Genomic DNA, 72,089 nt, shown 5'->3' with positions numbered 1-72,089 from the left:
GCAAATTAGGTATTTAATTATACATAGGCTTTGATTAAGGTTAAGTTTCAAAAACTTATTATACGAATACTAGTTCAAGCAAATTTGATACTTTGTTAAAAAGTATCGAAATGTAAATCAAAACCGATACGGATAATATATAACAAATACGGATAAAATAGGAGTGTCTTCTTATCCCTAAATCTAACTTCGCACAGATGTCCGATCGTCAATCTAGTCATGGATCATTTCAGCCTCTACTAGGTAAAGGAAAAGGATTCATAGGGACAGCTTTACTCCCAATACCTATATCTAGTGAGGAAATTCATACCAAACATCAATGGAGGAAGATTCAAATTCATTTGATTCCAACAAAATATGCATGGAGAATGATCAAGTAGATCCAAGAAACCAATGATATCAAAGGGAAAAGACGTAATTACCTATCCGAAAGAGTGTCCTCAGGACAGGAATATTTTAATTTTATGGCTACTCAAGATCCTTACTTTGCTCACACTCAAAATGAAGATCTGCAAACAACTTACAGTTCCTTAGAAGGAATGTATCACATTGAGGATAACTCAACTCATTACGAGATAGATGTTACCAAATTAGCAAAAACAATGCTCCAAAAGGAAATAGAGATGGAAGAAAAGGAAAAAAGAAATGGAGAGCAGCAAAAACATCAAGAAAGACAGCAAGATTAAGAAAATAGTCGTTCGTTGGAAGAAATAGATAATAAGAAATTTAATAGTTGTAAGGAATACAGTTATAATAAATATTTTGCACTCTTGTAACTACAATAAGATGAATAAAAGATATGTTTTGAATTCCTCGAATATTGGACTTATCTTTTAAAAATTTATTGTAGTATGCCAAGAGAAGAAATTGCAAACTCTTAAAACAGTCCTTCCAAGAAAACTGGAAATGAAGAAAACATTGAAAATAAATTTAATGAAATTCCCGCCCAATATATAGATGGAATTCAAAAGATGACTAAGGAAGCTATGAATCCAGTTCTTGACGCAATCAAGGACATCACTACAAGTCTAAGTCAACCAAAATCTAACAAGAGAAGTCGAAGTAAGTATGTTCATTCAAGAAAGGAAGAGGCTCATGATAGCTCTACATCTGATAATAATTCAAGGAACGAAAATCGAAAGAAATTAAAAGTCCAAAAAGGATGTAATTTTAAGAACTTTAAAGCCTACAACCCTAAAGAATTTAATGGAGATACGAATGCTATAGCCGCCATGAGATGGCTAGAAGAACAAGAATCAATCATCATCATAAGCAAATGCACCGGTGAGTAAGCTATCTAGTATTCTTCATAAATGTTCAACGGGGAAGCTATTGAATGGTGGAACACCTTGATTTAAAACAAGGGTCCATAAACAATGTATAATCTAAGTTGGGAGACATTCAAAAGTCTCATATTAAAGAAATTTTGTCCAATTCATGAAATGGATCGGATTCAAACTCAGTTATGAAATCACAAGGTTGTTGATACAAATCTTAAGGAATATAACACTAAATTCCTAGAATACTGCCGACTAGTTCCACATCTAGTAACTCCAGAATATAATAAAGCAACTCGATATATATGGGTAATCAAGAGAAATAAGAGTCATGGTACGATCTAATATGCCACAAACAGTTGATTCGGCTATGGAATTGGCCGGATACTTAATTAACAGTATGATAAGGAATCAAGAGGAGGAAAAGAAGAAAGACAAAGAAACCAAGAAACCTAAAGATTACGAGAAGTTAGAAAAGGAAGAAAGTACTCCCAAGTCAGCCTGTAAGTCTTATGGAAGAAAACATATTGGAAATGTCAATTAGAAAATGCAAATAATTGTGCATACCGCAATAGAGCAGGACACTCAATAGTATAATGCCAAAAGAAATTAGGAGTATGTTTTACATGTGGATAAATGAGCCTCTTTAAAATTGACTGCCCGAAAAGAGAAACTAGTCACGATTAATGTATGGGAGACATCTGACAACAATCAAGGATTATAACAAACAAGATCATATCAAATGAATATCAGATAGATTAGTTCAATTTTGTACATTAATTGTAACTTGTTTTTAAAAAGAAAAGTTTTGTAAACCAAAGAAGGGTATTTATAAAAGAAATATTAGCATACAGATCGTGTTTATACACAATAATGCTTATATTCATTACCTCTAAAAGATAATCAAGAGGTTCAAATATTGAAAAGTTATTTTCTGAAATTTAGAATGAATAACACATTGAGATAACCTATCATCTAGAAGGATGACTAGAAAGGAAGGATGCGTCAAACATCAGAAAATATCAAATATACAAGGACAGTATATTATCGAAAAAAATTATGATCAACCGCAAGACATTCAAGGAATACAACTGATAGAATATTATATTACTTACCAACTAGGGTTGAAAAAAAAGTCAAAGAAACAGAGTTTGAAAATATTTAAGAAATTCAATTGCTAAGTATAGCCAAAGTGATTAAAACCAAAGTACAAAGGTACTGTCAGGATACAAGGAACATCAATGATCAGGACCAGGGATGGAATAGATTCAACCGACTGAATCCAAATAACAATCTAATTAACATCAGTTAATGTATAGAATACAAAACGGTAAGTTAAATAGTTAAACACAACTGATCACTGTGTTTATCAATTTATATTTACTAATGATATTCTGAACTATTAACTGAGTATATCATTTAAGGATGTAAGTCAACAACAAAACAAAAACCTCAGTCATTCTACATTCAGATTGTAACAACAGGAACCAGATTAGATAGAATCTAATCATCAATCGAAAAGTAAGAACCATTCACACTTAAGACAACGAATCTCAGGGATGAGATTCATTTGAAGGTGGGGAGGTTGTAACATTCCCAAATTTTATGTCCAAGTTTGACAGTTTAATAAAGATAAAGGACCAAAAATATTTTCAAGATAAATAATAAGAACATAAGATAAGGAAATAAAATCATTCCATGTTAAGAAAACAAGGAAATAAAATGATTTCCTAGGACAAGTCATCCCATATGAAATATGAAGGAAATAAGAAAAGAGAATCAATCCCACATGGAAGGATGGAAGAAAGTGGAAGCATTTCACATAGGTATAAATAAGAAAGATAAAACTCATCCCAAATGGAAAGTAAGATAAATTTGGAAGCTCTTTATAAGGAGTAGAGTTTTCATAGTAATATTGTTTTATGCCAATCATGCACCTAGTCGTCCTAGCGGAGGGTGCGGTGCACCCGAAGCGCATAAGTACGGGCTCGGGCAAGGACGAGGACGAGTACGAATATGAGGAAAATGGCGAAGACGAACGCGATGGTGACGAGCCTAATGTGGCGCTTTGATGGCGCACTTTGCACTTCGCATGCTCGCATCGCATAAAAATCTGAATCCAGGTTCCCATTGTGATAAGTGATGAGCTCAAGACAAAGCCATCGCGATACACGTTGGTCCATTATGACTAAACAATACGTGTCACGGCAAGGTGACACATGGCAGATGCTAGGGCTGAGTCATCATGCAACGTGTCCTTCCACCATCGCGATACGTGACGGACCAACGACAGGGTACATCGCCATACATGATGAAGCCCAGTTTCAGCTTATAAATAGAGGGGTCACGACACATTTCATTACACACCAAATCACTCTCTCTCACACACTACCTCGTTTTGCGTGCATAGTCTCGTAGTACATGCCAAGCTCCGAAATTCTGACGATTTAAGCCCCGATACGCGATATAGAGTAGAAGTGATGCTCGATAAGTTTTAAATATTTAACTCTGAATACCCGTGTGAGGTAGGGGTTCTGTCTAAGTTATTATTTTATTAAGATAAATGGCTTAGACCATAGTCAGGGGTATAGCCCGAACCTTGATTACAATTAAGCATAATATAACTTTTCTTAAGCAAAGGTTATTGAAAAATTATTGTTTCTTCTTGATTAAGAAACGTTAGCATGTACATACAATGGGTATAGCCAAATAATATTTCTTATGATCAAGAAATATAAATTTCATATAAAAGGGTATAGTTAAATTAATGTTTCTTCTTGAAGAAGAAACTCAGTATAGATGTTTCCTCCTGAAGAATAAACGCAGCATATAATTTGTAAATAAACAAAATGCCTAAAGGTCCATATGTTTATATAAACAAATGATTTTATCAAGGTTAAAGCTATACAGAACAGACTAAAGGTCTGAAGCTAGATAAATGATCTAGTTATTTACACAAAGGTTATTCCCGTACTATAGGTCCAAGGTAACAAATTAAGAGGCATGAATCCGTATCAGAAACTGATCATAAACAGAAAAGGTGAATACGCCTTAATCTTTCTCAAACTCTTTAAGTGTCAGAATGTTTGCATAGGATCTATGAATCCTTAAAACATTGTGTTACAATAATAAGAAATGAACACTCTGATTAAAAGTATACATGTGTATGGATCCACTCGTACATGGTGACTCAGAGTTCCCCGAGGCCATGCATATAAACATGCCTCAGGAAGTCTACGGGACTGTTCAGAGAAATGATACCGTGTATATAAGTAATTGTACATGTACTTAGGGTAATTTTATCCCAATTGAGTTGGGTGTCTAATGAGTAGTCACAAAGGTATTATTGTTGGTTTCATAAAGATATTGAAAAGATTTTACAACAGAGTCAGCGTTATTCACCAGCTGTGTGCTGACGTAGTTTCTAACCCATTTTACAGGAAATCAGAAATGTTAGAACAGACAAGCAAGACATGATAGAAGATTGGAAATTTAGTCATTAAATGTTATCTGGTGGCTCAGATATTTAATTTTAAAATATTATAAAGAATTATGTTTTATAAAAGACAAGTATTTGAATTATCAAACGTGTATCTAAACCCGATTTTTCAATATAATAATATTTTATTCAAGACTTTCGTCGAAAAGAATATGTTTCTTAAATAAGCTATATAAACATCAAACGGGGATTTTAACCCGGTATTTTATAAAATAATATTTTATATTAAAGACTTCCGCTAACACAAACCCGCAACTCTGATTTATTTAAAAAAACATGTACCAATTAGTGGTCACACAACTAGGCTCTAAGTCAGGGGTGTGACACCTAACTTGAACATTAACGAGTTTTCCGACTTTGATGTCAAAGTTTAGCTTTTTTATTAAAAGGTCATCTATAGACTTTGTGTTTAAAGGGGGGGGGGGGGGATGCAATATCAAATATTCTCTTACCAACAAAAATATTTTAAAAACTAAAACTATTTTTACTCATTTTTATATTTAGATTTGATGGTATTTTCTAACATCTTCCTCAACTTAAATTTGATGATATTTTGTAACATCTTTAACATAAATTTGATTTAGCATCTTCCTGACTACATTTGAAAAGTAAGCATGAGAATATATAGATAAAACAGAGAGCTATGGTTTGGACTTTCTAAGTCAAACCGAGTGCTCCATAACAAAACTGAAGTTAAAATTGATCATGTACAAGGACTTTTTTTTTTGCTAATAGTGTAACGTACTTTTAGTTGAAATTCAACCTCAAGCATCAGATATGCTCCTTCATGCACCTTCAAAAAAATGTCAAATTCAAAAAATGTGCTCGGAATCTTTGAAAAGTACAAATATTAGACCTCTGCTAATATATCGATTCATTTATGATTATAAATAAGTTGTCTACATAAAATCACAAAAACCTATATGTGTTTATGGGCGTTTTTAAAGGGGAAAACCCTTATATTAACTGCTTTTAAACAGGTCAATTTGGGGAAAACGTGTTTGCTTGTATTGAAAAGGATCAACATTTATACAACCTGTTTTTTAAATTGTCAATTGCAACAACACATTTTTTAAAAATGGGTTATACTTGTCAACCCAAAACCTTAATATATTGGTGTCATGCTCTGAATGTGTCCAGAACTGATTACATGAAAATATATTTAACTTTAGACCTGAAACTATCATATTTTATTGGACTTTGAACAATAATAATTACTTGTACTTTTCAGGGCAAAGTACATGAAATTTATCAAACACCATACCTATTAATGAATTGGACTTCAAAGTTTGATCGATTTGGATGCATTTCCATGAGATGATTTGTTGCTCTTGTTTTCGAGTCGTGGGTTCAAAACAACATGCAATTTCAATAATCAGCTAGAAACCCTCAGAATTGCAAACTAATATATTATTTGCTTAGTTGTTGAATTCTTGTATGAACATCAATATCAAAGTGCTTATGTCATGGATCACCATCTTTTCTCATCCATGGATGATCTAAATTAAGTGTGAAGTTGAATAATATGAGACAAACCCACATGACTAAAACTCTTATAAATTATAAAACCTAAATGTAAAACAAAAGGAAATATCAAGTAGACTAAATTAAAACTCAAAATATAAAATAATTACATGTAGTAAGAAAGAGTGTTCGGTTCATCGTTGGCCTGAATGTCAATATGAGATTGGATTCAGATACAATATGTCCAAAACATAATTACAAACATAAAACATTGAAAAGTCAGAAGCTAATACGGGTCAATTTATAGTGTAACTGAAAAAACCCAATTTATTTGTTATCATAAACCCTAAATTGAATATGATTTAGTTGAACATGAAATCCCCCAAATCAATAAAAAACTAGATGAGGGCTTTTGTTCAAAAGTTGATAACTAATAATCAAAACCAAAACTTACTCGAGAATTGTATGAGGAACTAGTTGATTAAAGACTGTAACACCCATTTGACTCTTGAGAGTCAAACCTTGAAGAACACTTTAATCAAACCATAATTTCGTGAAAGAAAGTGATGATTATGAGTTGTGTATAAGAGAATGAACATGGAGAATGATTTGTTTTTATAGAAGCTGGAGTAAATCTTCATGTTTATCAACAAATCATCAAACTTGTTTAATACTAAAAAATGAAGTATGATAAACACTAAATCTGAATCATTATCATGATCAATTTGGTAGGATTGTGATAGAATATGCTTAGGAATGCTCTATAACTTCTAAGTTAGAATCACAGCAAGATTAGGATGAAGTGTTAAACGAGTCAAAACTGAACTAAACACGAAACTGCTGCACAGTCACTTCGGCTATGCTAAACATTGTCCCTATAATGTGCTTTAAGCTCGATTTAAGTGACTTTAACCATGTTTTAACATGTTTGAATATTAAAACAATATAAAATAAATTAAACAAACATAAAATACTAACAAACACTCGATATTATTAATGAAAGAGATCGGAATACAAGCCTGGGTCGGGTAAACAATTACAAATAATAAACCGAAATTGATGGATATCACAATATCTCACGGTTTTTTTTTGGTTCAGAGTATTTGGGTACGAGTTTTTTCGGATTGGATTAATCGGGTATCTAAGAAAACAAAAAGAAATTAAAAAAGTAAAAGAAAGCTACAACGCGAAAACTAAAGAAACATATTCTTCTTTACTCGTTATGTTATTAATCAAATTATAAATAAACAGAACCCAACAAAGCAACATTTTCTTCTATTACGGTTGTTATTAAAAAAGATATATAAACAATAAATAATAGATCAACCTAAATAGGTGGAATAATAACAAGTGGAATGTGTAGAGTGTTTCATATATGGTGTACATACCTAACAATATCATGTTTTAAACAAAAAGTTTATTTGGGTATTTTAGGTTGACCAGAAAGCTAGAAATCAGACCCAAGAACCACCCGAATAATTACTTTGTTTTGGGTTCGGGTTGGCTTTCTCCCGGATTTGGGTTTTTCGACGAGTTAGTTTGAGACGTTCGGGTTTGAGTTTTCTTATGTTGGGTTTCAGGTAAAAGTGACAATTTTGCAGTGTTTTTTACATCGAAATAACATTGATAAAAAAACACGTCATTATGGTATATTAAGATATCACAAAACAGTTACACTGTAATTAATAAGTATTCTAATAGTAATTATTTTATATTGTTTACCATTATATACCAAATTATATATGTGAATGGTGGCCCTAAGACAATGCACGACCCGCTAAACCCTGGTCAGACCAAAATCTACGATTATGGAAACCAAATGTATCAAAATCAAAAGAGAGAAACATGTGTTGATTCTCAAAACGAGCCTTATCGTTATATATACTTATATTCATCAATGGACCTACAGAGTACTATGATGTGTGGGTAAAAACACGTGTTTATGGTGTGTAATCTCGTATGTTTTAGTTGGTTAAATATATCGATGTAAGGTTTTGTTCCTGGTGCCCTACTATAGCGTTAGATTTACTCATAAACACGATTTTAAATATCAGATTTAATTAAAAACTTTTCGCGGAATAATAAAGGTCAACCATTTAATACAAAACATTCAAATCTTGTCTTTAAACATAACATAAAACATAGTATTAAAACATCATGACAGCTCTTCTTCAGATGCCAGCCTCTTCAGATCATGTCATGTGTCTCCCTCAAGCCAGCTGCTTTAATCTATTTACCTGCGTGCATACTAAAAGTCAGCTACGCTGAGTGAGTTCTAGTTAATCAAACAACGTACAATACGTTCACATACTTACTCATTTGCATCTGAAGATACGTATTACTTACTTAACATGTTTATCTTTCATCCATACATACATAAGTGTATACCTTCTTTCTTTCATTCTTTCTTTCTTTTATACTTTTATATTTAATCTTCCTTTACATACTTATTCATTTTAAAGAGATTAATCCTTACTTCCTCGAGTATTATTAGGTTCCGGTTCCCTTCTTCCTCGATTATTATTAGGGCCTAGTTCCCATCTTCCTCGAATATTACTAGGCTCTGGTTCCCTTCTTCTGTACCATACCTTTCTTTATATATATAATTGTATATATTTTTGTATATACTCTTAATATCTTCTATAGCATTCATATATCATTCAAACATTATATGAAAAATGATCACATATCATTCACACATCATACACATATCATACACTTACCACTGAAGGTAAGTTTATTAACTAATCACATCGAGTATGCACACAGACCCGAAAACATAACAAGGAAATGGGGCTAGAAACTCACCTAGATTCTGTTACGTTCGGAGTTAATTGTAACCCCCCTCCTTAGTTGTGCATGACTGACTACAATAAGGCACATAAGTTAACTACGACTCTAGTTTTGTAATTGGCTCTTCTTTATAGGTCTTTCTCATTTCAGAGCACGGAGTGGAGGAAGAGGTTGTGAAGATTAATATCACACCAACTATGTTAATCATTGAAGAGTCAAAAAGTGCAATGGTTGTGATTGAAGATGATGATATAAAGGGAGAGAGTTCAAATTTTTTAGGTCATAAAGTTGAAAGTTTAGACTTGGTTGAAGACACCGAAACCTTTGAAAGACCAGTGATTGAAGTAGACCATGTGAATCTTGATTGTTCTCCTATATGTAACATCTTGATTTTGATAAGATTAATAAAATAAATTTTGTTTATTTTATAGTGTGTCCTTATTGGTTTAGATAAATAAAGTATAAGATGATGGGCTTGGACTTTAAAAGATGGAATAAGAGATGTAATAGGCCTTAGATCCATGGACTTAAGGGAGTGTAAATACCCCTTAAACCATAATCCTTTCCATTTTATCCATCTCTACACCATAGCCTACACCATCAAAAACACACACAAACACTATCTTATAACCCGAGCCAAGATCCGAAGGTGAAAACCCGAAATCGTTGGTGCTATATCGTTGGACGAACCAAAACAACATCAAGACTAGACCGTGTTCATAAACCGACTCGTTTAAGGTACGTTTATCAAGAACTTGTTCGTCTAGGTCCGGATTACGTCCAGAAATCATAGATCTGTTTTAGTATGTTAAAAACGAATCCAAGACAACAAATCCTACTGAAATTGATTAACATTTGATAGGTTAATTGTTAACCTAAAAGAACCCGTAATATAGATGCATAAATCTCACCCTATAAACACGGATATTTGGATGAATGGATGGTTGGGGTTTGTTAGCGCTGTGATTCCGAGTTCATTGATACCTAAATCGTGTTGTTTTGTTAAGAATTGAAGGTTCAATTGCAATCTGGTTCGTTTTGACTGCTTGGATGTTCATATCGATTTTGACTTTGACCTCTAAGTCAAAGTCTGGATAAGATTGATGCAATTCGTTAAGATAAGGTAACGAATTAGTTAACCAATTCGTCAGGACAAGATAACGAATCAGTTCCCCAGTTCGTATGATCAGATAACGAATCAAGTGATTCGTTACTCACCCAGTTTGTTATGTTAACATAACGAATCAAGTCATGTTCAGATAACGAATCAGAATGACGAACCAGATGATGACAAGATGACGAACCAGAATAACGAATCAGCTAACGAATCAGTTAACGAATCAGGCTTAGTTTGTTATAACGAATGAGTTAGAGAATAAAATAATAATTTAAAATCCTAATGGAAAATATGTTAAGACAGTTAATGGAAATAAAATTTTTCCAAGCTGACCTAGCAGCTCGACCCTAGCCAGGGGCTCTGCCCCTTGGACCCTGCTAGAGGCTGCCGCCCCTAGAACCCCGCTGCCAGGGTCGTTTCCCCTGGACCCCCTTTCGTTGAGGGTAATAATTAAACTAGAAATGCGATATGGGTAGTGATAGTTAAATTTATACTTGTAATTGTTATACAGTTAGTCATGCACAACTCAAGAAAGGAATAACCATAAACGGTGAACGTAATCGAGTTCAGGTAAGTTTCTAGCCCCATTTCCTTGTTATGTTTTCGGGGCTGTGTGCATACTCAATGTGAATACACTTACCTTAAATGGTCAGTGTATGTCTTAATGACGAATGTGATAGTTATGAATGTATGCTTGACAGTACGTGAACGACCTTCGGGTATTGCATGTATTGTTAAGGAAAGTATAGTGTAGTATGTATGATATGTGTATGTGAATAAGGAAGTATGCACGACTATGATATGTATGATATTAAATGTATGGATGTGATAATGGAGATGATAATGAAGGGTAAGGTAAGGTTAAAGGGTTGCATACCCTAATAATATATGCGAAGGTTAAAGGATTGCATACCCTAATAATATATGCGAAGGTTAAAGGGTTGCACACCCTATTAATATATGCGAAGGATAAAGGGTTGCATACCCTAATAATATATGTGAAAAGGTTAAAGGGTTGCATACCCTAATAATATATGTGAAGGTTTAGGGCGTAATGCTCTTTAAAACGTAAGGTATGATTATGCAAGTATGAAAGTATGAAGTATGTACGAAAGTATGTAGTTATGAATGTGTTGTATGTGGTATGATTAACTAGAACTCACTCAGCGTAGCTGACTTTTAGTATGCACGCAGGTGAGTAAAATGAGACAGCTGGCTTGAGCGGGGGCACATGGCAGAAGAATAAGAGTCTGGCATCTGAAGACCTAAGACATTTTTAATTAATGTTTTTGATTTGAAAGACAATATGTTTGTTAAAGACAAAGTTATGGATTTGATTGTAATGTTTATGAAAGTTTTTAATATTCCGCGAATGTTTTAATTAACTCTGATATTTAGAACTGTGTTTATGAGTAAATCCAACGTCAAAAGTAGGGCTCGACTTGGTCGTTACCGAGCATATGTTGCAAATTCTGAAGGTAAATGTGCATTCACGCCCCCCTGTTTAAAAATTTTCATTTTTTTTTTTGTTTTATAATTTTTTAAATATTTCTTTAGAAGTTTTGTTTTAGTGGTCTAAAATGGTTCTCAAAGTTCTCAATTTTCAAAAGGTTCTCTTAGGATCCTTACCCAATATAAATATATATATATATATATATATATATATATATATATATATTTGTGTATATACATGTATGTGTGTATATTAATGTATGTATATGTGTATATGCATGTGTGTGTATATGTATGTATGTAAAGTCACAATTGACGTCAGAAAGTCAAACTCTTTGTAGTGTGTATTGTATGAATTTGAATGTATATATGTATGTGTGCACCTTGTGTTTTAATTGGTTAATGTTGTGTAAAGTCATAGTTTGACTTAGGAAAGTCAAACTGTAATTTTTTGATTTCGTGTCAGTTTGTTTAATTATATATAAATAAGCAGTTTAGATAGTCAAGATTATGAGTATTTATGTTTAGTAGATTGTAATAAGAAGCTTACAATAAAGGTCAACGGGTCAAAGACAGTCAATCATAAAAAGTCAATATTCTGTTGGTTAGAATTGTTGGAGGGAAATATATGTTAGTAGACCAAGGATTCAAAATGTATGTATTTAAAAACACAAAGTTGCAAATTGGAAGGGTAGAGCGGTCTTTTCGCAAAACAAACAAACTTTGGGTTCACAGCGGTCCTGATTGCCAAAAAAAATGACCATCACAGGGCCATATCTGCAAAAATATCACCACAGGGTTGAAACATGAATTTTTTTTTCCATCACAGAGACCATAACTACAATTAACTCAAAATTGAATTTATAATGATTTCTTTTCATAAAGAGGAATTGGTCATGCAAAAAGTAAAAAAGATCTCACTTAACGGAATCAAGCTTGATGCACTTTATAACCCTGTCATAATCTACATCTACCAATACTACTGTCCTTCTAAACAAAATTGCATAGCGTCTGTAAGCATGCCAATTAAAATATGATTTATATTTAAGTTTTGCTAGATACGATCTCAAATTCCAATTCATGGATCATCAGTTGCTATAACAAATTAACAATTGTATGAAATAATTCAAACATGCAACTTGTAAATGTGGATTTTGGAAGCGACGATGATGATTCGATGATTTTGAGCCGTTGGAACCCAAAGATAAAGGCAGACAATAACACCAGGTACAGACAAACCAGTAACACTAATGTTTTGTCGAGTGGATGCAAAAAGTACCAGAAGTGTAAATACTAAATACATATGTGATTAGAAAATTTTGAGCGTGCGTACGGGTGTTTTTGTCCAAGATTTGCCACTGCTTTTAAGCATTTGAAGCAACATAAACGTCTTAAGAAAGATTGTTCATATGCAACGCCATAAATATGTACACATAGGAGCTACGTTATACATTATGAAACTGAACCAACTATATATCATGACCACTTAAAACTTGCAATATCTTTACTTACCTTTTAACATCTTCCACAGCAGCTGGAAGAATGACCATCAGTTGCTAACAATATCAATTCTAATAAACAACAAAATCAAGACATTTGAGGATCTTGTGCAGCCATGATTATGGTGATATAATTGAATTTAATATCAAAGAGATCTATTGGCCCGTATGTATACCCATAATAACCACCAAAGCAAAGTCACATTCATGTAGCTCTTTTACTTCTCAAGTTTATTTAATATGGAAAGCATAATGAATAAAACAGCAGAAATCGACAACTGCTTTTCATATGCATATATAATGTGTTCATGATATTTCATTTCATATATATGGAATACGATGTATACTGTATACATTCCACAACCAGAAACACAGCAAACAAGAATCACATACTACACTCTAGTTATTGAGTTTATAATTTAGCTTTTTGAAGATTTATGACAATTCTATTAATTGAACAACATAATTATATTATTCGTATAGGGTTGCATTGGATAATCTTTGATATGGTATAGCAACTAATGGCTTCCTTTTCTTGGTCACAAATCCAAAGTCATCTGAAAGCTCAAACTCTTCATCTTCAGGCAAGATCCAATTAAAAGAATGCAATAGTGATGTTAATATATACATCAACATCTTCTCCCCCAGGGGGAGTCCAGGGCATATTCTTCTTCCTGATCCAAATGGCAAAAACTTTAAATTAATACCATTGTAATCCCATTTTCCGCTCAAGAACCTCTCGGGCCTAAATTCTAAAGGATCGGCCCAGTTGTTGGGATCCCGTTGGATCGCCCAAACGTTTATATAGACGATAGTACCCTTGGGAATTGTGTATCCACCCACCATGCAAGATTCATCTGGGCATCTTTGGATCAAGAGAGGAAGTGGAGGGTGTACCCTAAATGTCTCCTTTACCACGGCATCCAGATATTTTAATCTGGGCAGATGGGATTCTTCAACAATATTATTTGTGCCAATAACCTTTGTTAATTCTTCCTGGATCTTTGTCTTTACATCTGGATTATGCAAAATCTCTGCCATCACCCATTCTACCATCGTTGATGTTGTGTCGGTTGATGCTGTCAAGATGTCCTATAATGATAATTATCAGTTATTTAGTATTTTCAAGGTAAAATGGATTTTAATAATTCACCTACGACCTATTGATCGATAACTATTTAAATTAATAATTTAACCGCTGTACTTTCAAATTTAATATTTGGATGTCAAATACAATCTTATTCACATAATTGTAAGAAATATACACTCGATTTGCATTTCACTTTGCTTACAAGGAATGCATTTTTCCTTAACTCACTCTGAGCTGAAATCATGTGTAAATCTATGATGATTATGCGAATGAAATCGCTCCTTTAAATGAAAAAGAAAATTAAAAGTAATATTGGTCAAATTATCTGGTTAACTGTTATTGACTAGTGAGTCATAGTTAAGTGGTAAATTTGGAGCTTTATAAAATAAAATGAAACATTTAGGAAGCACTTACAAATAATAGGGCCTTTATTTCAACTATGTCTAATGATACCGAACCATCTTTCTGGTCTTTAAGCTCTAACATAATCTGCAGAAAATCCTTCCTTCCATCTTCCTCAACGGCACCCTTAATTTTTCTCGAGTTTACTTCGATTCTTTCTTCAATTATGCTATCCAAAATCCTATCAAGATGTTCCTTTTGCTTCTGCATTTCTCTCTTTCTTCCCTGTAAATCAAACCATGATAAAACCGGGATAAAATCAGAGATATTTGGTGCGGCTAGTAACTCGATAATCTTGAATTCGACGTCACGAAACCCCTGAAAAAAATCACCAGAATTGCTACTACAACCCCATAACATGCTCGTTACAACGTCGAGCTCTGTGTCAAAAGCAATTTCATTAATATCAACTGCTGTCCCCAATTTTGCATAAACATTACTCACTGTTTTCCTCACTTCATTTGTTCTGAAAACCTGACAAGCGTCAAGATTCGCATTACTCAACACTTGGCTCACCAAAAGCTTACGCATGTTACGCCAATATGTGTTGTTGTTGGACCATGCAATATCAAGCGCACCGTAAGTGATGGTTAGTGCTGTCACCGGTGGACAACGGTTAGCAAAGGTATGGTCGAGTTCCCGAACCACAACCTTTGGTAGGTCCTTGGAGTTAACCACGACATGAAACTTACTTCCTAGCCTCAGGCTAAAGATAGGACCATATTTGTGAGCTATCTAGGTGAATCTTTCATGTAAGTTGTGGCTCAAAAACGGAAGGTAGCCGAAAATTGGTATGCCATAGGGACCTGGTGGCAATCGGCTTCTTGTATTGTTCGTAAACGATGCGGTCCACTTGTACCATAGAAGGACTAGAATTAGGACCAAAATGGTGAGTATTGTGCGAGCAAGATTGTCTCTTTCATTATCAACTTCCCACCACCATGACCAGTAGTTGATCATGGTGAGATACATCTTATCTCTAATATCTAATTTCATTTTTGGTGTAAATGATAGAACTCTAATAATGAAGGTGGTTATATGTTGCAATTCATGGGATGCTAATTGATGAGGCTGGTGGGGATCGACTTCTCTAAATATGACTAGCTAGTTACATCATGATGCACCACATGGTCATTTAATTTGTTGTCAAACTAAATAAAGAATTTAATTGTCCACAATGAATGGGATAGTTAAATGTTGGACTTGTATATATAAAGAGATATGGTCACGTATATAATTATCTTCCAATCTTCCATGTTTTTTTTTAGTCTAAAATCAAATATACTCCGTAATATTATAATATATTTCTAACACATATAAACACAAACCGAACTACATATGTATAATGGGTAAACGAGCAATAAGTTGCGTAAATATTTCTTACGCATATAAACACAAACCGAACTAAAATTAAATATTATAATTAATAGAACGAATGCTACTGTTAACACGAATGAACAATAACAGATGAGTATAGTGAATAAGGCTTTGTGAACAAATGAGGAACTGTAGCATGGGTCGTTATAAATGTTGAACAGTTGTCACAAACGGTTACAACTAATTAATGAATGAGCTATTGAATCTAATTCCATGTTTGAAAAAGAAATCTATAAAACAATCTATATAAAAAGATATGGTCACGTATATAATCATCTTCCAATCTTCTATCTTTGAAAAAGAAATATATATAATTTTACTTTCATTTTATCAAACCGTCAATAAAGACAGGTTTGATTGTCGTTTATGCATCATAAAATAAGGTAGATGAAAATTTCATCTTGGTGAGTTGGAGTGGTATTTGACAAAGACAGCACACCTATAAGGTTGACGAATTGATCACCGTTCATTCATTTTCTAATAATAAAATAGAGTAAATGTAGTATAACATAATTAGATGTATATTACTTATGTTCGTTTTTTTCATAAAACTTTGAATGAATTGTTTAATATTTGTTTGTGTTCGTTGTTTTAAATGCGTTTATTTATAATTTGTGTTCATTTACGTTTATTAATATATGTTCTCCTACGTTTGTTCGTTTACATTCGTTTCTGTTCATGAATATTGTTCATAATGGCATTAAGGAGAAATCCAACAAAGAAGGGGCAATTGATGTAGGTGATGGTGGTTGTTGATGCATGAGATGAGAGGTTAATGATGGTGGATGGTACGTAATCGGAAGTTAATTGGCGATGGCGAGGATAGACCGGCAACGAAAAATATATAGAGCAGAGTAATTAATTAGGGTTTGATCAACCGGGTTAAATCAATGAGAGTTCACCATTTATAATTGAAGCAATTTAGCGAATCGATGAAGGGGCGTAGAGAGGAGGAGCGATCAGAGAGTGGTGCATCATCTTTTTTGTAGGCAATTATATATTATATATTATATATATTAGCTTGTAGACCGCGTATTACGCGAGTTTTTATTAGATATGTTTTGTTTTTATTATTGTTATTTTATTTTGGTCGAAAATATGCCAGCTTAATTATATTCAGTTATGTTTAGTTCACATTTGTGAACCATTTGTTATACTTTTAATGAACAAAAATAAACAAATATAAAACGCTCATTTTTTAGCAAACCAACACATAATAAAAAAAACCCTCATTCATATAATATTATTCGTGTTTAATTACAAACATCTTGTATTACACCGAAAAGGGGGGGGGGTGTTTGCAGTTGAATTGGTCTAACTCATACATTACGTATATACGTTTTTATTAGTCAACTTTCCTATATGTTTGGTGATCCCTTAGTTGTAGCCGTCTCTAAGACCAACCAGCACATTAATCAAACATACAATCTTGTGCTATTATCAATTTTTGGCATGGGATACCATTCACGACTGAAAGGACAACGACTAGGCTTTTTCCCATCCCAAGAAACTTGAGAGAAGCATGGCTTTGAGACCATGTGTAGTAAATGGGCTTTTTGGATAAAAGAGATGTAGTGTATGGAGCCTATTACAATAATTACCTCATTATTATTATTTATTTATTTTTAATATTTAATTAAAAGTCATTAAACCAAATTGGAAGAGGTAGGTCCCAGCAGAGCCCAGTTGGACCCGCAAGACTCACCTTGAACAGGGACGTCTGCGCGGTTGGACCCGCAAGACTCACCTTAAACAGGGACGTCTGCGCAGTTGGACCCGCAAGACTCAACTCGAAGAGAGACGTCCGCGCAGTTGAACTCGCAAGACTCACCTTAAAGAGGGACGTCTGCGCAAAGACCAACTGGATCCGCAGGACCAACCATGCTCAGAGACGCGACGTCCTTACGCGCAGTACGCAAGCTGTTCCCGCAAGAAAATCCTCCCAATGGTGACGTACTCCGCCTGTTCCCGCAGCTACGGATACTAGCCATCAGGGAAGGCTACCCGCACAGCAAGGCTACACGCACAAGGCACTAACTCTCAAATAATTCAGTAATGTCACCTGAAGAGGGAATGAGCAAGCCGGGAATACTCCCGCCCAAAGCCGGGAATTCTCCCGCCCAAATAAGCCAGTCCGTACGCTACTGGAGGACCTTTTGTACTATACCTGCCAAGGTATGGACAAAAGATCTGACCAAAGCTGCGACAGCTCACTGACAACAGTACGACGAGCAGCACGCTCTAGTACTTAATGTCACTATCAGCCGCTGCCTACTCACCAACCCTTATCGTGGCACGTGCATAGCCTGCAGTTGGTGGAAAAGGAATAGTACACAGCCGGCCATGTCACTATCAGCCGCTGCCTACCCACCAACCACCAGCACGGCACGTGCGTAGCCCACAGTTGGTAGAAAAGGAATATAATACAGCCGGCTGTACCTTCTTGGACACCTACCTTCGGCTATAAATACTCCAACACCTTGGAACGGTATCAGGATCTTCTCTCTAGCTATTTCTCTTAATATACACTTATATTCAAGAGCAATCTAGTTTGATTCTCACGCCGGAGGGTGGTCACAAGGAGGTACCCCCCCCCCCTTCTCAGTGACGAGCTCACGGTGTCTGTTTTGCAGGTCATCAGAAGAACAACCATCTTTGCCGGACCTAACCCTCGTGGGAAACATCTATTTAACCCCCAGATTATCCGTAATCTGCCGGGGTCACTTAGTGTTTCTTCATTGGCGCCATACGTGCATAAAAGCTAGAACTTAATTCTTTTTCAGTTTTTTCAAAACTTCTGGAAAGATTGTTAACGTTACTCCGGTCCCGAGGCCAGCGAGTGACCAAGAAACCCCGGTAATCACAACCCCAGCTACTGGGAGGAACACCGGCGAGTACACAAATTTTACGAACACTACCCCGGTTACTCAAGCTGGGGCAAGGGCAGTAAATTTTACGAACACTACCCCGGTTACCCAAGCCGGGGCAAGTGCAGTAAACAATCATCCCCTGGGATTCATTGATACCCAGGTGGAAAGACAACAGACGAGGCTCCCCCGCCAAACACTTGATCAAGTTAAAGCGTGGGCGGAAGCACGTCAGAAGGAATTCCAAGCTGAGTTGGACGAACGCTTACGTTCACTCCAACAGGCTGACGAATTCTGAAGCACTCGACAACGGCTCAACATGAGCAATGAGTGCGAGTCATCGGACGATGATCGGGAGGAATCCGACAGGGACGCAAACCCTCACCATAGGGCGAAAGGGAAGCGTAACGAAACGGACTTCCAACCGAGAAGGAATTTTGGAGAAACCTTCAAACAAAGGAACGCGGGGGGAACCCACGTGACTTCTCCAAAACCTTTAGACCAACTGCTGCAAATGCGGGAACATCCAAGTTTCCAAGGGACATTGCGGAAGCAATCACGCCCCGAAGAGTGCCAAGCAGATGCCCAACATCGGCACTTATGATGGTATATCCGACCCAGACGATCACTTGAACAGATTCGTAGCGGGGGCAACCGTCAGCAACTGGACGGAACCCACGTGGTGTTATATGTTCCAGATGACGTTGGTTGGAGCGGCTAGAGCGTGGTTTGACCGTCTACCGGTCCACCACATCTACGATTGGGCGGACTTCCAGCATAAGTTCAGCCAACACTTCAGTCAACAGAGGAAATATACTGAAGAGCAGTGGACGATCCTCAACTGCGTTAGAGAGGAGGATGAATCTTTACTAGACTTCATCACTCGCTTCAGCTCGAAAAAGCTGAGTCTGGGCACTATAAGCGAAGATCTTCTTCGCGCCGCTTTCATCCAGGGCGCCGAATACCCAGAGCTTATCCGCACGTTGACGGGTAAAGACGGCATGCCATCCACATGGGATGCCATCATGACGGCGGCCAAGCGCTTTGCCGAAACAGAGAAGCAACTGGGTGGGGATATACCCCAGAGTACAACCCTCTACGCGCAAAGGATTAGAGAAAACAACGTCCGGACCGCCCGACAAAACAAAAAGAGGAAGCTAGGCATTTAGCAGTCAAGGGTAAACTTTGACACCTCATCCAGCTCTCGCTCTTTAGTAGGCGGAAGGGATAACACGCACCCATCAAGCCGATACCCCCGGTGGACGCCGCTCACCAAAAGCGTCACGGAGATATTTGCCACTGAGAAACTCCCATGGCCAAAAGCTCCAACGGTCCGGCACCGACCTGACGCGGATCAGAGCAAATCCTGTGACTTTCACGAGACAAAGGGTCACACCACTGAGAAGTGTATATCCTTGAGGGATATTGTTGAAACGTTCGTCAAGGATGGAAAACTTACACACCTTGTGGCATCAATCAAGAATGGAGGGAAGAATGACAACTGATACAAAAGCAACGGACGAAAGCCCGTTGACATCAGCATCCACATGGTTCATAGTAACATCAGAGGAAGAAAAAGACGGACGACAGAACCATGCGCATGGAAGGAAGCTGAGGTGCGCTTCCCACGAGTGCCAGGAGGACCCAGCAAAGAGGGCCCTATCGTCATCAAAAGCCAGCTGGGGCATTACATCACTTCCCGCACTCTTGTTGACAACGGCGCCTCGTCAACGGTTATGTACAGGCAGTTCTTCGACAAGCTAGACGACGAAGACAAGGAACGCCTGGAAACGGTCTACGCCTCGATGGAAGGGTTTGACGGCAGCACAAACACCCCCTGGGTATCCTATCCTTCCCCGTCATTTTCACAGACGGGAACACTCCCGCACAGAAGACGTGGACTTTGTCGTAATGAGGAAGCCACACCACACATACGACATCCTCTTCGGGAGAGACGGGATGGCAAGATTCAACGCCGTGGTATCTTCAGTCCACGGCATGATGGGATGGCCAACAGCTGAGGGCGTAGCAATGGTCACCGGTATTCCCCAGGTATGTATCGCATCTGTCTCATCAACACCCAAACCAAAGATGGCTAAACCAACCATCACCGAACCAGAAGAATGGGCCTTCAATGGCAAATACCCCGACCAGGCGGTTACCATTGGCCCAACAGTCACTGATCCTACGCGCACCTTACTCAAACGCTTACTACAGAAAAACGCGGACATCTTCGCGTGGACACCAGCTGACATGACTGGTGTACCTCGAAGTAAGGCAGAGCATAAGCTCAAGTGTGACCCGGCTTTCACGCCAGTCATATAAAAGCGCAGAGTAATGGGGGCGGAACAAGCTAACGCGTGTAGAACCCAAGTCAAGGAACTCCTTGACGCGGGCACCGTACGCGTTAGCAGATATCAAACATGGGTTGCAAATCCCGTCATGGTACCGAAGTCTAACAAGCAATGGCGCATGTGCATAGATTTCAAATACTTAAACAAAGCATGCCCCAAAGATTGTTACCCGTTACCCGAAATTGATCTTAAGGTAGATTCGTTAGCACCGTTTCGCCTTAAATGCTTCCTTGATGCGTATAAAGGGTACCATCAAATCCACATGGCCGTTGACGATCAGGACAAAACCGCATTTCGGACGCCCGATGGCACATTTTGTTATCAAATGATGCCATTCGGACTTAAGAATGCCGGGTCCACATACCAACGCCTGATGGACAAAGAGTTTCATACCCAAATTGGGAGGAACTTGGAAGTCTACATGGATGACTTGGTCATCAAAAGCCTTGACCCAGAAACAATGTTGAAAGAAATAGAAGAAACTTTCAACACGCTCAGAAAGATAAACATGAAGCTCAACCCGAGCAAGTGTTCCTTTGGGATGGAAGAAGGAAAGTTCTTAGGAGTCATTGTTACTAAAGATGGCTTCAGAGCGAACCCTGAAAAGGTCGAAACCATTATCAAAATGGAATCACCTACTACCATCAAGCAAGCTCAGACACTGAATGGACGCCTAGTTGCACTTAACCGCTTCTTGGCAAACCATGCGGATAGGTCGTTCCCATTCGTGTCGACGCTGAGAAACTGTTTAAAGAAAACGCACTTCCGCTGGACACCAGAAGCGGAAGCAGCTTTTCAGGAAATTCGGTCACGCTTGATCGAACTCCCAACGCTCACAGCACCAGAAGCGGGGGAGGAATTAATCCTATACCTCTCCGCCACAGATAGAGCAACCGGGGCCGTCCTGCTAGTCGAGCGAAAAGGCATCCAGATGCCAATCTACTATGTTAGCCGTGTCCTAACAGACGTAGAAACCCGGTACTCTACCCTGGAAAAATTAGTCTTAGCACTTGTACAGGCTTCACGCAGGCTAAGACGATACTTCCAAGGTCACCCAATCACCATTCTCACCAACTTCAAACTCGCAAACGTTCTAGGCAAACCCGAATTGTCGGGACGCCTAGCCAAATGGGCAATAGATGTGACATCTGACCCGATCCGACCCGACCCAGGTACCCGTTTCTCTTACCCGATCTCTTTCTTTTATGATTTAATATTTATTTATACTTATATTTTACTTTTAATAATAATAATATACTTTTCCTTCCCGCCTCTTTCTCTCTCTTTCTTTCCGCCGTCCCGTCCCTCTCCTTCTCTCTTTCCGCCTTGTTTCCCTCTTTTTTTCTTCTAACTCTTTGCTTGTCCTTTGTTCCTTTCCGCCTAAGGTTGTCTGCGCAGCTCCACGCGCCAGACCCCTTACAAGGAATCCTGCGTGAAGACCACCTGTTTCAGCGATTCGCGAGACGAACTCTTCTCGCAGCGCGCTAAGAATTGTAATTCTTCTCGCAGCGCGCTAAGAACGGTAGTTCTTCCCGCGACGCGCTAAGGATTTGTAGTTCTTCTCGCAGCGCGCTAAGAGTCGTAGTTCATCCCTCGACGCGCGAAGAATTATAGTTCTTCCCGCGGCACGCTAGGAATTTTAGTTCCTCCCGCGGCGCGCTAAGAAATGTGATTCTTCCCGCGGCGCGCTTGGAAATGTAGTTCTTTCCGCGACGCGTTAAGGTTGGTTCTGTCTGCCTTCGCGCTCGCGCTCTCTTGACCTTCTGTGTCTGCCTTCGCGCTCGAGCTTTCTCGCGCTGAACCCCTTTTGAGTTTTCTTCTGTTTAATCTAGCCGTTGCTTTTGAGTTGTCTTATCTTTTGAGCTGTTGACCTAATCTGCTATATGTCTGAAAAGTTACTTTCGGCGCAGCATGCGCACCAACCCCATTGGTTGACAGATAAAGTGACTGACATAATCTTTTGAGAATCTGCTTTTGCCATGCTTGACCAGTAACTTTATCTGTCCTCTCCCATGCCTTTTTCTGAATCCTGTCAGCCTTTTTCTCTTTTTTCCCTGCTACCATATCTTTTGATATATTTACTTTTCAGAACTTTTTACTGTTGATATCTTTTCTTTTACTTTTGGAGATCTTTTCTAGGGTTTGTGTCCCCTAGGGTTTGCCTATATATAGTACTATTTTCTTAACACTTCACACACTACACTTACTCTCTCCTGGTTTCCTTGCTCTCTGCCGCCTCCCTCTCTTGCCTCCGTTTTCTCCTCTCCTCTGCCCTACTTTTCCGGTAATATATATTATATATAATAATTTACTTATTAATTATGCTAACTTATAATCAAGACTTAAAACCAATCATTAAAACAACAATCTTATTTATAGGTTAACTTGTGCTTGTTTAAAGTTGATTCTTGCTTTATCTTACACCGCATCGTTTATCAAGTGAGTAATCTCGTACCTAATCCCTTTTTGCTTTTAATGTTTTGGGATGTTCATGTGTTCATACAAACTTTGAGTCTTAAACTTGTTTATGAACTTTAGTCGCGCAGTATCCCATGTGTTGAGGACGTAGACTTGGCTGTTTATTTGTATGTGTGGATCATTAACCGTCTTGTCGGTCTATTCCGCAGTTTTCATGGTACCATTAGATGAACACGGGAGAACTATCGTTTATGATTTTCTCTTTTGTTACACTTGCACAGTTAGTCTTGTTTGTGAGCTCAATTGTGAGCACTGGCAGTCTTGTCTCTTAGAGTTGGTCCCGATCTGATTACACCCTTGTTGAAACCCAGACATACACATGTTGCGCGCAGATTTATTGTTATCTATGTATTGTATTAAACTTGATTTCTCACCAACACGCAAGTGTTTGACGTTTATTTTAACACATGTTCAGGTTTGCAGTAGCTGTTTTGGAGCTTGTGGACACGTAGGAAGTTTTCTTTATTTTTTGACCTAGATTAAAATGTATCAAGACAAGTTATTGCTGTTCGAATATTATGATTTATAATATATTGATTTATGATGATTTATGTTATCTTATGTTTACTTTGCGCGTGCGCGAATGAATGTATTTATTAAATATTGACACCCAATAGTGTCACGAGTAATGAAACAATATGTGGCGCCCCGATGTATAATCCGCCTTTGGTCGGGGTGTTACAATAGAATTGGGAGAATACGCGATAAAGTACAAGCCGCGACCAGCCATAAAAGGCCAGGTCTTGGCCGACTTTATTGCAGAAGTCCCCGCCTCACGGGAGAAAGAGTGCCAGGAAGAGGCTCAACCCTCTCCAGCACAGGACATCGATGATGTCTGGCGACTCTACACTGATGGAGCAGCCAGCAACGAGGGCTCAGGCGCAGGATTGAAACTAATCAACCCAGCGGGCCAAGAATACACTTACGCTATTCGACTGGATTTTCCAAGCACAAATAACGAAGCAGAGTATGAAGCATTCTTGGCCGGGCTGAGAATTGCGCGTAAGATGGGAGTGAAGAACTTGGAAGCCCACGTGGATTCCATGTTAGTAGCCAACCAAATAAACGAGACATACACGGCCGTGAACGACACAATGGCGCTGTACCTCGCACAAGCAAAAACCCTCATGCGCGATTTTAACGATTGTAAGGTCATACACGTCAAGCGTAGCGAAAACAAATCTGCGGATGCGTTAAGCAAGCTTGCGTCATTGGCCTTCACCCACTTGGGAAAGGATATCCGCATTGAACTCCTTGGCGCACCATCAGTCCCGCACAAGGAAATATGTTTCATCCAAACCGGCACAGAAACATGGATGACACCAATAATAAATTACCTTGCGACGGGTATACTACCAGAGTCAAAAACACAGGCAAGAAAACTACGCTGTAAAGCACTGAACTATCAACTCATCGATGACATCCTTTACAGACGTAACTTTCTTGGCCCACTCCTCAGATGCGTTGACGACCAAGATGGCGACTACCTCCTAAGGGAAGTACACGAAGGCATCTGTGGGATACACGCAGGTCCACGCGCAGTTGTAGCTAAGCTAAACAACGCGGGATACTTTTGGCCCGGGATGCATACGGATGCACTGGCATACATCAGAAAGTGTAGGTCTTGCCAACTCTACGCACCCAACACGCATCGCCCGAAGAATGAACTTGTTCTAGTCACCTCTTCATGGCCATTTCAGAAGTGGGCCATCGATGTGACAGGCCCATTTCTCACAGCAGCAGGGAACGTTCAGTATCTAGTGGTAGCCATCGACTCCCTCACCAAGTGGATAGAAGCAAAACCCTTAGCCCAAACAACCGCAAAAAATATCAAAAAATTTATTTGGGAATTTATTATTTGTCGTTTTGGACTTCCACAGAATCTGGTGAGCGATAACGGCACCAACTTTGCTGACAAGAAGCTACAACAGTGGCTGAAAGAACTTCAAATCACCCACACCTTTACCTCAGTGGCGCACCCGCAGGGTAATGGTGAGGTGGAAAGAGCAAATAAGAGCATCGTCGACGGCATCAAGAAAAGACTCCTGGAACACAGATCCGGCTGGGTGGACGAAGTTCCACACGCCCTTTGAGCACACAGAACGATGAAAAAGGCAAGTACGGGAGAAACCCCTTCAGCCTCACTTATGGCACTGAAGCCATGGTCCCGGTCGAAATTGGTCTACCCTCACCAAGGGTCTTGATTCAACTAGAGGACAATGATGCGGAAAGACGGTTAGACCTTATGCTAACCGAGGAACGCAGAGACTTAGCCGCAGCACGTGAAGAGAACTACAAGCGACAAATGCAAAAGTACTACAACACGCGGGTAAAACTCTGCAACTTCAATGTCGGAGACTACATACTGCGTAACCACGAGGCTTCGAACCAAGAACGCCCAGGAAAGCTGGCCCCGGTCTGGGAAGGGCCGTACATTATCAAAGAAGTTTTGGGAAAGGGCGCATACCGGCTCGAAAGGCTCGATGGCACCCCCATCCCAAGAACATGGAATCGAGCTCAATTACGCAAATGTTACATGTAGATCAATTCCAAACTTACAAAGAAACGGCCTAGAGCCACTTCTAATGGAAATGATTCTCCTTTATCACATTGTGTTGATCGCTTTACATTTATACTTATGAACTTTCCGGACGGATATGCCGGTATTCACCGCATAAATATGGAAAGAAGTCGTTGCGTGTGGACGGCGGCAAAACCCGCATAAACACAAAAAACGGAAAAAGTTTCTAAGGAAAAGATGAGGAAAACCTTCACGCAGGTCAGTTATAGGTAAAGTTTGGTCATCCCACTAAATGAAAGTGACGGTCCTACCCGCACAACCATGATAGAGGAAACTGAACATTAACCTATTGACAACCGCGCGTCGAAAGGTTAACTTACTCAAAACACTTGGAAAATTGCTAAGTTAAACTAAAATATGCATGAGCAAGTCATATAACGTTTACAACGCAAGTCAAAAAGATTCAAAAGTAAGCGGGAATACACCCCTTTACCTTGGCAACCAAGTAACTATAAGACAGGTGCGGGTATAGTGTCAAGGCAAAACCCTTCACATACTTAGCACCTGTAGGGAATTGAAGCCAACAATACCTTGGAAGTAAAGTAACTGTAAGACGAGTACGGGTACAGTGTCAAGGCAAAACCCTTCACATACTTAGCACTCGCAGGGAATTGAAACCAAGAAGGATCTTCTGGGCCATGCTTGCGGAAACGGAAATAACATCCCCGCATAGCGGGAACGTTGAGAACTAGATTGTTTGAAGCTCCAAGATGGAATTGGTTGTTTAACATAATTAATCACTATGTTTAAAACTACCAAAACCTCATGGAGAATCTACACAAGTGGAACTCAACGCTCCTGACTTGCGAGGAGGTTACAGACCTACCCGCATCATACCCAAAGATCAAGCAGAAAAGTCGGGAATTTCTGCACGTGACATTAGGACTTCCGCGGGAAAAATCCCCATGGAAAACCTTAAAACTAAACCCTTTTCAAAACCCCTTGCTTAAGTCCAAAAGTTCACCTCACTTATTAACAATTCATGAGAAGAACATTGGACTGGGGGGACTTGAAGAGGTAGGTCCCAGCAGAGCCCAGTTGGACCCGCAAGACTCACCTTGAACAGGGACGTCTGCACGGTTGGACCCGCAAGACTCACCTTAAACAGGGACGTCTGCGCAGTTGGACCCGCAAGACTCACCTCGAAGAGAGACGTCTGCGCAGTTGAACTCGCAAGACTCACCTTAAAGAGGGACGTCTGCGCAAAGACCAACTGGATCCGCAGGACCAACCATGCTCAGAGACGCAACGTCCTTACGCGCAATACGCAAGCTGTTCCCGCAGGAAAAGCCTCCCAATGGTAACGTACTCCGCTTCTTCCCGCAGCTACGGATACTAGCCATCAGGGAAGGCTACCCGCACAGCAAGGTAACACGCACAAGGCACTAACTCTCAAATAATTCAGTAATGTCACCTGAAGAGGGAATGAGCAAGCCGGGAATACTCCCGCCCAAAGCCGGGAATTCTCCCGCCCAAATGAGCCAGTCCGTACGCTACTGGAGGACCTTTTGTACTATACCTGCCAAGGTATGGACAAAAGATCTGACCAAAGCTGCGACAGCTCACTGACAACAGTACGACGAGCAGCACGCTCTAGTACTTAATGTCACTATCAGCCGCTGCCTACTCACCAACCCTTGTCGTGGCACGTGCATAGCCTGCAGTTGGTGGAAAAGGAATAGTACACAGCCGGCCATGTCACTATCAGCCGCTGCCTACCCACCAACCACCAGCACGGCACGTGCGTAGCCCACAGTTGGTAGAAAAGGAATATAATACAGCCGGCTGTACCTTCTTGGACACCTACCTTCGGCTATAAATACTCCAACACTTTGGAACGGTATCAGGATCTTCTCTTTAGCTATTTCTCTTAATATACACTTATATTCAAGAGCAATCTAGTCTGATTCTCACGCCGGAGGGTGGTCACAAGGAGGTACCCCCCCCCCTTCTCAGTGACGAGCTCACGGTGTCTATTTTGCAGGTCATCAGAAGAACAACCATCTTTGCCGGACCTAACGCTCGTGGGAAACATCTATTTAACCCCCAGATTATCCGTAATCTGCCGGGGTCACTTAGTGTTTCTTCATTGGCGCCATACGTGCATTAAAGCTAGAACTTAATTCTTTTTCAGTTTTTTCAAAACTTCTGGAAAGATTGTTAACGTTACTCCGGTCCCGAGGCCAGCGAGTGACCAAGAAACCCCGGTAATCACAACCCCAGCTACTGGGAGGAACACCGGCGAGTACACAAATTTTACGAACACTACCCCGGTTACTCAAGCCGGGGCAAGCGCAGTAAATTTTACGAACACTACCCCGGTTACCCAAGCCGGGGCAAGTGCAGTAAACAATTATCCCCTGGGATTCATTGATACCCAGGTGGAAAGACAACAGACGAGGCTCCCCCGCCAAACACTTGATCAAGTTAAAGCGTGGGCGGAAGCACGTCAGAAGGAATTCCAAGCTGAGTTGGACGAACGCTTACGTTCACTCCAACAGGCTGACGAATTCGGAAGCACTCGACAACGGCTCAACATGAGCAATGAGTGCGAGTCCTCGGACGATGATCGGGAGGAATCCGACAGGGACGCAAACCCTCACCATACGTGACGGACCAACGACAGGGTACATCGCCATACATGATGAAGCCCAGTTTCAGCTTATAAATAGAGGGGTCACGACACATTTCATTACACACCAAATCACTCTCTCTCTCACACTACCTCGTTTTGCGTGCATAGTCTTGTAGTACATGCCAAGCTTCGAAATTCTGACGATTTAAGCCCCGATACGCGATATAGAGTAGAAGTGATGCTCGATAAGTTTTAAATATTTAACTCTGAATACCCGTGTGAGGTAGGGGTTCTGTCTAAGTTATTATTTTATTAAGATAAATGGCTTAGACCATAGTCAGGGGTATAGCCCGAACCTTGATTACAATTAAGCATAATATAACTTTTCTTAAGCAAAGGTTATTGAAAAATTATTGTTTCTTCTTGATTAAGAAATGTTAGCATGTACATACAATGGGTATAGCCAAATAATATTTCTTATGATCAAGAAATATAAATTTCATATAAAAGGGTATAGTTAAATTAATGTTTCTTCTTGAAGAAGAAACTCAGTATAGATGTTTCCTCCTGAAGAATAAACGCAGCATATAATTTGTAAATAAACAAAATGCCTAAAGGTCCATATGTTTATATAAACAAATGATTTTATCAAGGTTAAAGCTATACAGAACAGACTAAAGGTCTGAAGCTAGATAAATGATCTAGTTATTTACACAAAGGTTATTCCCGTACTATAGGTCTAAGGTAACAAATTAAGAGGCATGAATCCGTATCAGAAACTGATCATAAACAGAAAAGGTGAATACGCCTTAATCTTTCACAAACTCTTTAAGTGTCAGAATGTTTGCATAGGATCTATGAATCCTTAAAACATTGTGTTACAATAATAAGAAATGAACACTCTGATTAAAAGTATACATGTGTATGGATCCACTCGTACATGGTGACTCAGAGTTCCCCGAGGCCATGCATATCAACATGCCTCTGGAAGTCTACGGGACTGTTCAGAGAAATGATACCGTGTATATAAGTAATTGTACATATACTTAGGGTAATTTTATCCCAATTGAGTTGGGTGTCTAATGAGTAGTCACAAAGGTATTATTGTTGGTTTCATAAAGATATTGAAAAGATTTTACAACAGAGTCAGCGTTATTCACCAGCTGTGTGCTGACGTAGTTTCTAACCCATTTTACAGGAAATCAGAAATGTTAGAACAGACAAGCAAGACATGATAGAAGATTGGAAATTTAGTCATTAAATGTTATCTGGTGGCTCAGATATTTAATTTTAAAATATTATAAAGAATTATGTTTTATAAAAGACAAGTATTTGAATTATCAAACGTGTATCTAAACCCGATTTTTCAATATAATAATATTTTATTCAAGACTTTCGTCGAAAAGAATATGTTTCTTAAATAAGCTATATAAACATCGAACGGGGATTTTAACCCGGTATTTTATAAAATAATATTTTATATTAAAGACTTCCGCTAACACAAACCCGCAACTCTGATTTATTTAAAAAAACATGTACCAATTAGTGGTCACACAGCTAGGCTCTAAGTCGGGGGTGTGACACCTAACTTGAACATTAACGAGTTTTCCGACTTTGATGTCAAAGTTTAGCTTTTTTATTAAAAGGTCATCTATAGACTTTGTGTTTAAAGGGGGGGGGGGATGCAATATCAAATATTCTCTTACCAACAAAAATATTTTAAAAACTAAAACTTTTTTTACTCATTTTTATATTTAGATTTGATGGTATTTTCTAACATCTTCCTCAACTTAAATTTGATGATATTTTGTAACATCTTTAACATAAATTTGATTTAGCATCTTCCTGACTACATTTGAAAAGTAAGCATGAGAATTTATAGATAAAACAGAGAGCTATGGTTTGGACTTTCTAAGTCAAACCGAGTGCTCCATAACAAAACTGAAGTTAAAATTGATCATGTACAAGGACTTTTTTTTTTGCTAATAGTGTAACGTACTTTTAGTTGAAATTCAACCTCAAGCATCAGATATGCTCCTTCATGCACCTTCAAAAAAATGTCAAATTCAAAAAATGTGCGCGGAATCTTTGAAAAGTACAAATATTAGACCTCTGCTAATATATCGATTCATTTATGATTATAAATAAGTTGTCTACATAAAATCACAAAAACCTATATGTGTTTATGGGCGTTTTTAAAGGGGAAAACCCTTATATTAACTGCTTTTAAACAGGTCAATTTGGGGAAAACGTGTTTGCTTGTATTGAAAAGGATCAACATTTATACAACCTGTTTTTTAAATTGTCAATTGCAACAACACATTTTTTAAAAATGGGTTATACTTGTCAACCCAAAACCGTAATATATTGGTGTCATGCTCTGAATGTGTCCAGAACTGATTACATGAAAATATATTTAACTTTAGACCTGAAACTATCATATTTTATTGGACTTTGAATAATAATAATTACTTGTACTTTTCAGGGCAAAGTACATGAAATTTATCAAACACCATACCTATTAATGAATTGGACTTCAAAGTTTGATCGATTTGGATGCATTTCCATGAGATGATTTGTTGCTCTTGTTTTCGAGTCGTGGGTTCAAAACAACATGCAATTTCAATAATCAGCTAGAAACCCTCAGAATTGCAAACTAATATATTATTTGCTTAGTTGTTGAATTCTTGTATGAACATCAATATCAAAGTGCTTATGTCATGGATCACCATCTTTTCTCATCCATGGATGATCTAAATTAAGTGTGAAGTTGAATAATATGAGACAAACTCACATGACTAAAACTCTTATAAATTATAAAACCTAAATGTAAAACAAAAGGAAATATCAAGTAGACTAAATTAAAACTCAAAATATAAAATAATTACATGTAGTAAGAAAGAGTGTTCGGTTCATCGTTGGCCTGAATGTCAATATGAGATTGGATTCAGATACAATATGTCCAAAACATAATTACAAACATAAAACATTGAAAAGTCAGAAGCTAATACGGGTCAATTTATAGTGTAACTGAAAAAACCCAATTTATTTGTTATCATAAACCCTAAATTGAATATGATTTAGTTGAACATGAAATCCCCCAAATCAATAAAAAACTAGATGAGGGCTTTTGTTCAAAAGTTGATAACTAATAATCAAAACCAAAACTTACTCGAGAATTGTATGAGGAACTAGTTGATTAAAGACTGTAACACCCATTTGACTCTTGAGAGTCAAACCTTGAAGAACACTTTAATCAAACCATAATTTCGTGAAAGAAAGTGAGGATTATGAGTTGTGTATAAGAGAATGAACATGGAGAATGATTTGTTTTTATAGAAGCTGGAGTAAATCTTCATGTTTATCAACAAATCATCAAACTTGTTTAATACTAAAAAATGAAGTATGATAAACACTAAATCTGAATCATTATCATGATCAATTTGGTAGGATTGTGATAGAATATGCTTAGGAATGCTCTATAACTTCTAAGTTAGAATCACAGCAAGATTAGGATGAAGTGTTAAACGAGTCAAAACTGAACTAAACACGAAACTGCTGCACAGTCACTTCGGCTATGCTAAACATTGTCCCTATAATGTGCTTTAAGCTCGATTTAAGTGACTTTAACCATGTTTTAACATGTTTGAATATTAAAACAATATAAAATAAATTAAACAAACATAAAATACTAACAAACACTCGATATTATTAATGAAAGAGATCGGAATACAAGCCTGGGCCGGGTAAACAATTACAACCGAAATTGATGGATATCACAATATCTCACGGTTTTTTTTTTGGTTCAGAGTATTTGGGTACGAGTTTTTTCGGATTGGATTAATCGGGTATCTAAGAAAACAAAAAGAAATTAAAAAAGTAAAAGAAAGCTACAACGCGAAAACTAAAGAAACATATTCTTCTTTACTCGTTATGTTATTAATCAAATTATAAATAAACAGAACCCAACAAAGCAACATTTTCTTCTATTACGGTTGTTATTAAAAAAGATATATAAACAATAAATAATAGATCAACCTAAATAGGTGGAATAGTAACAAGTGGAATGTGTAGAGTGTTTCATATATGGTGTACATACCTAACAATATCATGTTTTAAACAAAAAGTTTATTTGGGTATTTTAGGTTGACCAGAAAGCTAGAAATCAGACCCAAGAACCACCCGAATAATTACTTTGTTTTGGGTTCGGGTTGGCTTTCTCCCGGATTTGGGTTTTTCGACGAGTTAGTTTGAGACGTTCGGGTTTGAGTTTTCTTATGTTGGGTTTCGGGTAAAAGTGACAATTTTGCAGTGGCTTGTTTTTTTACATCGAAATAACATTGATAAAAAAACACGTCATTATGGTATATTAAGATATCACAAAACAGTTACACTGTAATTAATAAGTATTCTAATAGTAATTATTTTATATTGTTTACCATTATATACCAAATTATATATGTGAATGGTGGCCCTAAGACAATGCACGACCCGCAAAACCCTGGTCAGACCAAAATCTACGATTATGGAAACCAAATGTATCAAAATCAAAAGAGAGAAACATGTGTTGATTCTCAAAACGAGCCTTATCGTTATATATACTTATATTCATCATACCTTTTTATATTTAGTTCCAAAGTTTAAATGGTACTTCAAATTTCTAATTAAAACCCTCGAATGGACCTACAGAGTACTATGATGTGTGGGTAAAAACACGTGTTTATGGTGTGTAATCTCGTATGTTTTAGTTGGTTAAATATATCGATGTAAGGTTTTGTTCCTGGTGCCCTACTATAGCGTTAGATTTACTCATAAACACGATTTTAAATATCAGATTTAATTAAAAACTTTTCGCGGAATAATAAAGGTCAACCATTTAATACAAAACATTCAAATCTTGTCTTTAAACATAACATAAAACATAGTATTAAAACATCATGACAGCTCTTCTTCAGATGCCAGCCTCTTCAGATCATGTCATGTGTCTCCCTCAAGCCAGCTGCTTTAATCTATTTACCTGCGTGCATACTAAAAGTCAGCTACGCTGAGTGAGTTCTAGTTAATCAAACAACGTACAATACGTTCACATACTTACTCATTTGCATCTGAAGATACGTATTACTTACTTAACATGTTTATCTTTCATCCGTACATACATAAGTGTATACCTTCTTTCTTTCATTCTTTCTTTCTTTTATACTTTTATATTTAATCTTCCTTTACATACTTATTCATTTTAAAGAGATTAATCCTTACTTTCTCGAGTATTATTAGGTTCCGGTTCCCTTCTTCCTCGATTATTATTAGGGCCTAGTTCCCATCTTCCTCGGATATTACTAGGCTCTGGTTCCCTTCTTCTGTACCATACCTTTCTTTATATATATAATTGTATATATTTTTGTATATACTCTTAATATCTTCTATAGCATTCATATATCATTCAAACATTATATGAAAAATGATCACATATCATTCACACATCATACACATATCATACACTTACCACTGAAGGTAAGTTTATTAACTAATCACATCGAGTATGCACACAGACCCGAAAACATAACAAGGAAATGGGGCTAGAAACTCACCTAGATTCTGTTACGTTCGGAGTTAGTTGTAACCCCCCTCCTTAGTTGTGCATGACTGACTACAATAAGGCACATAAGTTAACTACGACTCTAGTTTTTGTAATTGGCTCTTCTTTATAGGTCTTTCTCATTTCAGAGCACGGAGTGGAGGAAGAGGTTGTGAAGATTAATATCACACCAACTATGTTAATCATTGAAGAGTCAAAAAGTGCAATGGTTGTGATTGAAGATGATGATATAAAGGGAGAGAGTTCAAATTTTTTAGGTCATCAAGTTGAAAGTTTAGACTTGGTTGAAGACACCGAAACCTTTGAAAGACCAGTGATTGAAGTAGACCATGTGAATCTTGATTGTTCTCCTATATGTAACATCTTGATTTTGATAAGATTAATAAAATAAATTTTGTTTATTTTATAGTGTGTCCTTATTGGTTTAGATAAATAAAGTATAAGATGATGGGCTTGGACTTTAAAAGATGGAATAAGAGATGGAATAGGCCTTAGATCCATGGACTTAAGGGAGTGTAAATACCCCTTAAACCATAATCCTTTCCATTTTATCCATCTCTACACCATAGCCTACACCATCAAAAACACACACAAACACTATCTTATAACCCGAGCCAAGATCCGAAGGTGAAAACCCGAAATCGTTGGTGCTATATCGTTGGACGAACCAAAACAACATCAAGACTAGACCGTGTTCATAAACCGACTCGTTTAAGGTACGTTTATCAAGAACTTGTTCGTCTAGGTCCGGATTACGTCTAGAAATCATAGATCTGTTTTAGTATGTTAAAAACGAATCCAAGACAACAAATCCTACTGAAATTGATTAACATTTGATAGGTTAATTGTTAACCTAAAAGAACCCGTAATATAGATGCATAAATCTCACCCTATAAACACGGATATTTGGATGAATGGATGGTTGAGGTTTGTTAGCGCTGTGATTCCGAGTTCATTGATACCTAAATCGTGTTGTTTTGTTAAGAATTGAAGGTTCAATTGCAATCTGGTTCGTTTTGACTGCTTGGATGTTCATATCGATTTTGACTTTGACCTCTAAGTCAAAGTCTGGATAAGATTGATGCAATTCGTTAAGATAAGGTAACGAATTAGTTAACCAATTCGTCAGGACAAGATAACGAATCAGTTCCCCAGTTCGTATGATCAGATAACGAATCAAGTGATTCGTTACTCACCCAGTTTGTTATGTTAACATAACGAATCAAGTCATGTTCAGATAACGAATCAGAATGACGAACCAGATGATGACAAGATGACGAACCAGAATAACGAATCAGCTAACGAATCAGTTAACGAATCAGGCTTAGTTTGTTATAACGAATGAGTTAGAGAGTAAAATAATAATTTAAAATCCTAATGGAAAATATGTTAAGACAGTTAATGGAAATAAAATTTTTCCAAGCTGACCTAGCAGCTCGACCCTAGCCAGGGGCTCTGCCCCTTGGACCCTGCTAGAGGCTGCCGCCCCTAGAACCCCGCTGCCAGGGTCGTTGGACCCCCCGTTCGTTAAGGGTAATAATTAAACTAGAAACGCGATATGGGTAGTGATAGTTAAATTTATACTTGTAATTGTTATACAGTTAGTCGTGCACAACTCAAGAAAGGAATAACCATAAACGGTGAACGTAATCGAGTTCAGGTGAGTTTCTAGCCACATTTCCTTGTTATGTTTTCGGGGCTGTGTGCATACTCAATGTGAATACACTTACCTTAAATGGTCAGTGTATGTCTTAATGACGAATGTGATAGTTATGAATGTATGCTTGATAGTACGTGAACGACCTTCGGGTATTGCATGTATTGTTAAGGAAAGTATAGTGTAGTATGTATGATATGTGTATGTGAATAAGGAAGTATGCACGACTATGATATGTATGATATTAAATGTATGGATGTGATAATGGAGATGATAATGAAGGGTAAGGTAAGGTTTAAGGGTTGCATACCCTAATAATATATGCGAAGGTTAAAGGATTGCATACCCTAATAATATATGCGAAGGTTAAAGGGTTGCACACCCTAATAATATATGCGAAGGATAAAGGGTTGCATACCCTAATAATATATGTGAAAAGGTTAAAGGGTTGCATACCCTAATAATATATGTGAAGGTTTAGGGCGTAATGCTCTTTAAAACGTAAGGTATGATTATGCAAGTATGAAGTATGTACGAAAATATGTAGTTATGAATGTGTTGTATGTGGTATGATTAACTAGAACTCACTCAGCGTAGCTGACTTTTAGTATGCACGCAGGTGAGTAAAATGAGACAGCTGGCTTGAACGGGGGCACATGGCAGAAGAATAAGAGTCTGGCATCTGAAGACCTAAGACATTTTTAATTAATGTTTTTGATTTGAAAGACAATATGTTTGTTAAAGACAAAGTTATGGATTTGATTGTAATGTTTATGAAAGTTTTTAATATTCCGCGAATGTTTTAATTAACTCTGATATTTAGAACTGTGTTTATGAATAAATCCAACGTCAAAAGTAGGGTACCGGTAACGGGGCCTTACACTATACTAGTCACACTGATAAATGAAGTTGAGGGAAATAGTGCAAGTTCAAGAAAAAAAATGTGAGTCTAGAAGACCTTGAGCAAAATTTGATGAAATGGCCTTGTATTCGGTCTACAAGAGTATTAACCATGAGAAATAAGATGTGGGTCCGACATGCCACTTACCAAGCTTACACGGGAAACTCGGTCGAAAATTGCTCGGTTCGGCCTCGATCAATATTTGGTGTTTGGAAGATAAGAAAGTGTATGTGGGCTCGACTTGGTCGTTACCGAGCATATGTTGCAAATTCTGAAGGTAAATGTGCATTCACGCCCCCCTGTTTAAAAATTTTCATTTTTTTTTGTTTTATAATTTTTTAAATATTTCTTTAGAAGTTTTGTTTTAGTGGTCTAAAATGGTTCTCAAAGTTCTCAATTTTCAAAAGGTTCTCTTAGGATCCTTACCCATATATATATATATATATATATATATATATATATATATATATATTTGTGTATATACATGTATGTGTGTATATTAATGTATGTATATGTGTATATGCATGTGTGTATATGTATGTATGTATTTGAATGTATGTAAAGTCACAATTGACGTCAGAAAGTCAAACTCTTTGTAGTGTGTATTGTATGAATTTGAATGTATATATGTATGTGTGCACCTTGTGTTTTAATTGGTTAATGTTGTGTAAAGTCATAGTTTGACTTAGGAAAGTCAAACTGTAATTTTTTGATTTCGTGTCAGTTTGTTTAATTATATATAAATAAGCAGTTTAGATAGTCAAGATTATGAGTATTTATGTTTAGTAGATTGTAATAAGAAGCTTACAATAAAGGTCAACGGGTCAAAGACAGTCAATCATAAAAAGTCAATATTCTGTTGGTTAGAATTGTTGGAGGGAAATATATGTTAGTAGACCAAGGATTCAAAATGTATGTATTTAAAAACACAAAGTTGCAAATTGGAAGGGTAGAGCGGTCTTTTCGCAAAACAAACAAACTTTGGGTTCACAGCGGTCCTGATTGCCAAAAAAAATGACCATCACAGGGCCATATCTGCAAAAATATCACCACAGGGTTGAAACATGAATTTTTTTTTCCATCACAGAGACCATAACTACAATTAACTCAAAATTGAATTTATAATGATTTCTTTTCATAAAGAGGAATTGGTCATGCAAAAAGTAAAAAAGATCTCACTTAACGGAATCAAGCTTGATGCACTTTATAACCCTGTCATAATCTACATCTACCAATACTACTGTCCTTCTAAACAAAATTGCATAGCGTCTGTAAGCATGCCAATTAAAATATGATTTATATTTAAGTTTTGCTAGATACGATCTCAAATTCCAATTCATGGATCATCAGTTGCTATAACAAATTAACAATTGTATGAAATAATTCAAACATGCAACTTGTAAATGTGGATTTTGGAAGCGACGATGATGATTCGATGATTTTGAGCCGTTGGAACCCAAAGATAAAGGCAGACAATAACACCAGGTACAGACAAACCAGTAACACTAATGTTTTGTCGAGTGGATGCAAAAAGTACCAGAAGTGTAAATACTAAATACATATGTGATTAGAAAATTTTGAGCGTGCGTACGGGTGTTTTTGTCCAAGATTTGCCACTGCTTTTAAGCATTTGAAGCAACATAAACGTCTTAAGAAAGATTGTTCATATGCAACGCCATAAATATGTACACATAGGAGCTACGTTATACATTATGAAACTGAACCAACTATATATCATGACCACTTAAAACTTGCAATATCTTTACTTACCTTTTAACATCTTCCACAGCAGCTGGAAGAATGACCATCAGTTGCTAACAATATCAATTCTAATAAACAACAAAATCAAGACATTTGAGGATCTTGTGCAGCCATGATTATGGTGATATAATTGAATTTAATATCAAAGAGATCTATTGGCCCGTATGTATACCCATAATAACCACCAAAGCAAAGTCACATTCATGTAGCTCTTTTACTTCTCAAGTTTATTTAATATGGAAAGCATAATGAATAAAACAGCAGAAATCGACAACTGCTTTTCATATGCATATATAATGTGTTCATGATATTTCATTTCATATATATGGAATACGATGTATACTGTATACATTCCACAACCAGAAACACAGCAAACAAGAATCACATACTACACTCTAGTTATTGAGTTTATAATTTAGCTTTTTGAAGATTTATGACAATTCTATTAATTGAACAACATAATTATATTATTCGTATAGGGTTGCATTGGATAATCTTTGATATGGTATAGCAACTAATGGCTTCCTTTTCTTGGTCACAAATCCAAAGTCATCTGAAAGCTCAAACTCTTCATCTTCAGGCAAGATCCAATTAAAAGAATGCAATAGTGATGTTAATATATACATCAACATCTTCCTCCCCCAGGGGGAGTCCAGGGCATATTCTTCTTCCTGATCCAAATGGCAAAAACTTTAAATTATTACCATTGTAATCCCATTTTCCGCTCAAGAACCTCTCGGGCCTAAATTCTAAAGGATCGGCCCAGTTGTTGGGATCCCGTTGGATCGCCCAAACGTTTATATAGACGATAGTACCCTTGGGAATTGTGTATCCACCCACCATGCAAGATTCATCTGGGCATCTTTGGATCAAGAGAGGAAGTGGAGGGTGTACCCTAAATGTCTCCTTTACCACGGCATCCAGATATTTTAATCTGGGCAGATGGGATTCTTCAACAATATTATTTGTGCCAATAACCTTTGTTAATTCTTCCTGGATCTTTGTCTTTACATCTGGATTATGCAAAATCTCTGCCATCACCCATTCTACCATCGTTGATGTTGTGTCGGTTGATGCTGTCAAGATGTCCTATTATGATAATTATCAGTTATTTAGTATTTTCAAGGTAAAATGGATTTTAATAATTCACCTACGACCTATTGATCGATAACTATTTAAATTAATAATTTAACCGCTGTACTTTCAAATTTAATATTTGGATGTCAAATACAATCTTATTCACATAATTGTAAGAAATATACACTCGATTTGCATTTCACTTTGCTTACAAGGAATGCATTTTTCCTTAACTCACTCTGAGCTGAAATCATGTGTAAATCTATGATGATTATGCGAATGAAATCGCTCCTTTAAATGAAAAAGAAAATTAAAAGTAATATTGGTCAAATTATCTGGTTAACTGTTATTGACTAGTGAGTCATAGTTAAGTGGTAAATTTGGAGCTTTATAAAATAAAATGAAACATTTAGGAAGCACTTACAAATAATAGGGCCTTTATTTCAACTATGTCTAATGATACCGAACCATCTTTCTGGTCTTTAAGCTCTAACATAATCTGCAGAAAATCCTTCCTTCCATCTTCCTCAACGGCACCCTTAATTTTTCTCGAGTTTACTTCGATTCTTTCTTCAATTATGCTATCCAAAATCCTATCAAGATGTTCCTTTTGCTTCTGCATTTTCTCTCTTTCTTCCCTGTAAATCAAACCATGATAAAACCGGGATAAAATCAGAGATATTTGGTGCGGCTAGTAACTCGATAATCTTGAATTCGACGTCACGAAACCCCTGAAAAAAATCACCAGAATTGCTACTACAACCCCATAACATGCTCGTTACAACGTCGAGCTCTGTGTCAAAAGCAATTTCATTAATATCAACTGCTGTCCCCAATTTTGCATAAACATTACTCACTGTTTTCCTCACTTCATTTGTTCTGAAAACCTGACAAGCGTCAAGATTCGCATTACTCAACACTTGGCTCACCAAAAGCTTACGCATGTTACGCCAATATGTGTTGTTGTTGGACCATGCAATATCAAGCGCACCGTAAGTGATGGTTAGTGCTGTCACCGGTGGACAACGGTTAGCAAAGGTATGGTCGAGTTCCCGAACCACAACCTTTGCTAGGTCCTTGGAGTTAACCACGACATGAAACTTACTTCCTAGCCTCAGGCTAAAGATAGGACCATATTTGTGAGCTATCTCGGTGAATCTTTCATGTAAGTTGTGGCTCAAAAACGGAAGGTAGCCGAAAATTGGTATGCCATTGGGACCTGGTGGCAATCGGCTTCTTGTATTGTTCGTAAACGATGCGGTCCACTTGTACCATAGAAGGACTAGAATTAGGACCAAAATGGTGAGTATTGTGCGAGCAAGATTGTCTCTTTCATTATCAACTTCCCACCACCATGACCAGTAGTTGATCATGGTGAGATACATCTTATCTCTAATATCTAATTTCATTTTTGGTGTAAATGATAGAACTCTAATAATGAAGGTGGTTATATGTTGCAATTCATGGGATGCTAATTGATGAGGCTGGTGGGGATCGACTTCTCTAAATATGACTAGCTAGTTACATCATGATGCACCACATGGTCATTTAATTTGTTGTCAAACTAAATAAAGAATTTAATTGTCCACAATGAATGGGATAGTTAAATGTTGGACTTGTATATATAAAGAGATATGGTCACGTATATAATTATCTTCCAATCTTCCATGTTTTTTTTTAGTCTAAAATCAAATATACTCCGTAATATTATAATATATTTCTAACACATATAAACACAAACCGAACTACATATGTATAATGGGTAAACGAGCAATAAGTTGCGTAAATATTTCTTACGCATATAAACACAAACCGAACTAAAATTAAATATTATAATTAATAGAACGAATGCTACTGTTAACACGAATGAACAATAACAGATGAGTATAGCGAATAAGGCTTTGTGAACAAATGAGGAACTGTAGCATGGGTTGTTATAAATGTTGAACAGTTGTCACAAACGGTTACAACTACTTAATGAATGAGCTATTGAATCTAATTCCATGTTTGAAAAAGAAATCTATAAAACAATCTATATAAAAAGATATGGTCACGTATATAATCATCTTCCAATCTTCCATCTTTGAAAAAGAAATATATATAATTTTACTTTCATTTTATCAAACCGTCAATAAAGACAGGTTTGATTGTCGTTTATGCATCATAAAATAAGGTAGATGAAAATTTCATCTTGGTGAGTTGGAGTGGTATTTGACAAAGACAGCACACCTGTAAGGTTGACGAATTGATCACCGTTCATTCATTTTCTAATAATAAAATAGAGTAAATGTAGTATAACATAATTAGATGTATATTACTTATGTTCGTTTTTTTCATAAAACTTTGAATGAATTGTTTAATATTTGTTTGTGTTCGTTGTTTTAAATGCGTTTATTTATATTCGTTTGTGTTTATTTGTGTTCATTTACGTTTATTAATATATGTTCTCCTACGTTTGTTCGTTTACATTCGTTTCTGTTCATGAATATTGTTCATAATGGCATTAAGGAGAAATCCAACAAAGAAGGGGCAATTGATGTAGGTGATCGGTGGTTGTTGATGCATGAGATGAAAGGTTAATGATGGTGGATGGTACGTAATCGGAAGTTAATTGGCGATGGTGAGGATAGACCGGCAACGAAAAATATATAGAGGAGAGTAATTAATTAGGGTTTGATCAACCGGGTTAAATCAATGAGAGTTCACCATTTATAATTGAAGCAATTTAGCGAATCGATGAAGGGGCGTAGAGAGGAGGAGCGATCAGAGAGTGGTGCATCATCTTTTTTTGTAGGCAATTATATATTATATATTATATATATTAGCTTGTAGACCGCGTATTACGCGAGTTTTTATTAGATATGTTTTGTTTTTATTATTGTTATTTTATTTTGGTTGAAAATATGCCAGCTTAATTATATTCAGTTATGTTTAGTTGTTCACATTTGTGAACCATTTGTTATACTTTTAATGAACAAAAATAAACAAATATAAAATTCTCATTTTTTAGCAAACCAACACATAATAAAAAGAACCCTCATTCATATAATATTATTCGTGTTTAATTACAAACATCTTGTATTACACCGAAAAGGGGGGGGGGGGGGGTGTTTGCAGTTGAATTGGTCTAACTCATACATTACGTATATACGTTTTTATTAGTCAACTTTCCTATATGTTTGGTGATCCCTTAGTTGTAGCCGTCTCTAAGACCAACCAGCACATTAATCAAACATACAATCTTGTGCTATTATCAATTTTTGGCATGGGATACCATTCACGACTGAAAGGACAACGACTAGGCTTTTTCCCATCCCAAGAAACTTGAGAGAAGCATGGCTTTGAGACCATGTGTAGTAAATGGGCTTTTTGGATAGAAGAGATGTAGTGTATGGAGCCTATTACAATAATTACCTCATTATTATTATTTATTTATTTTTAATATTTAATTAAAAGTCATTAAACCAAACACAATTATCAACCCACCAATCACCTTCCACTTCTTTCTCTATCTTCCGACGCTTTGTGGGAAGCGTCCCCCCTCCAAAGTGCCCCGTGGGCGGTGTTCCCGACGCTTTGGGGGCGCCTTCGGGCTGGGAAGCGCCCCACTACACATGGTCTGAACACTTGACCCACTCCTTGTTGGAATTAATTTCCAACTTAATAGGCTCATCACGTGTAAGTGACCGGGTTGGACCTATTGGGCCAGTAGGATTCATTATGATGTAATGGGTTTATGGGATTACAATTAAGGTTTTATTATATTTGGTAATGTCCTTGCTAGCAAATTAGGTTAGTCTATATAAACCGAGTTATGGTTAGACATTATAGATGGTGAACATGATGTAGCCGAGTTAGGGTTTATCAAGAGTCAAACCGAGTTAGGGTTTGAAAGTTGTAGTCAGTTTTTTAAGAAATATTTTCTGATTAATATAAACGAAAGTTATTCGTTAGTTCTTGTTTGATTATCGATCCGGCACTTGAATTGATATCAAAGCCAAGTTCAAGAAATCAATAATCAAGTTAACTTTGATCGGCGGTGAGGCGGATCAGCGGTATAGTGCTCGGTAGTTAGCAGTGGCTTAAGGAGGAGCTATCAATCTCGCATGTCGGAACCAAGTTGTTTTTCCGAATCAGAGTCTATTTGTTAAAGATGGTCAGTCGGACCTGTGTCGGCAGCATGTATACGTAGGATCAGCGACGTGGTACTGTTATAGCGGTGCAACGAGTAGATTCGTGTGGCAGCAAGTCGGCAACAACAGGTTTGAGTGTTCGGCGCAAAACAGTTTTGATTGAAAATTGTTTGTGATATTTAATTGTCTTTACGATCAAATAAATAAGAAAAAAAAGTCGTTTCCTCCAAATCCAAGGTGCAGGCTAGGCCTGCTTGTATTTAATTGACTTTTGTGACTTTTCTTGCAATTCGAGATGAAGAAAAGTAGCAGTTGAGTTTTCTTTTAACAAGGGATCCAAGAAAACATTAAAAGGAAAGTTAGTTTTGCACACAATTCGGTTTTTTGCAAGAGGTTTTGAAACTGGGGTTTTTCGAGCAAGCGGGTTCGGTTTTGAAAGTTGTTGTTCAGGGCTAGTTGTGGTTTGTATTTGTTTCAACGAAGTGGAGCAAGGGGGTTGTGCGACGCAAACACGTGACATCAATCTGAGCGATTCTGATTGCGTGAAAAATTGATCACCTGCGACGAGTGTGAAAGTTACCCGAGCGATTCAGAGTGTTACGTGTGATACCGGTGAGGAGGAAAACTTTCAATCTGTGATAGATTGATCAAAGAGAAGGAGGTTGTGTGAAACAATCACATTTTCTATGAAAGCGGGTTCGAGAAGAACTGATAGGTGACTGATCAAAGTTAGCAATCCGGGTGATCCATAAGAAGAAATCAAGGAGAGAAGCTGACCATTGAGAGATCAATCAAAACTTGTGTGAAAATAGTTGGGGCAGAGGGCATCAAGGTAGTCGAGTTCGGGAGAACTAAAAATACATATCAATGGATCAAAAGAAGTTCTGGAGAGAACAAGACCGAGATGATGACGACCAAGATGGTTGTGAAAGCTAAGAAGGTCAAGTTTATGGGTCAAAGCAAACTGGGAAAAAGAGACGTGCTCGCAGTTGAAGGATCGCTTATTTCAAGTCAAGAAATTAAGGGGGTGATTGTTGGAGTTTCCAACTTAATAGGCCTATCACATGTAGGTGACCGAGTTGGACATATTGAGCCCGTGGGATTCATTAATGATTTAACGAGTTTATGGGGTTACAATTAGGGTTTTATTATATTTGGTAATGCATTGGCTAGCAAGTTAAGTTAGTATGTATAAAAAGAGTTATGGTTAGACATTATAGATGGTGAACATGATGTAGCCAATTTAATGTTTATCAAGAGTCAAACCGAGTTAGGTTTGAGAGTTGTAATCAGTTTTTTAATTAATATTTTTTGATTAGTATAAACGAGAGTTATTCTTTAGTTTGTGTTTGATTATCGATCCGGGACTTGACTCCTGCCACAAAAATAGTCTGCACAAAATGTTACAAATATCTACGTACAGTCCACCTTTAGAACATTCCCAGCCCGTCGCCTATCTCCATCTCTATAATTATACTAAAAAAACACTACATTTTTCTTTACTATTCAATTAAATAATACTTTATTACCTTATTATACATTTATCAATACATTTTTTTCTCTCCTCTACTCATAACCAATTCAACAAATATATATTAAAAAATAAATAGGATAAACTTTGTTTTCCCAAATTTACAAAAAAATCACTACATTTTCTCTCTCCACCTTATTATTACACTCATAACCTCACAATCTAATTTACAAACTCTCCTCACATATATAGGGGATGAGTTAGGGAATGCTCTTATATTTATTTGATGAGAGTTTGTAAATTATATAGTGGGTTTTAAATGGTTGTGAACGTAAATTATAGGGTGGAGAGAGAAAATATAGTGATTTTTTGTAAATTTTGGGAAAATTTGTTTGTCCATATTTATTTTTGTAATATTTGTTCAATTATTTGCGAGCAAAGAAGAGAGAAAACTGTAATGATAAAAATATAAAATAATATTATTTAATTAAACATGAGAGAAAAATATAATATTTTATAGTATAATTATAAAATATATAAATAAAAGACAGGCTGGGAATGCTCTAAGTCACAAAAAAAAATATAAAGTTAAAATAAGAAAATTCTTTTCAACATGATCTTCATGAATAAAGTTTGAAGTAAAAAGTTATGAATTATTAATGTTTTTGTTTGCCATCTGAATGCAAGTTGTACATGAAAACCAAAAGAGCTTTCTGCATTCTAATTTTTCAATAAACCATTGTCGATTTTGTTCCTACCTCATTTGTGGGGCAAATACAAAAGTCTTGCATCCAGGAATAAGTAAAATTCGGTACCGGTATCGAAATCATCGTCGGTACCGAATCGGTATCAAAATTTTGAGTTTTGGGATCGGTACGGTACCGGTATATCCCGAAATTTGACTCTCGATACCGCTACTATCCCGATACCGTACCGGTACCGAAATACCGAACCGAATATTTCGGTACCGGTACCAAAAATTTACAATTTTCGATATCGACATCGATACGGTACCAAGCTCATCCCTGGTTGCACCTGCATGTGTCATAAGGCCGCTCACATGCTTATGGTGGGCCCATCGAATAAAATGTTTTCTTTTATAAATTTTGTGATGGTCAACGTGGTGTATGTGTGAGGAGAGTCGCTTCCATAACATCTAAGCTAAAATCTGATTATGAGAAGAATGGATAAAAATATAATGCGGTGGCTAATTAGGCATGTTTTTAGAAACATTGGGTGTTAAGATTACGAGTAGTCTAATAACATTGATGCATATATTTTTGTTTTCTAATTCGTAAACAGCTAATTTTATCATGTATTTGAAGGTATAAAATTGTGTTCATTTGTAAAGGTATAAATTAGCTTTATTTAACACTATAAAGTAACGACTTTAAAAACAATTTGGCACGCCCATTTATTTTCAAATTACAATTTTACATTTTTGAAATTATAATGGGGGAGGGGTGGTGCTAATCTCCTCACACACCACACTCAATCAAATTGTGTCACATCACCAACCCCAAATCCATCACATTTTGATGGAATTTGGTAGGGGTGGTGTGATAGGAATATTTTTTTTTGTTTTTTTTTTGCAACTTCAAAAATGAAAACAATATTTTACTAGAATTTAAAAAATAAAAACAATAGTTTACTAGACATAATTCAACTTAAAAATTAGAATTAAAAAATAAAAGTTACAATAAACGTCTACTCCTCGTCTGAATTCGGAAATTCCAAACTTAAAGAACCTATAAGCTCAACTAGATCCCATCTCAACCGATGATGAATATCTTCATTCCGCAAGTCTAATTGGACATTATCGGGAACGGGAACTTGAGTAGGAGGATCCGGTACCCAATCTGGAGAAATTGCATTCCTATCTCCTTTTATTAACATATTGTGTAATATGATGCATGCATACACGTAGCTAGAGATCGTGGGTTTTTTCATTGCACGAACCGGTCGACTAAGTATGCACCATTTACCCTTTAAAACACCGGAAGCTCTCTCGACATCTTTTCTTGCCGATTCTTGCAACTTTTTGAACGCCTTTTCATGGGTCTCGACAGGAAACGAAAAGGCTTTCACAAAAACAGACCATTGCGGGGTGATACCATCGACAAGATAGTAGCCACGTCTGTAATATCTCTCGTTGACAAAATACGGACAGAAATGTGCGTTACCATCTGTTACGCTCTGAAACAACGATGATGTGTACAGAACAGTGATATCGTTGTTTGAGCCGGGAACACCAAAATAAGAATGCCAAAACCATAAATCATTTGACGCAACCGCTTTTAGTGAGATAGTCGGTCGTTTGATATCACCCCTAACATACGCCCCTTGCAACTCCCGTGGACAATTCCTCCATTCGATATGTGTACAATCGATGCTACCGAGCATCCCTGGAAAATGTCATCTAGCCTCGTACGCGGCGTATATACGTGTAATGTAGTGTCTTGTTGGTTTTCATAGAAACTTTTTGCCACACAATTTTATAATCGCGTTACAAAAGAATTGTAGATATTCACGTGAAGTTCTCTCAGACATTTGTAAGTATTCATCGAATTGGTCGGGTGGGTTACCTGTCGCTAATTGACGAATAGCGGATGTGAATTTTTGAAGCGCCTTAAAACTTCGTTTGCCCCTCGCGTCGTAAGATTCTTGAAACCATTCTTCGTTTGCTTCGACGTCGGCTACAATCTTTAAAAATAAAGATTTCGGCAAACGAAAGCGTTCCCTAAACGTCTCATCATTGTATTTCGGCTTCTCCACAAAATAGTCGTTCATTAACACTTCGTGGGCATGCATACGATCATGCTCCACCATTTTTTTCTTTGGACGGCTTGGGCCTTCAAGTTTGTTATATAACAATGGGAAGCATTCGAGAATGTCATCGTCCGAAGACGAAGAGCTATCGGTGTCCAATGGAACCAAGTATTTCGGAAATTCCATATTTTTTTGTTGTGAATGAAGGGGAAGATTGAGAGTGTTTTGAGTTGGATTTGGTTTATGTTTTGGTTTTGGTTTTATATTGGTTATTTTTTTTTTTATTTAACCCCCACCCCCTCCCAACGGCTCCCTCCCCAACGGTCATATTCATCTCGAAACACAACCCCTCACTGCGTGATGGCTATCGCGCACACCACCCCCATCACAAGTGATGGGGGACCGGCGGCGGTGCGCAATGAGCCATCACACATGATGCCGGTCTCCTCACGCACCAGCCCGTCCCCACTAAGTTATAAAAAGATGAAAACCATTACGAGGATCATTTTTGACTTTTTGTTGTGGTACTAAGTTTTTCATTTTGTAGACTTTTCATAGATATTATCGGAAAATGACAAGTCAAAAGAAGATTACAATCACATACGAGGATACATGCCAAAGTACACATGCAATTGTGTCAGGACTTAAATCGGTGAGATAGAGAACTAAGGATATGCCCTTGTGCCTTAAATATTGAGTAGTTAAAAAAGTTTCTCTAAAAAAACTATTCAAGTTTTTTTTATAGATAAGTATGAAAAATAGCTATTTGTTGCATAGTATTATACTATTATCATGGTGGCTTTCATTTCAAGTATTTACCCAAAACAACATAAGAGTTGTGACAACACTATTGTTGGCCATGTGTCAAGAGTTGTGGCAGCACCATTTGATCATGCGTCTTCGATCATCTGACACTTTAGATCTCGACAAGACAAGTAGAATTGATTTAAAGATATTGTGACAGATGGTAATGTTGTCGAGATCTAAAGTGTCAGATGATCAAAGACGCATAACCCTAAACTATAACAAAATAATATTTGATCTAATACTCTGCCGCAAGCTATGAACCAGAGAGATTAAATTTGCCATCTATATAAAAATTGAAAATGCTAATCTAGACCAGCCCAGCCCATGTTGTATGCAGGCACAATTGTTTGATTTGTTTAATTTGATTAAGTAGGCTCAAATTCATAATAGAATAGGCCCAAGTTTAAGGCCATACAAAAAACTCCAGTCCACTACAATATGTTTAATTGGGTTTCAAAGGCAGGATTAATATTCTAGTGGGGATTGGGGGAAGAATCAAAATGGTATGTTTATATTGGGTTGGCAACCTGCAAATTCGCAGAGGACGTGTTGTCAATGGCTAAAAGATGGTGTCAACTTCCGGCAGCCCCCCCCCCCCCCACCCACCCTGTTTTTTTATAAAAAAAAGGTGGTCAAGCTCACTGTACACAAGGATGTATCATTAAGGTCACAACCAACAGGTTTTAAAAAGTTTTGTGGCGACTTATTGTGCAACATATAGCTCTTGTGGAAGATGTTTAACTGGAGAATACGAATTAGTTACGAAGAGATTATGGAGTAGATTAAAACAAACACGTTCATTTGGATTAAGTCAAGGGCAAAGACGTAACCTCTAGATTGGAAGGATTGAGGAGAATTTAAATTCTAAAATACTCTACTAGTACGTTTTGTATTCGAACATATTAATTTGTACATCTAGCATCATGCTAGCAGTGGTTTGATAATACCTTCATTTAAAAAAAGTTGAATGATAATACAAAATACTTTACTGGTTTTAACTTTTTAAACACAAAATACGTTGTCAATGTGGCTAGCCCCGCATTGGCTGTTAAATATAATATACCATGTAGGATAGAAGATAACTCAGGGTTTCCGTAAAAAGCACATTTTTCTTATCATATATGTGGTTAAATGGTGCTACTTTTTTGTTAATAGCATCTAATGTTTTCATATCTAGTATTACACTTTCTACAATTTTGCATATTGTCTTGCATCTCGTTAAAATAAAGATAAGTTAATCATGCGTTATTAGCTTTTCTCTTTTCATTACACTTCAGTGGCCATCTTACACTATTTTTATAAACACAAACTCATGATGTGTCAAAACACTTCGAAGTGACTAAATACAAATTCGTGAGGTAGCCCGTAGCTCATTCTATGATTGGCCCAAAGACCAGTGACATCGCAATTCGTATGATTGAGACCAATCTAGATTCATAGGATATCTCAGGTCCAATCTCAACGTTTCATTTAAGAAAAAAGAAACTAACAATGGCTTTGGTAAAGGGGCAAAACAGGAGGAACCAGTGCATTTAATGCTCTGGTCGAACGCGATGATAATATGCACCAATGCAATCAAAAATAGCTTACTCACAATGGGCAGGGACATTAATTGCTAGGATTCGGTTTGTTCCTTCCAGTTGAGCCTTAAAACCGGATCTTTCAGAAAAATTACTAAAGCAAGCAGACACTGAACCGGAAATAGTTACGTCTAAGGGCAGTATCGTTCAGAAGTGTCATAACGGAGAAAGGACGGCAGAGGCCTTACCTTTTTTTAGAGATAATGAAGGCAAGAGAAACGGAGGATATAAATTAAAATCATGAAGCACTCACTCTCCAATCATCAGTCCTCATAACTCCATACAAGAAAATCACCAAGAACACGACGTTTGCTGAAGCAATTGGGCCCATTCGGTTCTAGGCTTTTACCAGTACCGGCTCTATAGTATAATCAAGTGAAGCACCAGCTTTATGCCACCAAACTTTCAGGACCTCCATTTTAAAAAAAAAAAGTTTACATATATCTAGTGGATGTAATAATTTATTTTAGTTTTACAAACGGATTGTTGTAGCGTTATAGTGATAACTGTTCAACCCAATTACAATGAGACGTTGTTTCGAATCCCTACGCTGTTTTGAATCCCTGCCATATCATATCACCTTCACATCACATTCTTCTTCTTCATCTTTATAATTACACTAAAAACACTATATTTTCTCTCTCATATACAATTAAATAATACTTTTTTACATCTTTATCATTATCTTTTCTCTCTCCTCCACTCACAACCACTTTTAAATATATTAAAAAATAAATAGAGGATGAACAGTGGTTCTTCAAATTTACTATCTCTTTAAATTTTCTCTCTTCTCTACTCACAACCACTTACCATTCTCTAAAATTTTTTAAAGATTTCTCTCACAAAGTTTTTAAGGGACCTGATGTGAATGCTCTTATTTAATCAAAATATTATTTGCATATATATTTATCTTTTATATGACGGCCCAGTAGACTTAAATATTATTTGCATATATTTTTTTTCTTTTTATATGACAGCCCTGTAGACCCATTAAAATTATATACTAAATAAATAAAAAAATGTAACTATCAATGCTATCTTGATTTTTTTATTCTTTTTTTTTTTAGTTTTTATTTTTTTTGATTTTATTTGTACACAACCTTTCAGGTCCTATTTTAGTTGCACTAGGGACTCTGCTTGTTTGATTTTTTGGATTCTGGACTTGAGTATGTAACCAAGTCAGGAGGCATTATTTTTTTCACAGTATACTAGATTTTATTCCTTATATTACGAGGGTTGTTTTATATTATTTGTTTCTAATATTTATTGATTTTTTGATTTTTTTATTGTATGAAAGTTAATAATATACTTATGGTTTGATAATACATTGTTTCACAAATAAATGAGATGTTATAACCCGGTTTAAAAGCTATATGGGTTTGATACGACCCAAGACCGTTTATTTTTTTTACTATAAAATTGGTTTTTTAATTATAAATAATATATATATATATATATATATATAATAAATCATATATTATTTTTAGCATATCCCTATTTTATAGTATTTTTATATCAAATATTTGGTGAGATTAGTTTTTAATTTAATGAGATGTTATAACCCGTTTAAGAAATCTCTGGGTTTGATAAGACCCATACCCGTGAATTCGGGTCAAATGCATGAGAAATCTCCATTTAAAAATCAAACAAATCTGGTGACTCCATAAAAAGGGGGAGCGACACATCGCGACACATAGGATTTTTATGTTTTCGTTTATATATATTATAGATATAGCATATCTAAGTAACAATTATTAGAATAGTAAGTCTAAGCAAATTAATTAAAAACGTTTCTCTCTTTTAAAGGCCTCGGTGTTATAACTCGCTTTCGATCTTAAAAAATATTGAGCTGACCCTGGCTTCTACACAAATGGTTTATAATCAATAGATCTTTATAAAGTCGCTTTAACAACTTAATTTGCTAGCAATAACATAACATGTTTAGATACTAATAATAGAATTTTGGATGTATGGGATTGAAGATAAAAATCCATTCCCTCACTTAGTTTAGGATTTTGGTGTCGAAAAGTCTCTATTGGGCCAAATGGTGGCACCATGTTGATCCACACATTTTTTTTTAACTTTCGGTATCTAATTAGGCTAAAATAGGTTTTTGGTGCCGCAAAGCCACTATTGTTCCAATGCTATGGTGTCCCCATTTAAAAATGTATGGTTGGTTGGTTCAAATCCTTGGTTAAATTTTATTGTCAAAAGAAAAAAAAGAATACTTTTTAGTTGACCATTGCCACCATTTTTAGCTCCAAAATGTGTTGTTCCAGGCACATTAACCCGCCCACATCGGATCGTCTCAGGCCCATCACATGAGATACAAATTTGCCTCTCTCAGAGGCAAGACAATTGGTGTTTAGGATCGGATTCAAACTCACAACCTCTAGGTTATTAGCTCCAAGTCTACACGACTACACCCCATTAACCAGTTGAGCTGCACGACATTATTTTTAGTATATTGTTCAAGTACCCATCCATGCTTTTGGACATGGTTTTGTACTATCATTATTTAATTGATGGCGAGAAACACCTGAAGAAACAAGTTCACTTCTATCGTATATATAATTACATTTAGCACTTGTGTAAAACAACATTAATAACAACATAAATTTCTAGACATGGTACTTAGTAACATGTGAGATGTACACTAATTAGGGATTTGTTTCACCCTTTTCCAACTTCTCTTTAATTCCATTAGTTACCCTAATTCTTAGGATGGATCCAATATAAGTTCAAAAGTAAATAAACAACACGAATATGCTCCTTTAAGCCAAGATTGGCATCTACTATTTGTTTCCCATATCTAAGATGTTAATCTCAACATCATTGAAAGAGTCCGATCCAAACTCATGAATACCAAAATCTTGACAATCCATTAGCCATGTTGCACAATCATCCCATGAGGCAAATCCATTTCGATGTTCGTTGAAGTTCGGTCCACTATTTGGTAACTTCCAAGTCGATGTATCAATGAGTGGAGGTTCATCTTCACCTAAGAGGTAGCTTAACAACTTCTCATCTTCACTAATGCTTTCAAACAAAGTTTCAGTTCCTTGATCTTGAATGGTTATAGAGTTTTCAGAAAGTGTGGAGCTTGAGTTCTCCTCATTGCTTTGAAGGGTAGTAGCACTTGCAGAGGGCGATGAGGACTGTGGCATAAGCTTTTTGGTCGAAGCCGATGTCAACTCTGATTCAGTTTCTTTTTCAAGTGGTTCATGGGTGACAGGATCAATTCCCATTTTCAAGAGTTTTTTCTTGATATGAGTATTCCAGTGATTCTTGATCTCATTGTCTGTTCGTCCTGGCATACTTGATGCTATTTTTGACCACCTAACATATGGAAGTACCATTAATTAGTCATATCAATATTATTTATCAAAACTAATAACCCAATGTGAAATATTTTTGGGATTAGTTTCAAATGCAAAAGAAATATTTACAAAAACTAATAGCCCAAATGCAATATTTACCAAATGCTTATGATTATTTATTATTTAATAATTTTATGTTTTGATTTAAACTGATATATAAATCCATTCATTATCAAATCATATGTTATCAATAAATGTTAGTGATGCTATTTTTTATTTATTAATTATAAAATACTAATATCTATCAAATGTTATTTTATAATTAGTTTGCATTAAGTTTTAAATTTTTCACAACCTAGTATCATGTAAGAAACAAAATCAAATACGTGAAAATAAAGTAATATGTTGAATAGCCACCGTAACGCCTTTTTTATGTATTTTTTTCTTTTTTATTTTAAATATGTTTATTTTATGAATTTATTTATTTAAGAGTATTCTCATTCAACCCATTTTTTGAGGAAGATTTTTATAATTTAGAGAATGGTTTAAGGTGCTGTGAGTGTATCAAAGAGGAAATTTAATGATTTTTCTGTATATTTGAAAAGTTCATGTAGCACCCTATATTCTTTTTAATATTTATTTGAAGTGGTTATGAGTGAATGAGTAAAAATATATTGATAAATTTATAAAAAGGTATTTTTTAATTGAAAAATAAAGAAAAAAATATAATAATTTTTAGTTTAATCTTTTATTTGAAGATAATGAATTAGATGTGAAAGCTCATATATCATAGAAACTGGACCCACGCAAAGAAGATCGTCTTCTTTCATTTGTTTTTGGATTTAATGTTTTATTAACATAGGTTGATTAGCAAACCAATTATTAGTATATAAGGTAATATCTCATAAAATATTAATCAAGTTTTAAAAGTGTTCCAATTATGTCACTCATACATATTTTTTTCAAATCGGGTCACTAAATCTTCAAATAGAGTCTCACTGATTTTTTTGTGCGTCAAGAAAGAAATGAAGGATAAGATGTGAGGGTCGGAATTTGCAATATATGTAGTTAAATTTAGAAAATTTTAAAAAATGTTAATTATATTAAAATTCAAAAATAAAAAAATAAAATCCACGTCGCCACTCAACGTCAACATAAAAAAAAAGATAAAAAGTTTACCTATGTGAAACAAAAAAGAAAAAAAACGAAAAAAACATGTTAAAACATTTAATTTAATAAAATATAAAAGTTGAGTGACTTAACTAGAACACTTTTTAAAATTGAGTGACTTAATTGAAACACTTTTAAAACTTACCATGTAATTGTCTCTACATATTACCATGCAAATTACCATTGACGGTATGTAAGGAATAACACAGTTAGTCATTGATGACCATATCGTATACACACATAATTAAACTTGCTCATTATTATTGATGCATGCACTAAAAAATTTAAGTAGAGACAAAATGTCACATATCATCTCCGGCCATATAATTATCATAGAGTGAAAGACGCCTACCGATTGCCTAGGCGAGCATGGAGATCAATAACCAGTTGTTCTTCATATTCATTGAGCAGACCACGCTTCAAGTCAGGTCGGAGGTAGTTGGTCCAACGCAGCCTGCAACTCTTGCCACAACGACGGAGTCCAGCGAGCTTAGGGACGGCACGCCAACAACATTGACCGTTGGTGAGGATGAAGTTGATGAGTTTTTTGTCTTCCTCCGCCGTCCATGGCCCTTTTTTCACTCCTGATTTGTCACAACACGGTTGTCGGCCCATCTTTTTAATCAATTAATACTATTGTATTAATATGTTGAAAATTAAAAAATATGGGATACGAATGCTGATTATAGAGCGCCAAGCACATTGGCCTAAGTTGAGATATGCCACCACCAACCTTTATATACACGCATTTTAGATAGAGAGAGTGAGATACGGGTGAGGTCCACAGGTTGTCTATGAAAGTTAAAGGTGAACCACAACCCGGTAAAGGTGGTAAAATTTGGAAGTGAAAAGGAAAGATGTTTGGTGACTCAAGGTTAACCCTAAAAAGTTAACCACTTTCCATTTTATACCCTCTACTTATCTAATGTTTGTGTTTTCAGTTCTATATGTAACATGATAATATTTATTGAAACCATAAGCACGGCATTGATTGCAACTTGCTGCTCTAAGGGAGCTCGGAGTGGCATCAGTATGGCGCACGATGAGATGAAAGATGCATAGGTGGGAAAACACCCTGCAACCATTGCTTTTAAGATCGGTGGGATGAAATAGTCAAATAGCTAGTGAATATATTTTCATGCTTTTGAATGTGTTGAGATGGATTGAAAAAAAAAATGATGTGACTTTGATATAAAATAAAGGTTGCACGACGGATAAGATGGGTGCAATGTACTCCTAGCTAGCACCGTAAAAAGTTGAAGATCAATTTTGCTAGGTGGCTTATTTACAGCTAAGTAGATTTTGAACTCAATGGCTCGTGTTTTATGGGTACAAGTTCGTAACATATAATCTACAATATCGTAAAAGAAGTAGTGTAAAGTTTAGTTTGCAGGCAGCTTCATAAACTACATGATATTATGCTTAAACCATATGCTAGCTAGCTCTATGTCTCAATAACTTTGTGTATACCATAGATGAAGTTTCTTGAGTTCTAACAATTGTTTTTAGCATTGATCCTAGGAGGCATGTCCTAGCTATTTAAGATGTAACCCTGTTTTTAGCATATATAGTATTATCATGTGATAGATTACTAGAACAATGTTAGAAGATCTCCTTATAAATCCGTGCACATATCTTTCAAGGATCCATTTCATATATGTCATATCCAAATGTATGGTAACTTTAAGCCGTCCGATCTTAGAGTGGGAGGGATGCTCCACTATGGTACCCTAAGTTATACATATCATGCAATGTCATGTCATTTACAACATCAACTACCTAGAACACGTTAATCATAGTCAGCTCTCCTCGCAAATACCCTAAAACCATTTTTCTTTTCTTAAAATAAGAAAGTTATAAAGATAATGAGTGATTGGGTAGGTAAAGAATTAGGTTCAACTTCCACTCATATATCTGAATCGATGACTATAACCCTCACACCACTAATAGTAAGGGGTGATGCACCGTAAAAGGGAACCTTACCCGGTTATGGTACATGGTGCCCCTCCTAACCTTATGCCAAGCCTCCGGGAGGCTTTGTTGATAATTCTTGTGTAATTAATATAGCTTTCCATTCCGTATATATAATGTGACTTCCTGTTTCTCTTAAGAGTTAATACCTCATCAATTAATATCAACTAGGTAACTAAACCCGTCGTGCTGCGAGGGCCCAACGACACAAGTTTGGTTGTTATCGGTTAAGTTCGTTATGCCTCGACAGTAAGTCTAAAAAGGTAAATCTACAAACACCCAAAACAATATCGACACATGTACAACTTATGATCAAAGCAATACAAATTTGGTCGATACTGGTTAGGTTCATTGCGGTACCGGAACTAAAGCCAAAAAATAAACTAGTAAACTCTCATAATAGTAGTAACACTTATATAAGCTTATAATAATTTCAATAACATATATAAAATGACGTTTATTCGGTTAGTATAACCTTGACATTATGGCGTTGGCCGTTATCGGTTGAGTTCGTAAAGGTGTCAAAATTAACAATTATTTCATCAAACTGATATATATTTAAAACAAAAGGAAGAAAAAATCATATAACGTGGAGGGTGTCCAGATCTTTGTGATCTCTAGTTCTTTCGCGAGGGCGTCTGAGTTTTATCATCGGTGACCCTTCGTGCGGGTGTATGAAGTATATATGCAATTCTTTAATTTGTCGGCCGTTAAAAAAATTAAGGTTAGTTATATGATATTTCATGCTATCTAGGATTGGAAATCAAGTCAATTTAATGAATGTAGAGGGGTTAAAGTTACAATTAATCAGAAAAAAAAATTGCACTTCCTACTTTCCTACACAAAAAGTATTTGTGATTGCACTTTTACTCTACCTTACCATCACTCCTTCCGTCATGACTACGTTACATGTCCTTCGGCTCGAAGGTTTATTTAATAAGTTATTGATATTATATCTTTTATATTAAACTACTATAATTACTTTACTCATGATAAATACTCAAGGCAGTTATATGTATATGACTTTTAGTCAGCAACTTATTTGCGAATTGACCATATTTAATTACGATGACCCAAAATGTGTTAGAAAGTTAAGGTTACTGTAGGTTGGGGAAAATGAAATGGAGGAGAAATGAAATGGAATGAAATGGACAATAACCAAATGAAATGAATCAATATCATTTTTTTTCTTGTTTAGTTAACTTATGGTCCTATGAGAATGAAATAAAGTATTATTTTATTATATTTGGTGTCCAAAAAATTTGGAATGAAACAAAATTGATAAAAAAAAATACTCCAATCTAAAAAAAAACTTTTTTAACCAAAATAAAAAAATTGCAACGACGGTAGTGTTGGCAATAGTTCTGGCGATGACAATAGAGGTGGTGGCGAAGGTGGTAGAACTAGTGGTTAGGTGGTGATGTCGATGGTATTGGTGGAGGCGAAGGTGGTGGTCAGGAAGTGACAGTGGTGGTGGTGGTCATGCGACAACGGTAACAATGGTTGTGGTGGCTACGATGGTGGTGGTGATGGTGGTAGCGCTGGTGGTAAGGTGGAGGTGGCGATGGTAGTCGTGGTGTGATGTGGATGTCGTGCTCTAATCAAAAACAAATATTTCAAAGTCTTAAATACCTATGACTAGTACGGGTAAGTATGATCGTCTCCACATGGAATCAATGGAAAGTGCAAGTAAAACTTACATTTTATTAATTAATATATTAAGCGGACAGCTGATGTCAAGCGGATATGAAAGATATTGTAAGAACACAATATTACTTTTAAAGATATAAACAATTATGAGAAATGTGATTCACTTCATGTTCAGGTACTACGCTGACCAACTACTCACATATTCAGGTAAATTGATTGCGTAGTAATTACTAGACCTAATAGTTGGGTTGTGATGACAAACGATACCCTAACCGAATTGTTGACACAACTGAACCCGATCTACCAAGTTACCAGTTTTATATTATGAAAATCATATAGTTTGCAATAAGTAGCGATTATTAGTTCAATGACACAATAACCTAGTCCTAAATATTGATGAATCCAACTAGATAAGTGATGCAAGATTCGTTAATAAAAAATACAAATTGTTTAAACAATCAATTGATAAATCAAACAAGATCAAATAACAAAACTTAATCAAGTTCTTAATCATTAAAGCACATAGAATCTGATCAAACTAGTTTACACAAAACCCTAGCCTAAAATGAATACAATGGATTTAGCCTGACATTGGCATCACGAAATACTCTCTAATCTGATGAAAGGATAGAAGCATGCGATGAACTGATGAACCGAAAGCTTCGGGATGGTGCAAAATCGTCCTAGGACTTCTCACTAGCTGCTAGAATGAAGGATATCTCGAATGGGGGCAGAAAAACGATTTTGTACAGTTCAGGTTAACATTCCCCGTTTTTTAACAGGTTCGCGTAGCGCGAACTGGCTCAAAAATAGTCCTTCGCGTCGCGCGAAGGACAATATAGTCAGGCTCTGGTCCCTTTGTGCCGCGTGAAGGGGTCTTTTGACATGGTTTTCTTTTTCTTCTTGATTTATGCATTGAGAAACGTGTCGATCCAATTCCGATCTTCCAAGTCTTCATTTCAAGCCTGTAAATCACCCCGATAAGCATCATTAGCATCCAATGACCTGAAACACGTAAACACGCTTGAAGTATTAATGTTCACACAATAATTAAACTAAAACTAAACAATCAATATACCAATATACACAACTTTTACCCGAACATCATGGTGGCGACAGTGTTGGTAGCGGCGGTGGCAATCAGGTGGTGGGGATGGTGGTGGTTATCAGGTGATGTTGTTAAGAAAGTAGGATGAAAGAAAAATGGAAAGCAAAAAAAAGATGGAAGGGAATGGTTTTGATGAAATTAGATTCAATGTGTAATTTTTGATTCTATTCCATTCTATTAAACAACCAAACACCATTTTTTTCATTCCATTACAATTAGTCATTTTATTTTCACTGTCACTCTTTTATACCAAATGTTACCTTAGTTTTGAAATGGGTTTAAAATAAAAGTTGAATGAGTTAAATGCAAGTTTAGTTTGATTAATTAGTTTATTTGATTTTGAATTATAATATGTTTATTATTTAAAAGGTTTGGGCTATTGTAGGATTAGGATTGGGTTACTTGTTGATCAAGTTTTTATTGGTATAAATGAGGGTCTAACGGTACTATATAGTAACTTGTGATTTTTCGTTCTTATAATACAAAAGAGTTGTGGTAAGTTATTACAAACATATCGAGACGTGGAAAGGTTATGGTCGACAAGATTTCAAAAGAAACTTGAGGGGTTATGAATGTGGAAGGATCGAGAATTTTGAATACGAGTGTCCAGACTTGAAAGAAAAAAGAGGAATTAGATGATCCGGTTTTAAATTGAAAAGTATAGAGTCGGTTTCAAGATTAAGGGGGAATGTTGAAATTTAATGTTGAGACAGGTTTAAAAGAAGAGTTAAATGGGTTAAGTGCAAGTTTAGTTTAATAAATTAATTAGCTAGTTTATTTGAGTTTAAATTAGAATATGTTTATTATTTAAAGGGTTTGCATCAGTGTAGGATTAGGATTGGTTTACTAGTTCATCAGTTTTATTGGTATAAATAAAGGGTCCAGAGGTAATTATAATTTATCGTTTTTCATTTTATAATAAAAAAGAGTAGTGATGAGCTACTACAAAAATATCGAGGTAGCTCCATCTAATTAAGTCCAATAAAATGCATACTAGGTTATATTATTAAAGCTTGAAACGTGATGTGTTGTAAAATACACGTATTTTCCATACCTTTTTATCATCTTTTTATTACTAATTTATATAATAAATAATGCTTTTAACTCTTTTTAACTTGATTTTACAAAGTTTCTTATTTTGTGTAGGTGACGAGTTTTAAAAGAGAAAATGTTCGGGTTTTGAAAGATGAAAGAGGCTTTTATGATCAATGTTTGAAGAACCAAGTTAAAGCCCAACCCAAGCCCACAAGTTCAAAGCCTTACATGCATTATTATATTAATCAAAAGAAAAAAATAAGAACCCTAAGCATCTCAAAAAAAATTGCCAATCGGAATTGGACAGAAGAAAAGAAAATCATATTTTTGCTTTGTGGTAAAAGTGGCCGGCTAGATTGTTTTGTGTTAAGTTTGCAAGAAATTGATTTTGTTGTTTGTGTGGTTGGAATTAATTTACGTGAGGAGCAGCACAAAAAGTCCAACAAAGAAATTGATTTTGTTGTTTGTGTGGTTGGAATTAATTTACGTGAGGAGCAGCACAAAAAGTCCAACAAACAAATATTACAAACATATCGAGACGTGGAAAGGTTATGGTCGACAAGATTTCAAAAGAAACTTGAGGGGTTATGAATGTGGAAGGATCGAGAATTTTGAATACGAGTGTCCAGACTTGAAAGAAAAAAGAGGAATTAGATGATCCGGTTTTAAATTGAAAAGTATAGAGTCGGTTTCAAGATTAAGGGGGAATGTTGAAATTTAATGTTGAGACAGGTTTAAAAGAAGAGTTAAATGGGTTAAGTGCAAGTTTAGTTTAATAAATTAACTAGCTAGTTTATTTGAGTTTAAATTAGAATATGTTTATTATTTAAAGGGTTTGCATCAGTGTAGGATTAGGATTGGTTTACTAGTTCATCAGTTTTATTGGTATAAATAAAGGGTCTAGAGGTAATTATAATTTATCGTTTTTCATTTTATAATAAAAAAGAGTAGTGATGAGCTACTACAAAAATATCGAGGTAGCTCTATCTAATTAAGTCCAATAAAATGCATACTAGGTTATATTATTAAAGCTTGAAACGTGACGTGTTGTAAAACACACGTATTTTCCATACCTTTTTATCATCTTTTTATTACTAATTTATATAATAAATAATGCTTTTAACTCTTTTTAACTTGATTTTACAAAGTTTCTTATTTTGAGTAGGTGACGAGTTTTAAAAGAGAAAATGTTCGGGTTTTGAAAGATGAAAGAGGCTTTTATGATCAATGTTTGAAAAACCAAGTTAAAGCCCAACCCAAGCCCACAAGTTCAAAGCCTTACATGCATTATTGTATTAATCAAAAGAAAAAAATAAGAACCCTAAGCATCTCAAAAAAAATTGCCGATCGGAATTGGACAGAAGAAAAGAAAATCAGATTTTTGCTTTGTGGTGAAAGTGGTCGGCTAGATTGTTTTGTGTTAAGTTTGCAAGAAATTGATTTTGTTGTTTGTGTGGTTGGAATTAATTTACGTGAGGAGCAGCACAAAAAGTCCAACAAACAAATATTATACCACAAAATATTATTTAAACCCTAACATCCACAAGCTGGTCCGATCGGAACTAGGACAGCCAAGAATGAAGAGAAAAATATTTTTTGAGGCTTTGTTGATTGGAGCAGCAGCAAGGAGATCGTAGGACAGCAACAAACACTTAATGTAAACATCATATTAATCATCACAAACATCATTAAAAACATTCAACAACCAATGATAATCAATAACAACTCAATCTCTAACTTAATTGCAAAACAATCCAACTTTAAAGATCAAATCGTAAGCGTTATGAACATAAACAAAAACTTAATGTTTATGGAATGTTTACTATCGATTATGGCTGAGTTTGATGATAAGAAACAACCCCGAGCTGCTGTATCAGATTTTTGCTTTGTGGTGAAAGTGGTCGGCTAGATTGTTTTGTGTTAAGTTTGCAAGAAATTGATTTTGTTGTTTGTGTGGTTGGAATTAATTTACGTGAGGAGCAGCACAAAAAGTCCAACAAACAAATATTATACCACAAAATATTATTTAAACCCTAACATCCACAAGCTGGTCCGATCGGAACTAGGACAACCAAGAAGGAAGAGAAAAATATTTTCTGAGGCTTTGTTGATTGGAGCAGCAGCAAGGAGATCGTAGGACAGCAGCTCGGGGTTGTTTCTTATCATCAAACTCAGCCATAATCAATAGTAAACATTCCATAAACTTTAAGTTTTTGTTTATGTTCATAACGCTTACGATTTGATCTTTAAAGTTGGATTGTTTTGCAATTAAGTTAGAGATTGAGTTGTTATTGATTATCATTGGTTGTTGAATGTTTTTAATGATGTTTGTGATGATTAATATGATGTTTACATTAAGTGTTTGCTGCTGTCCAAAAATAATGTTCGGCTAAACTTGTTAGTTCTACCTAGGTTAGATGAATATTGTTAGGTTTTAATAAGTAATATGGATTGTTGATTGTCATGGCTTGAATTGTTAATGAAAAATTTGGTTTAACATTGAATTAGGTTGTGTTTAGTGGCTGTGAATTTATAAATTACACTCATATACCTCTTGCTTTGATTAATTGAATACGTTTTGATTGATTGTTGCTTGTTAGAACTCTTTACTTGGTGTTTAGGGCTTGTTTGCGGGGTGATCAACCGTAGGGTTTAAGTGAGTGTTTTAATTGAATATAATCAGCGGGTGAACACCTTCTTAGAGACCGAGAGGTGATAGGAAGTAAAGTCGTCTCATAGCTTTTACTTGTTAGAATTAGGATCGCGCGAGAGCGGGTTCGGTTCTTGTCGGGTTTGGGTTTTGAGCGATTAGTTGATCTAGTTTAAGTTAAACTAAATTGTTCCTCTATCCTTGGTTGCATAGTATTCGTCTCCATTATGGTAGTGTGTCGGTGAGACCGAAAGGAGAGTCGACATTAGAGCACTTTAACAGTTCGTTTCCCGGTTTGTTCTTAAAATCAACTGAGTGTAAGTTAAAGTTTGTTGGTGAGACCGAGAGGTGATCTAGCTTTCTTGAGTGAACCTTAGTTGTGTCATCCTTAGGAACCGGTGTCGTGAGTATCCTCAATCCATTACCTTATTATACCTTCGATATGATTCTTGCCTAGGTAGACGTTTTATCCAACTGCAGTCAAGTTTCCAAGTTTTGTCAAGAGTTTCATATAGTTAAGTTAAGCTTAGTTAATTAATATAGTTAAAGTAAGTTAAGTAGTTAATTAAATCTTAAAAATCATTTAAATATTCTTAGGTTAGTCTTGGTTAGGGTTAAGTATCTTTTATGTTTTCAAGTGTCCTTGTGTTCGATACTCGGACTTCATTAATGCTATACTATTAGTGATCGGTACACTTGCCGGTTTTGTGTGGTTTCTTTATGAGTCTTGTTTAATAAATTTAAAGCTTAGTTATGAGAGCATCATTATACACACATCAAAACGTTACTTGTGGGTCGTCAGAAAACACCATGTGAACACTGCCACCACCACCAAATGACACAACACCAACCAACCACCACTTGAGCACCACCAACCGTTTTCGGTGATGGTTCTAGACTCAGATTACCTCAATAATTGTAACTCCCCTAAATTCTCGTAAACCAAAAGACACGATTGTAGAGTTTGTAAATTAATTTATTGGGTTTCGCTTGAGGTCTCGGGGACCATGGATATGTCCAAGAAGTAATATATTCAGTTTGGGAACAAGGAGGATGAGATTACAAAGTGCAAGGGCCGAAGGGTAACATTTGAAGATTATAACATAACCCTCTCACCCCCCCCCCCCCATAACCTAGCTTGCGGCCGCAAGCTTTCCAGCCACCACACCCTACATTTTTTATCAAACTACATTGATTCCAAGCTCCTAGAGGTTGTTTAAGGTGTGTACTACACTCTCATATTCTTTAATTGTATAACCTACGTCGTTATAATGGACAATTAAGTCGTTTCTTGAACTAGGGACAGATTCAGATTGATATCATTTGGCACGCTTCCCGAGGTCCAAAGTTGGAGTTTTGGTGTCAAAAGATTCCCAGGTATGTCTGGTATATCATACTAAAATTTCATGACCATCGGAGTTGTTTTGATAGGTCAATTGATAAAACCGATTTCTAGGATTCTTGAATGTTGAAATCGTTAATTGTTGTCATTCGGGTATTATTTGAAAGAATTGCTAACTCGATCAGTTTAAGGGGTCTTATGTTAGTGTAAGAACAGTAGTAAAGCTATTTTTTAGTTATATGGGCTGGTTTAGTCGGTGATTCCTTAATCGGTTTGTAAGAGCGCGTAAAATCGGTTAATTGCTAATTAATGAGGTATATGATGATATTTCAAATCCCATCAACTTGGGTGGTTAAATATTGATGGGTAGGTTGTAATAATGTCAAATTTTATCAAAATGGGGCGGGTTTGGTTGGTGGTTGGTTAATCGGTTCTTTAGCGCACGAATTCGACACAATTAACGTAAAATGGGCATAGTTTGGGAACCATTGGTGATGATTATATTGGAAGGGAGATTTGGGTAATTTAAGGACTCCGGGGGCTGATGTGGATGAATATGAACGTTGGGTAAGGTCATGGGTCAATCCAATCCCGTTAGGACGTTTCGTAGAGTAAGCGAGTCGTTGTGGTCTAGTTAGTTATTGTTGTGTGCTTTAACATGACAGGCTTGTGAATTGTGAGTGCTTAGCTAGAGGATCCAATTGTGATATTTTTGTGATTCATTTCATGTGAGTTTCTTGATGCCCCTTTTTAAATGTTTTACGTTTTGGGCTAGCATACACGTTTTATGACGGTTTTACCCTTTTGAAACATTTGGATGATATTGCATAGTTTATGTTATTTTTACCATCTATGCTTGGAAGTTTGAAAGATTTATGATTGTTTTATTTGTATGTGTGTGTGGCCACCACGCGGATGTTTTTGTTAAGCCATGACCGGGTCGAAGAGAAGAATAAAATTCCTTAATTCCCCTGTTAGGGGTTAAGGTGGATGTGTCCCGTGACAGGAAGACTGTCCTTGGGGTGAATGGATGTTTAAAAATCTCCTAACAGTTTATCTGCCCTTGGTTTGAAGTTTATTCGGGTCCTTAACTTTGTGTTTTGTACTTGAGAGGATGTGACCCGTGTTACGTGCTTAACGGAGGAAAACTAATTTATTTATTTATTGATGCTATTTATTTATTTTTATGGAAGTCGTTGTTGGAATCGATCTGCCCAAGACATATATTTGAGTTGATGTGGCTAGTACGTAATGATCCAAGTCGGGTCATACCCAATAACAAGCTAGACAAACGCCACGATATTTATTGTTAGATTTGATCTAAGTTATAATTATCAACACTTATACATTTGGAAAATGGATTTTCTAAATAATTGCATTTGTGTGTAAATAAATTATATGGATAATTTATACATGAGAGATGTTGCTTAATTGGTTAAGTGACGTATTGCATGTTACTTGTATATGTTATGTTTTATTTTAAATATAACATAATAACATCATAAGTAATAAAAGAAATAAACAAAATGGGAATTGGTTTTTTTTTTTTTGGGGGGGGGGGGGGGGAAGCCCCATGGGGCCGGCTCCCTCTCTCTCCTCTTGTTTCTTTCAAAACATTGCATGTTGTTGTATTGGGGGATCAAGATTTCTTGGGTGAATCCAATCTACACTTTCTCTCACACACACATTTTCTCTCTTCTTCTTCCTCCTAGACAAGAACAAGTAAAGAAGAACAAGGAGATTGCAAGAGTGTAAGACCCTAGCATCTTAGGTGTTTGTTGGAGCTTGTTCGGGTATACAAGCTTGAGCATTTCTCTATTGGAATCTAGCCATTCATATCCTCATCTTCTTCGATTTCTGTACTTGAAGGTATGTTCTTGAAACACCCTATGGTTGTTCTCGATGGTGTGTTAATTGTATATGGATCCTGGATTGGGTTTTGACATAACACGGGTTTATGTGTATTGGTAAAACAAGATTTAAAACCTTTATTTCCGTTGTGTTTTCCTTATAAATTGGTTTATATGGACTTTGATAATCTTTCTAAAACCCAACAATGGCATCAAGAGCCGCTTATTCGATTACATGCTTCAAAACTGGATCTAAAGTGTTCGGTTTTGATGTATTCTTTAACATATTGGCCGAAAAATTTAGGCATTTTGGTTGCCCCTTGGTTTTTCAATATTGTACCATACATGCATGTGGTAAATCTAGAAAAATTGAATCATTTGGATGCTATTTTGTTTTGGACAGAATCTGTGTTCTTCAGCTCTGGCCGAGAACAAAATGGTTGGAAACCATAGTTCTCGGTCTAGCCGAAGACACCCGAAACCATGTTCTCGTTTGGCCGAGAACTCATGGTTTAGAACCATAGTTCTCGGTTGACCGAATACGTGTTCTCGGTTGGACCGAGAACTCATGGTGGAGAACCATAGTTCTCGGTTGACCGAAAACTAGTTCTCGGTGTTGACCAAGAACATTAGGTTCTTTGTGGACCAAAGTTTTCGGGACAAAAACTCTGAAACTTTGGTTTTGGCCGAGAACTCTGTGTTCTCTGTTTTAGGCCGAGAACTAAGGGCCAAAGGGGAACCATTCTGGTCAAAGGTTGACCTGCTTGTGTGGATGTTCATAACCTATCCATGATCTTGTGTATATTGAAGTGATTTGTTGTGGTTTATACATTTATTTGTAATATTCTTTATTCGGGTTTGTTATCTATTTATTCTTTCAAATGGTTTGTAATAATAAGTAGAATAGTTGTATTTCTTCTACTAGAAAAATGTATTAGGATATATTTTGTAAAAGAAGATGCATCTACAAACACCACTTTGGTTGGAGTCCAAATGGAAGCCCAAATAAAGAAGAAGGATCGCAACAAAAAGTGAACCCTTGAAGCATAAGGATGCGGAATCAAGTGGGAGTTCACCATCTCATACCTTGTGTCATGCTCGTCCCTTAGGAGAGACCTTATGACACACTTGTTTCGGTTAACAAGTGTTTTCAAGTTTTAGGTGGCTAAGGTTATGGACATGTGATTGTATTTTATGCTTGTGTAGTTGATTTATATTTATTGTTTTATCATATTTGGATGTTAACAATTAAAATCGACAACTTGCATAAAAATGATTCCTTTGAAATCATTAAGTTATAAAATTGGTTTTATTAACTAATAATGATTTCATAATAAAATGAGTTTTATTAATAGGAATTTGAAAATTGGTTTTCAAAGGGTACCATACATTTGAATGCATGCAAATGGAAGGTACAATAAATAGTTTTTCAAATCTAGAATTTTGAAAACTTAAATCCCTTTTAAAACAAGTTGAACACCATCCTTTTATGCGACACTCGAATCACTTGGAGACTTAATGTGGGATAAAGGTCACCTAACCACATTTAAGAAACCTTGTGATCTTGAGGTGAATTTACAATACTTGTGGGATAAAGGTCACCTAACCACTTGTATGTGTAAACTCACACGTGTGTGTAAGTAGGACGACTTGATTTGGAAACCATGTGAATAGGGTCACCGAAGCATGGCGTACAAAGCTGTTGATGGGATTAAACATGCCAACTAAACACATGATGTTTAACCGATCCCATAAAACTAGAAGTTGAAAAGGGTTGCAATCGTCAAACGTTGACTACCTTGTTAATTTGAATAGTGGGATAAAGGTTACATAACTACAATTTGAATGAAACATTGGGTTCTAGATTTTAATCATTAATTGTCTTGATACATTTAAGGGTATTAACGATTAAAATTTATTGATATCGAAAATACTAAATTGAACTTTGTTAAATTCTTTTATAGATGGCCGCAAACAACCCACAGAACGTTATTATCCCACCTGTGCATAATCTATCACTGAGATCCATTCTGGATAAGGATCGTCTGAATTATAACAACTTTATGGATTTGTATTGAAACATGAGAATTGTTCTCAAGCAAGAGAAGAAATCCTATATTTTGGACGATCCTATTCCCGATGAACCTGATGTCAATAACTTGGACGCCTATGCGGATTGGTTAAAATACACCGAGGATTCAGTGCAAGTTTCTTGCCTCATGTTAGGAACAATGATTCTCGAGATCCAAAAGGATTTCGAGAATCATAGGGTATATAACATGATCACCCAGCTTAAGGAAATGTTCCTTACTCAAGCTAGGGTGGAACCCTTTGAAACGGTTCGAGCGTTTCATGCATGTCGTATGGAAGAAACCCAATCTGTCTCATCTTATGTACTTAAGATGAAAAGCCACATTGATCGGCTTGAACGGCTTAATTGTGCCATCTCAAGAGAGTTAGCCACGGATTTGATCCTCAATGGCTTAACTAAAAGATTTGAGACATTTGGCATGAACTAAAACATGAGCGGATGGGACAAGAGCATTGGTGAGCTTCACGCAATGCTCAAAACAGCCGAAGTCGGGATGGGTAAAAAGGTTTTACCCGTTCTTGCGATCAATGAGGGTGGCTTGAAGAAGAGGCATCATCCAGAACCCAAGGCAAAGGTTGCTAGTGGTAAAGGACAAGTTAAAGGCAAGTTCAAGGGAAAGGCAAAGGCGGAACCCAAACCCAAGACGCTAAAGGTTAGCTCCAAGGATCCGTGCTTTGGTTGTGGAGAGATAGGTCACTGGATGAGAAACTGTCCGACCTATCTCAAGGAGTGGAAAGCTGAGAGGGATGCGGGGCAAACCTCAGGTACAACTTTCATGATCCATATTGATCTTAATATTATTTCTTCTAACACATGGGTATTGGATACCGGATGTGGAACTCATATATGCAATTCATTGCAGGAGTTCAAAAGAATAAATGATTACAAGAAAAGAGATATTAGTATCTTCATGGGCAATGGAGCAAAGGTTTACGTCCAAGCCCGAGGAGATTATGTTTTGAAGCTTCCAAATGGTTTGGAAGTTCTTTCGAAAAACATTTTGTATTCTCTTAGTTTGACTAGGAATATTATCTCTGTTTCTTTGTTAAGACAATTTGGTTATGATTTTAAGTTTGTAAACAATGATATTTGTGTTTTCATGAATGATGTCTTTTATTTTAAAGCGATGTCGTCTAATGACATTTATGAATTAGTTCATGATAATACATCCATTGATAAGTCGTTGTACCAAGCTAACACCAAAAGACTCAAATTGGATTTGAGTGAAACTTTTCTTTGGCATTGTCGCCTCGGTCACATAAACAAGGATCGCATTCGTACACTTCAAAAGAATGGTCTTTTGGAATCGAATGATGATTCATTTGATAAGTGTGAGTCTTGTTTATTGGGGAAGATGACCAAGGAGCCCTTTAGTGGAACTAATGAAAGGGCGAAAGACTTATTAGGTATCATACATGAATGATGATTCATGTATGTGGTTCTTTTAAGACAATGACAAGGAATGGTGAATGATACTTCATTACCTTTACCGACGATTATAGTCGCTATGGGTATTTGTTCTTGTTAAGACACAAAGATGAAGCCTTTGAAATATTCAAAGTCTTCCAAAATGAAGTACAAAATCAACTCAATAAAACAATCAAAGTACTTCGTTCCGATAGAGGGGGTGAATACCTCAATGATGTGTTCCTAGATCATCTTAGGAGTTGTGGGATTGTCTCACAACTTACTCCACACGGAACACTGCAACACAATGGTGTGTCCGAAAGGAGGAATCGAACTCTTTTGGATATGATTCGATCCATGATGGCTAGAAGCATATTACCTCTATCATTTTAGGGTTTCGCATTGATATCCGCAGCCCGTATTTTAAATATGGCACCAACCAAGAAAGTGGAAAGGACACCTTTTGAAATATGGCATGGAAGGGTTTCATCATTATCATATTTAAAGGTATGGGGTTATGAGGCTTATGTCAAGAACAACACCCAAAACAAACTTGAAAGCCGATCCACTAAGTGTGTCTTTGTAGGATATCCCAAAGATTCGATGGGATATTTTCTACAATGGAAACGAGCATAAAGTGTTTATAGCTCGAAAGGCTGAGTTCTTGGAAAGAAGGTTCCTTATGGAAGGAACTGATAGAACTATGGAACTCGAGGAGGATGGAGAACCACAAGCCGATACACGTTTGGTTGACACTAGAAATCAACAAGAGGTTGTTGAGAATGATCAAATGGTTGATCAACACACACAAAACGTTCGCAAATCTGGTAGAATTAGCACCCCACCTGGAAGATATGGATTTTTCATGGATGGATGCTATGTAGTAGATTCGGATGAACCCACCACATACCGAGATGCAATGTCACAATTTGACTGTGATAAATGGCTGGAAGCCATGAACGTTGAGATGCAATCCATGCATGACAACCAAGTATGGGACTTTGTTATACCACCTCTTAATTCCAAACTGGTTGGAAGTAAGTGGGTTTTCAAGAAGAAAACTGATATGCATGGAAACTTGGATACTTATAAAGCTATACTTGTAGCAAAGGGTTTCACTCAAACTCAAGGGGTTGATTATGATGAACTTTCTCACCTGTGGCGATGCTAAAGTCTATAAGGATATTGTTTGCCATAGCTGCATATCATGACTATGAGATATGGAAAATGGATGTCAAAACTGCTTTTCTAAATGGGCATCTTGAGAAAGATGTCTATATGGTTCAGCCTGAAAGTTTTGTCGATCCACAACATTCTAACAAAGTATGCAAGTTAAAGAAATCAATCTATGGATTGAAGTAAGCATCTAGAAGTTAGAATCACCGTTTTGATGATGAAGTTAAGAAATTTGGGTTCATCAAAAACGCTGATGAAGCTTGTATGTATAAGAAAGCTAGTGGGAGCATCATTACCTTTCTGGTATTATATGTCGATGACATAATACTGTTTGGAAATGACATTCCAACAATGGAGGGCGTAAAAGCCTGGCTTGGAAATTGCTTTTCCATCAAGGATCTTGGTGAAGCCGCCTATATTCTGGGAATAAGGATCTATATGGATAAATCAAGGCGGTTGATAGGTTTGAATCAAAGTGCATACATTGACAAAATCTTGAAAAGGTTCAAGATGGAAAACTCTAAGAAAGGTTTGGTACCTATTCAAAGAGGAACAATATTGAGTGCATCTCAATGTCCAAGGTTAAAGGTTGAGCAAGACAAAATGAATGGAATCCCATGTGAGTCTGCTATAGGATCCATCATGTATGCCATGATATGCACTAGACCGTATGTGTCATGCGCTTTGAGCATGACAAGTAGATACCAACAAAATCCGGGAACTAGCCATTGGATGGCGGTT

The 72,089-nt window shown here is 36.4% G+C and overlaps 2 protein-coding genes and 1 pseudogene across 3 annotated transcripts; all 3 read right to left on the bottom strand.

Moving 5' to 3' along the window:
* Positions 1-13,504: 13,504 nt before the first annotated feature.
* On the bottom strand, positions 13,505-15,649 carry LOC143574160 (cytochrome P450 71AU50-like). The gene is made up of 2 exons (XM_077058850.1): positions 14,606-15,649; positions 13,505-14,193 (listed from the first exon to the last, which is right to left on the bottom strand). The coding sequence occupies exons 1-2, from the start codon at positions 15,122-15,124 to the stop codon at positions 13,573-13,575; spliced, it is 1,140 nt and encodes a 379-aa protein (XP_076914965.1). The 5' UTR covers positions 15,125-15,649; the 3' UTR covers positions 13,505-13,572.
* Positions 15,650-39,089: 23,440 nt separating this feature from the next.
* On the bottom strand, positions 39,090-41,286 carry LOC143574159 (cytochrome P450 71AU50-like; annotated as a pseudogene). The gene is made up of 2 exons (XR_013142541.1): positions 40,242-41,286; positions 39,090-39,829 (listed from the first exon to the last, which is right to left on the bottom strand). The product of XR_013142541.1 is annotated as a cytochrome P450 71AU50-like (transcript).
* An 11,923-nt stretch (positions 41,287-53,209) lies between these two features.
* On the bottom strand, positions 53,210-55,683 carry LOC143574170 (MYB-like transcription factor ODO1). The gene is made up of 2 exons (XM_077058858.1): positions 55,420-55,683; positions 53,210-53,916 (listed from the first exon to the last, which is right to left on the bottom strand). The coding sequence occupies exons 1-2, from the start codon at positions 55,680-55,682 to the stop codon at positions 53,373-53,375; spliced, it is 807 nt and encodes a 268-aa protein (XP_076914973.1). The 5' UTR covers position 55,683; the 3' UTR covers positions 53,210-53,372.
* Positions 55,684-72,089: the final 16,406 nt, after the last annotated feature.

This window comes from Bidens hawaiensis, unplaced genomic scaffold (genome assembly GCF_021521415.1).
Source record: "Bidens hawaiensis isolate Kalapana, Puna unplaced genomic scaffold, B.hawaiensis_p1.1 tig00026855_1, whole genome shotgun sequence".
NCBI classification, from domain to species: domain Eukaryota; kingdom Viridiplantae; phylum Streptophyta; class Magnoliopsida; order Asterales; family Asteraceae; genus Bidens; species Bidens hawaiensis.
Note: the sequence above shows the minus strand (reverse complement) of the source record. Positions and strands in the feature narration are given on the sequence as shown.

Excerpts from the sequence above, each read along its gene's own strand:
- LOC143574160 (XM_077058850.1), bottom strand. The coding sequence starts at position 15,124 with ATGCGTAAGCTTTTGGTGAGCCAAGTGTTGAGTAATGCGAATCTTGAC. Across the intron at positions 14,194-14,605 it reads AAATAAAGGCCCTATTATTT|GACATCTTGACAGCATCAAC; the intron begins GTAAGTGCTTCC and ends TTATCATTATAG.
- LOC143574170 (XM_077058858.1), bottom strand. The coding sequence starts at position 55,682 with ATGGGCCGACAACCGTGTTGTGACAAATCAGGAGTGAAAAAAGGGCCA. Across the intron at positions 53,917-55,419 it reads CATGCTCGCCTAGGCAATCG|GTGGTCAAAAATAGCATCAA; the intron begins GTAGGCGTCTTT and ends TCCATATGTTAG.